Consider the following 67,313-nt stretch of genomic DNA (forward strand, 5'->3'; position numbering starts at 1 on the left):
TGGAACGGGGACATCGCCGCTGCCCTGCGGCTGAAGCCGCCTCCTCCTGGTATCTCAGCGCGGTTCTTAATTCCCCGTAATTAATTAGAGTCGGTCACCCACCAGCACCTCAGCCCCGCCGCTCTGCCAGGGCTGCGGCCAGCTCGGCGCTCTGCCTCTGGGACCCCACTCGTGACTCCCGGCAGGAGGGGACCTGTGAGCCCCCGGCCCCGCCATCCCGCGGGGGCGCCGAGCCCCACTCCTGACCCCTCTCGTGTCCGTGTCCGTGTCCCCGTCCCTGTCCCCGTCCCCCACCCCCGGGACGCCCCGGGCGGGGCCCAGGGTTCCGCCCCCCCCCCCCCCCCCGCCCCACTCGGGTTTGAATGGAGGGCGTGGGACCGCCCCGTGACGTGGCGCTGTGCCATTGGTCCGGGCGGGGCGATGATGTCATCGCCGGGGTGGGGGGGGCGCTCCGTTCCGGCGCGGCGCGGCCATGGACCGGCGGCGGCGGCGGGGCCCGGGCGAGCAGGTACGGGGGCGGGGGGACACCGGGGGCTCCGGGGGTCGCGGCGGCCCGGCGAGACTCGGGCCCGCTCGGCCAGGTCCGGCCCGGCCCGGCTCGTCCCGGCGTGGCGGGATCCCGCCGCGCTCAGCTCGGCTATTGTCCGGCGGGCGGGCGGGGTCCCCGGCGCTGCCGCGCTCCGGTACCGGGCAGAGGGGCGGCCGGGATCCCCCGCCTCATTCCCCGCCGCGCCGTGGGGCCGGTGCGCTGCGCGGGAGGGCGAATGGGTTAACAGGATGCGGAGCGCTGTTTGCCCAGCGCGGGGCACCGGCCCGGCTCACCGCACCCCGCCCCACCGGAGATCGGCGCCCGTTCGCTCCGCCGAGCGCCGCGCGGGGCTGGCGGCGGCCGGGGCTGGCGGTGGTCGCGGTCGGGGCGGTGGCTGCCCGCAGCCCGTGTCGGGAAGGTGGAACCTCGGCGGCTGGAGCGGGTCCAGCGGCACCCGGGGCTGGGCGCCGGCGGGTGCTGAGTCAGAGCCGCCCGAAATCCCCGTCCCGCTCATTCCCCGGTGGCCCCGGACAGGGGTCCCGGCTGACCGCAGTCTGCCCTCCGCCCTGCCGCCCGTCCCTGGGCGGCACACACCGCTGCCAAGGGTGCCCGGAGAGAGGCAGCGCCCGGCTCTGCCGGCGCTGGGCACGGGGCTGGCTCCCAGACCCGCTCCGGTGCCCGTAGAACCGCGGGGCCGTGGGCAGCGGGCGCTGGCGGCGCGCTGGACTCGTCCCACGCCGCCCCGGTTTGACCCCGGTTTGGCAGCAGCGGCAGCGCGCAGTATAGATGTTTCCAAGCGCCGAATCTATGGATCAGGAAGGCTGTTCCAAAGGGAGCTGGGATCTATAGAGCAGGAGGGCTGTTCTAAAGGGATCGTTAATGGGCTCTGGGGGGAAACTGAGGCACAGCGTGCGATCTCTGCAGCCAGCACAGGGCTCGTTCCCCAGCCGGGCACGCAGTAAACAGATCTGTTTTGGACGCCGCTCCCTCGGAAACCGTGGTCCGACTCCAGCTGAGCTTTAGCACCGAGGAGGCTCAGCGTGTTTGGGGGTGCAGAGCGAGCCTGGCCCGAACCCCGATCCTCGGCTCCGTGCTCGGGCTGAGCGGCCGCGGGGCTCCCTCCCCGGCCCCCCGCGCCAGCCCCGCTGCCGCCGGCGTTGTGCTGACCGTGCCGCTCGCTGCCTTTGTTCGCTGCGTTTTGTCCTGAGCGCAAACAGCCGCCCAGGGCCCCCCGAGCCGGCCGGGGCGGGCTGCGGGCCCCCGGCAGGTACGGAGCCGGGGCCGCCCTGTGGGAAGTCTGCCTGCTAACTTCCCGTCCACCCCAGCGAAACCGCAGGAATCCGGAGCCCCGCGCAGGTCGGGAGGTCTGTTCAGCCCCGGTGTCCTGTGGCAGCCCGGCCAGAGCCTGTTGCAGAGAGACAGAGCCAGGCCAGCGAGGAGATAACCTTTCCCCCCAGGAAAGTCCCCTCCCGGCCCTGCAGAGCCGCGGGCTGGTTCGTGGCCCCGGCGCTGGAGGATTTATGGCCCTGTGCGTGTTCTGGCGTGTCCTGCCAGCGGTTCCTTGCTGAACTCTGGCTACCTCCTGGCTCTTGGCAGTCCCCTCCGGGAGCGCTTCTCTGCTTTTGGCACCGGCGGCGAGTTCCCAGCCTGGTGCTGATCCGTGTGCCGAGAGCGCTGGTGGGAGCCAAGCTTCTCCCCCTTCCCCGGGTGCCATCTCTCCATCCCCGGCTCTGGAGCTCGCTGCCAGTGCCTTTTCCACTTCCAGAGGCCGCTCGGTGCATCCCAGGGTTGCGCTGCAGCGGCGTCGCGGTGCCAGGGACAGGACCAGACCTGTCACCGCGCCGGGGTGGGGGCGGTCACCGGGCGCCGGGGCTGCCCGCACTGACAGCACCGCCTGCCCCCGGGCCCTGGGAAGACTCGCTGGGGAGCCGAACCGAGGGTGTGACAGCGGCTGGGTCCCCTCCTGGGCCGGCGGTGGCGGGGTGTGATCCGTGCCCTGTCTCCAGCTGCGTCTGCCAGGCTCCAACATCAAAGGATCAAAGGATCCCCGAGGGGCAGCGCACCCCAGAGCGGGGCTGAGCAGGCGGGGTGGCCTCCCTGGCCCGGGCGTGGGTTCTCCCTGGCCCTGGGCAGGGTGGGGGACCCGACCGGTCCAGCACAGCCCCTGCCCCAGCACCCGGCAGGGCGGGGAGAGCACCCTCTGATCTCGGGGTGCTGCCCGGGGGGCTCTGCATGGGGAAGCTGGGGAGCTCGTTTGGAGCCGGCTGGGCCGGCCAGGAGGCTTTTCCAGCTTGGCTTTGCCAGCTTGGCTTTCCCAGCCTGTGAGCGGGAAGAGCTGGGGGCAGGATGCATGGGAATGTGGCTGGACTTGGCCTTTCCTGTGTGCACTCACTCCCTGGCCTCCTTCTGTGAGCCACTTTCACTCTGCTCCCCACGGGTGACTGATGCTGAGCAGGAGATGGAGAGGATGGAGGGGAGGGAGGGTCTCGTGGGAAGCCTGCACCATCAGGACACGTGGGCCTGGCCAGGGCTGTCCCAGTTCTGCACTGGGACAAGCAGACATTCATTTGCAGGGACAATTGTGTCCCTGGGCACCTCAGGTTCTCACTCCTCAGAGCCTGCGGTCCCACAGGGCTCAGAGGGCAGGTGGGAGGCAGCACAGGGCTGTCAGTACCCGTTATCCCTCCTGTCCTCGACCCGTGTGTGCAGGTCCTGTCCCCTCCCCTTGCCCCAAAGCCCTGCTGGGGCTTGGCTCCGCTCTGGGCAGCGCTGCCAGGTGCCTGCGAGGTCTCTCGGGTTACCAGCAGCTTCCCCTGGTAGGTGGCTGGAAAGGCCAGCGATGCCTCCCTGGCCTGGTTTCCTTTGTGAAAGCACCAGTGGCAGCGGGAATGTCACAGGATCTGCTCTCCCCGAGCGACAGGAGGAGAAAAGGGCTCTGTGTCCAGCTCCCCGGGCCGGGCTGTGTGGGCAGCACCGTCCATCTGTGCTGCCATCGCCTCTCGGGGCGAGCTGGGAGCGAAACATCGAGGGATGGGGGGAGATTTGGGCTGCTGTGAGGAGGCTCCGTGGGCTGGAGCGTTTAGGGGAGGGGGCCACGCTGCTGCTGGGGAGGCAGTGAGGGTGATGGAGCGCTGCTGGCCCGGCTGGGACCGCTCCAACCTCCCGGCGGCCCCTTTGCAAAGTATCTCACAAATGCTGAACTTGGCCCCGAAATCTAAATACAAGGGAGGGACAGTCCCCAGATGGCCTAAATCAGCAGCACGGTTGCCTGGCCCAGCTGGGGAGCTCGCCGGGAGTGTTTGTTTTATGGAAAAGCAGAGGCTGCAGGAATGCTGGCCTGGAAGGAGACCTTGGAAGGGGAAAGCGTTCGTGCCATGCACACGCGAGCGGGAGATCCCAGAGAGGCGGCGGGGCCCAGCGAGCTGCTCCTCTCTGCTGGGATGGGCTGAGGGGGAAGGAATTCCCCTGGCTCCTGGTTTGAGGTGCAGGGAGGGAGGTGTGGCTCCTGGATGGCCTCTCCCTGCTGCTGGGGGCGAACGGGGGCTCCCCAGCTGGTCCCCCCTGTGCCATCATCCCCCCGGGGGCTCAGGCCGTGCCTCCCTGGGCTGGTGGGGTGCTGGACGGGCCGGGCAGGGGCTGTGGCCGTGTGCCATGCCACGGGGCACTCCTGCCCTGGCCGGGCCCGGCCGGGAGCCAGGCACGGGAGGGTTGGGCGATGGACTTTGCCCCAGCGCGGGGCCAGAGTCCGTCCTGCCCGCCCGCAGCCTGCCTGCGCTCCTGCCGCTCCTCTGGGGGACAGCGGGGTGTCACAGCGTGGCTCTGGGGAGGGAAGGGGGTGGAGGCGTCCCCTGATCATGCTGGCAGTGGGGTGGGTGCTGTGGCTCCCGGTGGTGGTGTCCAGCCGGGCAGGACCGGGCTGTGCTGGGGCCGTCGCTGCCCGTGGGCTGCGGGGCCGGGCTCGCTGCCAGCTGTGCCCTGGGGCCGGGCGGGCACCGGCGGGGACGCGGCCCCCGTCCCGCGGCTCGCTCCGAGGCCACACGTCCGTCCCTTCCCCGTGCGTGTCACGGGGCGCGGTGTCGCCGGCGGTGGCCGGAGGGAGGAAGAGGGCGGCCACGAGCCCTTCCTCCCCGGCAGCCTCTCCCGGGACCACCTGGGGCCGCCTGGCGCCACGGGATGCGGCCACACGGTCGCTGTCCTTGTCCCCTCCTGCGTGGCTGGGGGCGCTGGGTTGGACGGGTCGGGGCTGGTGGCCCCGAGGTGGCCCCGAGGTGGCCGAGGGAAGGAGTAACGTGCCCGTTGCCATTGTGGTCGGGCAGCGCCCTCGTCATTTCTGTCACCTCTGAGTCACAGCGGTAACCACGAGATGGCTGGGGAGGGTGGGGATGGTCACACATGGACTCAGCTCCGAGGGGCAGCACGGAGGGTTTTGGGCGGCAGCACAGCGGTGTCCCCATGTCCCCATCCTGCCGAGCATGAAGGGGTCCCCATCCTGGTCCCCCCGTCCCCCTGCTCGGCTGGCGGTGCCTCCCGGGGGCTCTACGCCCTCCTCACACACTTCCTGCCGTCTGTTTCCAATTCCTCCTGGCGTCTGCTCCTCCCCGCTTTCTTCCAATTAGAAAAAAAAAAAATCCCAGGCATCTTCTCAGCGTGCTGCTCGCAGAGGCTGGAGCTGCTGTGCCCCGCTCGGGAGGGCTGGGGCTGCACGGGGAGGGGCAGAGGGTGCCCGTGGTGCCCATCCATCTGGGGCACAGAGTCAGGCATCGTCCTGAGAGATTCCCATGCCCAGGTCTTTCTCCTGAAGGTCTCTCTGCTCCAGGGATGGGTCTGGGGGTGTAGGGAGCTCAGAGGGGTCTGAGGGTGTGTCCCGTGTGGATGATGCCCTGCATGGAGCCAATTACCAGGAGAGCCAGGCAGCTGGCGGGCACAGGGCTCCCTTTTGCAGCTTGCTGGGATGAAATCCGGCGCCCCACCAGCACCCTCGAAGCCTGACCATGTCCCTCCCTCCTCTCCCCTAGGAGTGACCCATCGGTGACACCGCCGGCGGCATCCCGGCTGCGCAGCCCCCTCCGTGAGCACCGGCCGCGGGATCCCCTGGCTGCCACCATGCCCATCCTCAAGCAGCTCGTGTCCAACTCGGCGCACTCCAAGCGCCGCTCGCGGGCCGACCTGACGGCCGAGATGATCAGCGCGCCCCTGGGGGACTTCCGCCACACCATGCACGTGGGGCGCGCCGGCGACGCCTTCGGGGACACCTCCTTCCTCACCAGCAAGGCCGGGGAGCCGGTGCCGGAGGCGGGAGAGGAGCCGGGAGCCTCCAAGCCCGGCCTGCTGTCCCGCCGCTTCCGCAGCAGCAAGCGCTCGCAGTCGGTGACGCGCGGGGACCGGCGGGACATGCTGGGCTCGCTGCGCGACTCGGCGCTCTTCGTCAAGAACGCCGTGTCCCTGCCGCAGCTCAACGAGAAGGACGTGGACAGGAGCGCGGGGCAGCTGCCCAAGAGCCTCTCCTCCAGCCCCGTGAAGAAGCTGCCCGAGGAGGGGAGCCCCGAAGAGCAGCAGCGCCCCAACGGGGCGGCCGCGGGGCCGCTGAGCCCCGGCTTGGACGAGCGCGACTTCGGGGACATCACGGACCTGCCCGTGGTGGTGGCCAAGGGCGGCGCGGGCTTGAAGCACGCCGAGTCTATCATGTCCTTCCACATCGACCTGGGGCCCTCCATGCTCGGGGACGTGCTGAGCATCATGGATAAGGATCAGTGGGAGCAGGACGAAGATCCCGAGGCGGAGGAGAGCCGCGAGGAGGAGGAGGAGGAGGAGGAAGGGGAGGCCGCCCCGCCTGGCTCCCCGCTGGCGGCCCCGCCGAGCCAGAGCCCGGCCCGCGGCGCCGGCGGCCGCAGCCCCAGGGACAGCAGCCCGGCGTCCAGCTGCCCCTCGGAGCGCAGCCCTGTCCCCAGGCCACCGAGCCAGCGGGGAGGGGCCCCGAAACGCCCCGACAAGGAGTTCTCGTTCGCCGACGATGATGACGACGAGATCCGGGTATAAAGGAGGGCCGAGCCCAGGGCCTGGTTCTCACTGAGCTTGCTTGGACACAGGGCTGAACACCCCAAGAGGTGGCACTGGGGAAGACTCGACTGCTGCCTCGTTCCCTCTGTGTGCTGCGGCAGGACAGCGCTCTGCTCTGGGGCCGGGGCCGCTCCTGACAGCCCCAGACAGCTCCAGCACTTCCTGGGAGGGGGAAGCAGACTCGATTTCGGTTCTTTCTGTTGGACTTTGGATATTAGCTCCTTTCTCCTGCCCCCCTGCCCGTGTAAAGCGATTTAGGATCCAACAAGATGAGCCTTTGGAGTTTTAGCCCTTTTAGTAATATATATATATTTTCCACCGTACAGTTTTTACTGTTTTCTGATTTGTACTTACCTTTCTCTACTCTCTTTTGGTTTTAACGGAGGGAAGATTTCCCATGAGGAAGAACTTGGCTCTGGAGAGCTCAGAGGTGGCCTGGGACTATGGGCAGCTCCAGCTTCCTGGGTTTCTTGGGGACATTCTCCAGACCAAGAGCCTCCCAGTGCCATGGCAGGTGCTCGCTCCCCATCCCTCGGACGGACGGATGGATGGATGGATGGATGGATGGATGGATGGATGGTTCCATCCCAAATGTTCGACTCTCCAACCAGCCTGGGGGTCACAGGGATGCTCACAGCCAGCTCCAGGGATGCTGATGGAACTGTGGGTCTGTCCCCCGTGGGAGGAGCTCCTGGAAGCCACTGGAATCCTGGTGGGGCCGGGCAGTGGCGGGAGCAGGCGGCTGGAACAGGAGCTTTTATACCGTGTATGTACAAATGCGAGGAATAAAAGGCAATGGTAGTGACTGCAGTGGCCTGAGTTCCTGAGGGGTGACATGCTGGGGGGACCTGCTGCCCGAGCAGGACCGGTGTCCCTGTGCCGCCCCCATGCCAGCCGTGCTCCTGGCCGCAGTGTGGGCACCTGCCGGGGCTGAGCTTTCTCTGCCCGAGTCCTGAGGAAGCAGGAGAGCTCCTGCTGGCCGGATCTGGCTCAGGGCTGGGACCCTCGGGCCAGGCAGCTCCTGCCAAGGGCTGGCTCTGCCAACGCTGCCCTCTCCTCTCCCAGCCCCGCTCCCTCCAGCCGGGGAGGAGGGCACGGTGCTGGGGGGGCAGGACTGGCTGTCCCCGCTCCCACGGGCTGGGGGCCAAGGGCTGCCCTGGGGGTTCCCGGCCCTGCGGGGCTGCCCTGGCCCTGGATGATCCCAGCAGAGCGAGCAGGAGTCACTCTGAAGCCACAGCCAGCTTCCCACAGCTCAGCCACTGGGGGAATGGGGCTCTGCCAGTGCTGGGAGTGACTTCCCCCTCCAGCCCCTGGGATGGAGCTGGGCTGAGATGGGGCAAAGTGCCAGGAATGGCCCCACAGCCTTTCCCTGAGCACTGGAGAGATTTATCCCCCCAAACATCTCCCCCTCCTGGGGGGATCTGAATGCCCCTGTCCACCCAAATGGATCTCCCTGGAGAAGCCAGGGGAGCGGGCAAACGCTGTGCCGCAGTGGAGACACAATGGGGTCCTGTCCTGTCACCCTGGCCAGGGGACATTGGGCCATTGTCTGGGACAGGGAGAACAACAGCAGCTGCAGCTGGAGGCTCTGAGCTCAGCAGGCTGCCTCTGCTCTGGTCACCGTGCCCCCCTGCCCTGTGCCAGGGTCCCATGTCCCATCCCCTGAGCCAATCCCCCTGGTCGCTGTCACCTGGGAGGTCACCAGGCTGCTGGGGGACAGCCGGCTCCTCTTGTCCCTTAGGGGTGCTCTGGCACAAAGCAGCGAGGTTTGGTCCCTGGGCTTTGCCTGCTGTGCTCCCCGGGGCTGTGGGGCGGGGAGCAGCCCTGGGGTGACACTTCACGGGCCGCCTGCCACTGTCACTTGGCCGCCCTGATCTTTGTGACGCCTGTCGGCTCCAGGCTCGGGCTCGGCAGCGCCGCGGAGCCGCGAGCTGATGGGGCAGAAAGTGCGAGCGGGGCTGCTCAGCACGGCCGGGACGCGGGACGGGGGCAGCGGGAGGGAGCGGGGACAGGGACAGTGCCACGTGTGCTGGGCTGGTGGGGAGTGACACCAGCACCGCCAGCGCCCGGCCAGCACCGGCCACAGGCAGCGAGGCTGCACCCCAGCGTCCCCAAAGCCCTCGGTGGTGGGCACAGTGACATCTGCCACACCCCGGGGTGGCACCCAGGCTGTCCCACACGGCTGCAGGGTGGGTGGTGGGTGCCCAGCACCCTGCAGCACCCACGGGCAGCGCTGTGGCAGCGCTGGTCCAGTGCTCTGATGGCAAGTGACAGAATGGGAGCAGGGCTCGGTGGCAGCCCCGGGCGCTGAGCGTGGCCGCGGGACGGAGCAGGGAGGGAGCTCTGGGATAATTCCAGGGATAAATCCTGCTCCAGGTGCGCTCCAGGAAACCCACAGAGCCCTGGTCATGGCCAGAATGTGCCACTGGAGCCTGGCACCCATGGAAGGGCTGCTGGGCAGCCCAGTGGAAGCGTCCCTGCCTGAGGATGGAACAAGGAGGGCTCTAAGGAGCATTCCACAAGAAACCATTCCGTGATTTGTTGGCATGCAAGGTGTGGCCCCTTCCAGGAGCCCAGGGATGTGGGTCTGTCTTGCCAGGAGCTGGAGAGCAGGCCTGGGGCTGGTGCTGCTGTGCCCAGAGCGCCCCAAAGCACACCCATCCATCCAGGGCTGCTGGAATGCTCAATCCCAGCACGCTGGCCATATTTGTCTCCATGTAAGGCCTCGAAGTGAGGGGTTAACCCGGCTCCCAGGCAGCCCCAGCCCCCTTTCCTGGAGGAGAAGCAGATGTGGGAGCGGGGAGGCTGAGAGGGGCTGCCTGGGGCTGGGGGCTGAGCTCCCCAGCTGCGGCAGCAGGCAATCAGGGCTGCAAATTGGGATCAGATGTGGGCAACTCCCCCCTCTAAATGCAGCACTCCAGGGCTGCTGGGGCTGGTTCTGCTCTGCCTGGGGAGGAGGAGGAGGAAGAAGAAGAGGAGGAAGAAGAAGAGGAGAGGGGTTTTGCTGGGGCCCAGGGTGGTTGCAGGGATCTCCAGAGCGTGGTGCTCCCTTTGGAGAGCTGTGTTTTCCCTGGGAGTGCCCCTGCCTCCTCCCTTGCCTCTTCCCCTTCCCCTGGCGGGCTGGACCGGGCTCTTCCTGCAGCAGGGATGATGCAGGAGCTGGTGGCTGGCGTGGAGAAGATGAGGTTTGACTCGGAGGCTGATGTGGGGGAGCTCAGAGCTCAGCCCCTGCCCCTCCCAGGGGTGGACAGTAAGTTGGGGACAGGCCCGTGGCGTTTTTGGAGGGTGGTTGGGCTGTGGGAGCTTTTGGGGTTCTCCTTTTGCTGCCCTCCTGCAAAACCTGGGTGGATTTTGTCCTCCAGGCAGTGCTCCCTCGGGGTTGGGGAGCTGCCAGGGTCCCCAGTGTCCCCACAGGGACAGCACTGGGGGTTGCAGGTGAAGCCCTCCCCACCCTGGGGCTGGGGCACTGGGGACAGGCTGGCAGTGACAGGGCTGTCCCAGGTGTGCTGGGGCTGGCAGTGACAGGGCTGTCCCAGGTGTGCTGGGGCTGGCAGTGACAGGGCTGTCCCGGGTGTCCAGGGGCACTGGGGACAGGCTGGCAGTGACAGGGCTGTCCCAGGTGTGCTGGGGCACTGGGGACAGGCTGGCAGTGACAAGGCTGTCCCAGATGTCCAGGGCCACCCCCGGCCCGGCGGGGCCAAGCCCGCCGTGTGCAAGCATTGGCTGCGAGGGCTCTGCAAGAGGGGCGAAGGCTGCGACTTCCTGCACGACTACGATACCACCCGGGTGCCCGAGTGCCATTTCTACTCCAAGTTCGGTAGGTGCGGGGCTGGGCATCCCAGGGAGCCTCTTCCCAGCCCTCTCTCATCCCTCGGGGCCGGCCTCGAGCGAGCGGCTGATGCCACCTCCTGACTGCGGGAAGAAGCGCCACTGTCACGCAGCCAGGGTCACTGTCCCCCCAGCCCAGCTAAACCTGGCCGCTCCCAGGGCACCCCAGTTCCTTTCATCCGGCCCATCCTGGAGGGAGGGATTCCCTCCGCATTGTCCCGAATGTCGCACGCCTTCTCCCGCAGGGGAGTGCAGCAACAAGGACCGTCCCTTCCCGCCCGTGGGTGCCACCGCCAGCACCGTGCGCTGTCCCTGGTACGACCGAGGCTTCTGCTGGCACGGTGAGCCGGGGCTGGGCGGGCAGGGGGCCCAGCGGGGATGGGTGGATTTGGGCTCTGGGCTGCAGGGAGAGCGGAGCTCCCACAGCGCCGTGTCCCTGTGAGCGTCCCCTCTGCCCCGCAGGTCCCCTGTGCAAGTACAAGCACACCAGGAGGGTGATGTGTGCCAACTACCTGGTGGGCTTCTGCCCGGAGGGACCCAAGTGCAAATTCGTGCAGTACGTACTGGGGGGCTTGGAACGCGGCTGGGGGGGAAAATCCCCTGTCTGAGGTGGCTGTGGCCCTTGCAGGGTCAGGGACGAGGACACAGAGGGTCTGAATTAACCAAAGCCCACGCCTGAGCTGTGCTGCTGACAGCAGGGGCAGCGCTGGGTGGGCAGGGGACAGCCCTGAGGGGCTGGGGGAGCCTCAGGAGGGTCTGGGGACAGCCCTGAGGGTCTGGGGGAGCTTCAGGGGGGTCTGGGGGAGCCTCAGGAGGGTCTGGAGACAGCCCTGAGGGGCTGGGGGAGCTTCAGGAGGGTCTGGAGACAGCCCTGAGGGTCTGGGGGAGTCTCAGGAGGGTCTGGGGACAGCCCTGGTCCCCATGGAGGTGCCTGTAGCAGCTCCAGGACATCCCTGAGGGTCTGGGGGAGCTTCAGGAGGGTCTGGAGACAGCCCTGAGGGGCTGGAGGAGCTTCAGGAGGGTCTGGAGACAGCCCTGAGGGGCTGGGGGAGCTTCAGGAGGGTCTGGGCACAGCCCTGAGGGCCTGGGGGAGCTTCAGGAGGGTCTGGGGACACCCCAAGCAGTAACTGCCTGTCCTCTGTGTCCCCTCCAGCCTCAAGGCCGGGCTGATGACGAGCAGCACAGACCCATCCAAGGTGAAGCTGCTGTCCCTGTGCCCACGGGGGTGATGGCCCAGCTGCCCCCAGCCCCTGTGGGGCAGCAGATGCCAACTGTGCCCCCTGCCCCCTTTCCACCAGGGAGCTGGATGTCCGTGGGGGCTGGTGCAGAGGGATCTGGCTGCTGCAGAGGAGAGGGGAGGTGAGCACGGGCCGGCCGAGGAGCCACCCCCACGAGGCACCCAGCACCCGGCAGCTCAGCTGTGGGACACCAGTGGCTGCCCCCCGAGCCCTCAGAGCCCACTGGAAGGACACACCTGCTCCAAGGTGAGAGATTTTGGGGAATGGGAGGGCTGGGAGCAGTGGTCTCACCTTGGAGGGAGGGTGAGGGGCAGCAGGTGCTGTGGGGATTCCCAGGGTGCTCCCAAACAGCCTCTTTGACTGCAAATGTGTCTTTTCCTTGTGGTATTTGGTTCCCACCTCTGTCCCCTGGGAGCTGGGGTGGGAACCAGCAGGGGAAGGGATTTCAGTGGTGAGAACCCTGGGAACAACAGATCCCTCTGGCTCAGAGGTTTGGTGTAGTTGGAACTCTCGGGGTGCTGTTTCCATGATCCCATTCCTTTGGAAATGGGGTCAAAACCAACACCTGGGGACGTGGCGGGGGCTGATCCAGCACCAACCCCTTCCCTGTGCCCCCAGAGAGGATCAGCCAGTCCCTGTGCCAGCCAGAGCAGGAGGACTCAGCTGGAAATGCTGCTTGGAAAGTGACTCCAGTGCTCCACACAGCTCAGGGAAGAGGAGGACACCACGGGACAGCACGGACACGGCACTGGGGCAGCTGCTGGGCAAGGAGAGCCAGCAGGGTTTGCCCAGCACCAGCTCACAGCTCCACAGGAGCACAGAAATCACAGCATGCAATGAAAATCAGGGCCTGGCACAGCTGGCTGCCGCCCCTGGCACAGCTGGCTGCCGCCCCTGGCACAGCTGAAGGGGTGCAGGAGTGGCTGGGGCCAGGATCCTGGGCACAGGGGTGGGGATGTGCTCATCCCTGGGGAAGGGGGCACAGAGCGCCACGTTTGAGATCACAACCCAAGCAGGAAAGGAAAATCCACACAGGTTTTTATTGCTGGTGAGAGTTTTTGGTGCAACACCTCTGTCACAGCACTACTGCACTCTGCAGAATAAAGAGCTCAGACTTTTTAATTCTTGGCTTTTTTTTTTTTTGCCCTTCATGCCTGGAACATGAGCAACCCTTTCCCAGACATGTCTGGGAATGGCAGGCTCCAACTAGCACTCCTGGCTGTCCTGGTTTGCCTGCTGCAGGCACGGGTTTGCCCTTTGGGCACAACAGCTCATCCCATGGAGTTTTCTTCCCCAGGATTAGGGTGTTGTGGTCTGAGCTGCTGCTCCAGTGCCTTCACGCAGGTCCTGGCCAGTCCCACCAGTACAAGGGGTGAGTACAAGCTGGGCTGGGCCAGGCACAGCTCTGAATTTAAAGGGAATGGTTCTTGGGGTTGAAGTCTGCTCAGCTGCAGCAGAATTGTCGAATAATCTCTAATGACAGCTCAGGACAGGTGCTGTCCCCTGTCCCAAGCAAAGGATCTGGGACTCTGCAGCCTCCAGGAGCTCTCCTGCCCCCACAGATCTCTCAGGTGCCTCTAAAGCTCTCTCATTTCACTACTAAAAGCTGCCTGACCCACGGAGGGGTGACCACAGGCTGTCCCTGTCACCTCTCTGCCACACAAGCCGACCTGCAAAGCGGCTCCTCCTCAGCTCCAGCCCCAGCCAGGCCCCTGCTGCTGGGAATTCCTGCTGGGATCCTGCTCCTGGCTGCTCTGCTGCCTCCCCAAGAGCTGGGGCTGTTCCCTGGCTGCTGCTCCAGCTCCTTCAGTGGTATTTTCGCCAGCGGTGTCGCTCTGGAAGAAGAGGGAGGAAAAAAATCCCAGGGTCAGCTCAGGGATCTGTCTGGGGGCTCCAGCCCAAGTGCAGCTTCTCTGTTTCTGTGCTGCCAGGGGGAACCACCCAAACACCAGCAAACCCCTTGTCATCTGTCAGGAAATGCAGCTCCTGTTGGAACTTCTCCTCCCTCTGCCCTGTGTGGGCTTTTCAGCGTGCTCCTGACAATCCTGGTGCTCTCCAGGGAGAAGCTGTGAGTCAGCAACTGCTATCAGCACTTTTATTAACCAAATTCCTCTGCCCACCTAGAGAATCCTGCTCTCCAAGCTCTCTGCTATTGTCTTAAATAATTTAATTCTTTCAATTATTTCAGAGCTTTAATTAACAGGGATGCTAAACAGACTTTCCAGGTGTTGCAAAAGGAAGAATTCCTGAAATAGGAAGTCTTACTGAAGTGCTGATAGTTCCAGCCATAGCTGAGCAGGCAGTACCCAGCCAGGAGCATGGAGATTCCAGCAGGTCCCCCCTGCTTCACGTGGATGTACTTGGCACAATAACTGCTCCAGGCTGTTTGGGAGAGAAAGGAGAGGGATAAATCATGGGCTGCTCTTGGGAATTCACTGCTTCCCTGCCACTTTACAGAGCTAAAATGTTGGGGATGTTTGTTTATTCCCACTGTCAGAGGGCAGGGATTGATGGGATGATGGATGGGAAGGAATTGTTCCTTGTGAGGGGGGTGAGGTGCCCTGAGGAGCTGTGGCTGCCCCTGGACCCCTGGCAGTGCCCAGGGCCAGGCTGGATGGGGTTTGGAGCCACCTGGGACAGTGGAAGGCAGGGGATGGCACTGGATCATCTTCCTGGTCCCTCCCAGAACATTCCATCACTCCGTTATTTGTGCTTTGTAAAGATCCAGGCTGGCTCCTTGGCCCAGCAGAGTAAATCAGGGATGGAGCTGCCCCAAAAGCCAGGAATTCTCACCTCTCTGCGCTGCTCCCAGCAGCCCCTGGGGAGAGAAGCTGCAGGTGCTGATCCAGGTGGGCAGCTCGCCCAGCCTCACCTCCATCAGGGGCCTCTCGGAGAGGGGACCTGCAGGGGGACACAGCATGGTCACAGCAAGGGCTCTGTGCTGCCAGGGATGAGCAATTTGGGCTGGGAAAAGGAGAGGGAATCACCCCTCCTGCAGAGCTTGGGCTCCATCAGCCCAAGACCCCATAAACACATCACCCCTTGGCTTTGCAGGCTGCAGGAGGCCCAGGTACAGCTCCTTGGATTCTCCTGGATCCTTCCCTGGGCAAGCCCAGCGTTCCCTGCCCCTCCTCTCCCATTCCAGCACATCCCAGCAGGGAGATTTTCGTTACCTTGCTGTCCCTGTGCCAAGCCTCCCTTGGGCGTCTCCACCGCCATCCTCACATCCTCGTGGAAACTCTTCCCTGGAAAAATCCCCAGGGATTCGGGATACAGGTCTGGAAACCACTCCAAGCCCCTGGCACTGCTGAGTGCCGAGCAGGGCGGCTGGGCTGGGGGTGTGCGGGGCAGAGCCAGCCCCGGGGCCGTGCCCGGGCTCACGGTGAGCTGGGTTTGGGGTGTGCGGGGCAGAGCCAGCCCCGGGGCCGTGCCGGGGCTCACGGTGAGCTGGGTTTGGGGTGTGCGGGGCAGAGCCAGCCCCGGGGCCGTGCCCGGGCTCACGGTGAGCTGGGCTGGGGGTGTGCGGGGCAGAGCCAGCCCCGGGGCCGTGCCCGGGCTCACGGTGAGCTGGGCTGGGGGTGTGGAGGGCAGAGCCAGCCCCGGGGCCGTGCCGGGGCTCACGGTGGGCTGGGCTGGGGGTGTGCGGGGCAGAGCCAGCCCCGGGGCCGTGTCCAGGCTCGGGACGGGCTGGGTTTGGGGTGTGCGGGGCAGAGCCAGCCCCGGAGCCGTGCCGGGGCTCACGGTGAGCTGGGTTTGGGGTGTGCGGGGCAGAGCCAGCCCCGGGGCCGTGCCCGGGCTCACGGTGGGCTGGGTTCGGGGTGTGCGGGGCAGAGCCAGCCCCGGGGCCGTGCCGGGGCTCACGGTGGGCTCGGGCGCTGCCTCCCCCCGCGGCCCCGGCAGGCTGAGCTCGTTCCCGGGTGTCTCCGCCGCTGGCAGCCGGAGGCTCCGGGGGTGCAGAGCACACGCGGGGGGTTCAGGTCCCACCCGAGCTTCCAGCGGCAGCCGCTCCCCTCCTGCCCGGGATTTGTCCCTTCCCTCCAGGCGGACGAGGTCACCGGGGCTGTCGCTGCTCTCAGCGGGCTCTCTAGGCGTCTCCGTTGCCTTTGAAGCGCTTTTTCCTCCCTTGGAGCTCGCAGTCCCGCTCCCCGCGGCTCCCCGGCTCCGCGGCTCCTTGCCCGGGGATTTCGGGCCGGTGTGGCGGGGAGCGGCGCCGGGCTCCGTCCGCTCCCCGCGGCTCCGCGGCTGCTGCTCCCTGACCACCCTGGCGCGGTGCTTCTCGATCACCACCTCCACCCCGGCCCGGAGCCTCCGGGGCACGTCCGCCACCTCCTCGGGGTGCAGGTCCAGGCTGCGGGCCACGTCCCGCACCGCGCGGGGGCCGCTACCGGGGGCCGGCCGGGGGCGCGGCGCCGGGCTCGGCTCCGGGGCGCTCGATCCCGGTGCAGCGGGGCCGCCGCCGGGGCCCGCCCGGGGGCCGGCCGCCGGTGCTGCTGGCGCGGCCTTGCAGTGCGGAAGGTGCGCGCGGAGCCGCTTGAAGGGCCGCCGGCAGTGCGGGCACAGCTCCGTCCCCGCCGCCATCCCCGGTACCGGTGCCGCCCGGTGACGTCACAATGCCGCGGCTCCCCGCCCGCGCGGCGCGCGCTGTGACGTCACAATGGCGCGGCCCCGCCCCTCCTCGCGCGGGCGCACGCCGTGACGTCACGGGGGCGAGGCGGCGGCGGCGGAAGCGGCGGTCGGGGCCGGGCAGGGCCGCGCTGCCGCCCCTCAGCGCGGCCTCCGCCCCTCAGCGCGGCCTCCCCGCCGCCCCACCGCGGCCCCTCCGCCCGCCCCGCCGCGCTCCCGCCCGCCATGAGCTGCCGGCAGCCGCTGCCGAGCGAGCGGGGAGCGAGACAGAGGTGGGTGAGGGCAGCGCGGCCTGAGGGGGGGGGGAAGGAGGGGCCGCGCTGAGGGGAGGGGGCTGGGGAAGCGGAGAGCGGGCCCCGAGCGCCGGAGGGTTCAGTGGGGCGGCGGCGTTCGGGGAGGCTGGCGGCGCTCCGGAGGGACGGGGGGGATGCGGGGGAGATTGGCGGCGGGGTGGGGGAGGAAGCCGAGGGACCGCGGAGCGCCGGGAGGATGTGAGGATCGGGGAGCGGAGTGGAAGGGACCCCAAAGCCCGTCCCATGCCCCCCCTGCCGCGGGCACGGACACCTTCCGCAGCCCGGGGTACCCGTGCGAGCTGCCGAGGTCACTGCGGAGGCTGGGAAAGGAGGGAACCGGAGGCTCCAGAGGAGTATCAGGAGTATCCCTTCCCCAAAGAGCGTTCCCGGACAGATGGACAGCGTCCGGTGCCTGCCGTCCCAGGGATGGGGAGCAGCGAGGCAGCTCCGGGCTGTAGGCGTGGGCCAAAGCCTGCTGCACAGAAAGGAGCCGGTTATAAATACCTCCCTCGAGTCTGTTTTGACTCATTCGAGCACGGGTTAATTTTAGGCACACCAAAACAGCTCCTTGCCGTGTTTTTTTGGAGGCTGCCGAGATCCTGGCTGACTCGTCGTGTTTGTAGGGTGGGGAGGAATCGTTTGATGTTTGTGTGGGAATTCTGGGATGCTGCTGGGGAGCAGCTGCTGTGTTGGTGGCACAGAATCACACCGTGGGTTGGGAGGGACCTTCGGTCCCATCCAGTGCCACCCCCTGCCATGGGCAGGGACACCTCCCACTGCCCCAGGTTGTCCCAGGCCCTGTCCAGCCTGGTCTTTGAGGTGTTCCCTGTATCTCCTGTAACCTGGGAATATCAGCACTGCCCCCACCCCGTTGTCCTCCTCCAGACTCTGCTTTGCCTCGATGCCTGCAAAGATCTGGATAAAAATCAGGTTAAAACCTGTACCCACCATGCCAGACAGTGCAAGGTGCCATGAGGGGGTGGTGAGTACGTCAGAAACAGGAAAGAGTTTGTTATCCACAAGGTGTTTCCTGACAAAACCTCATTTCCACCTGGGGAATGTGGCTGTTTTGGAATGTGGCTCCAAACACTGTCAGAGGGGAGAGGCCAAGGAGTCCTTGTGGGGTGGTGTGAGCAGGTGAATAATTGGAGATGTGGGCAGTGCCACTCGTCCCAGGGCTGTCCCCAGCCTGGAATTGTTTTTACATCTGCCAGGCTGGCAATTGTTAAATGAGTTTATTTAGAAGGATGGTTTTAATCCACATCCCTTAAACTGACAGGAAGCATCTTGTGAGGAGCAGGATCCTTTTCTCTGTGCCCTCAGGCTGCAGCCAGAGGGGAATGTGAGAGCCCACAGCAGCTCAGGGGGCTGGAGACATCCTGCATTCATTCATCAGGTGTCCCTGCCCTCTTTGGGTGCCTTCAGAGGACAAAGCAGAAGTGGATCAGTGTGCTGATCCTTTCTTCTCCCCTGCAGGAAGAGGAGGAGGAATGGCAATGAAGAGGATGGTCACGTTCCCCAGACCAAACGTAGCACCAGGAACTCTGTCCTGCAGGACTCGTGGGACACTGAGGTGAGAATCCAGGCTGCATTTCCACAGCAGCTGGAATATCTCTGCTTTTTGTTTCATTTTTATTTCATAGCTTTGTGTTTGAGCTCGTGAGATTTGACTTGGGGACATCAGAGATTGAAATCAGTTTGGAAATCAGCATTTCCAGTGAGCCTGGTTATCCCTGGCCTGAATATTTCTGGGAGGAAATTTCAAATCCTGCCTTGCAGCACCCAGGGAAAAAATTCCCAGCTTTTTGGTTTTGCTGTTTGTTTTTGGTTTTAGTTTGGGCTGAGCTGTGCCCAGAGCTGAGGGTGGCTGTGTCCCTGTGCTCACTCTGCCTGGCCATCAGCTTTGCCTTTCCTCACAGTGAGGTGATTATTTGTGGGAGAAAGACAAAACCCATTCCAGGCAGGCCTTATCTGATGTGCAAAAAATGCTCTGATAGAGCTGCTCAGTTTGAGCAGGACTTCTTCACAGCTAAAACAAACTCAAAACTCGTTGTTTTTTTTTTCTCATATTGTTTTTTTTTTTTCTGGATGTGGGATAAACTCTTTTGCTTTCTTACCCCTCAGCAGACTGGTGTTCTCTCGGTGCAAGAGATTTCTTTTGAGATTTCTTTTCTTTAAAAAATAAAAACTGCTGATTTCCCAACTGCTCCCAGATTTTCTGAGATGTCACCTGGGTGAATCACCTGAAAATTCACTGTGAGCAATGTCCTTGTGTTATAAAACATTCATGGAAAAGAGGGTGCAGAGCACTCTGAAGTTAATGAAATTAATTTCTTTGAAGGTTTTGGAAATATCCTTGGTTTTTTAGAGCCTCCTCACTTTGAAGGTGGATTGTAATGAGCAATTACAGTCTGAATTATTATGGAATTACCTCAATTATTCAACTGCTAATTGTACTTTGCAAAAAATATTTAGTTACTGTGTAACTTGGAGCTCTTTTACAATCTGTAAATGGTTTCAGATGGCTATTTCTACATTCCTGTTGTGAGGAAACTCTTAACCTGGACAAGTAGATTACGTGACAGGACACTGCTGGAAATGCTCTGAGAGCTGCTGTCCATCACAAAGGAATCCTCTGGGATGAAAGCAGCCCTGTGTGCTGTGTTTTCAGGAGGGAGACTTTGCATTTTGGGGTGTGCTGGGAGCAGCACCCTGGTTTGTTGCCGCCTGACCCTGAATCACTTGTCCAACAGGTCAGAGCCCTCCGTGTGTGTAGAGTAGTTAAAGGCTAAAGCAGCTTTGTGGCAGGAGGAGGCTGGATTTAGTGTGGAACGAGGGATTGCAGTAGGAGTACTGAAATTAAGGATATCAGGAAAACCCCCTGATGGTGAGTGCCAGAAGCACCTTTGCTTGGCGTGTCAGCACCTGGTGTTGGGGCAGAGCCACTGAGAGCAGGGCTGGCAGCGGCCACACTCGAGGGCTGACAGCAGCCCTGGCACGGCTGAGCCAGGGCAAGGTCACTGCTCAGCCTGACAGAGACCCTGCTTCTTGCATGCACTTGCCTGGGAAAGTCTGGTTTTAACACATTAAACCCTGGTGTGAGGCAGGGAGGAGCTCTCACTGCTGAGAACGTGGGCACAGCTTCTCAAACGGCACGGAACAGAATTCCCAATGTTTTCTCCTGATGAATGGAGCTTTTTCTTTTTGTTTTTTTGGCTTGTTTTCTTGTCAGATCCCTCAGCTGAGCATGCCCAGAAATTCAAGCCACGAGATTAAATCTGTATTATTCCAACACTTGGTTAAGGACTTCCTGTGCCAAAGGGAGAAATCCTTGTGCTCATTGTGCGCGAGTGCTTCCGATTGGTGCTGCTTGGAAAGTCCCAGCCAGTTTGCAACACTTGCATTTAGTTCCCTGATACTTTGCTGTGTGCAGACACCTCTAGCTGGTTAAAAATCCCCCCTGGGTTTGGGATATTGCCTGGGAAAGGGGGAGTGGGAGCAGTCTGTGACTTCGAGGAGCAAGGGAGAGTTGCTTTTCATCGCAGGGCGTTGCACACCTGCTTTTTTGTGAAACATTACCCAAAGTCCTGATTCCCCTGGCATGTTTTGGTTCAAACTGACTGTTCCCTCTTGCAGAGCGAGGCCTCTTTGAGAACACAACCTCAGGATGGGCAGTGAGCAGTGTTTTAAACTTGATGGCAATCAAGCAGTGTTTTTTGCCAGGATCTCTTCCTGTTTTTTTTGTTTTGCACGTTTTGCTCTGGAGAATGAGGTGAAGGGAGGTTTTTCCTCAGTGGCAGTTCAAACCTGGGCTGTTCTGTGATGTTACCCCTCAGTCCCTGACTTTGAGTCCCACTGCTCATCCAAATCACATCCAGTTCCAAAGGATTTGCTGTTTTTCTCCCTCTGGATTGTCCTTTCACCCAGGACAGGCAACACTGGAACTTCCACAGGGTGGAAACAGATTCTCTTCGGTCTCCATCAGTGCTGCTTTTTGGCCAGTTGAAGGATGTGCCATTCCTGGTGCTCCTGGAGAAGCCACTCGCAGGTGACAGCCACCCTGAGGGTGACAGAAAGCTCTGCCCCGGGCTCAGTGCGTGGCCAGGCACAGCCACAGGGCTGCAGCTCCAGCCAGGGTTAAACATTAGCAAGGCAGAGCCTTTGCCACAGAATTTCCCTTCCTGTTCAGCCTGTCCTCCCTTTTCCAGGAGCTCAGCTGTGTTGTTTGCCCTGTAGCTGGTGTAGAAATCTGTTGCTTGTCCCCAGTTCAAGCCAGGAGAAGTTGTAGGGGATCCTCCAAGGGGAATGCTGAGGTTCCCAGCTGTGCTCTGCAGCCTGGGGAATCACCAGTGCAAACCCTTTGCTCTCCTTTTCCCAGGGAAGGAAGTGAGTCTGAGTGTTCTGGCTGACCCTTTCCTTCCTGAACAACTTCTGCAAACCTGAATTTCTCATAGTTCCTCTGTGTTCTGGCCAGGAGTGGAACACCACCGAGTTCTTGGCACAGATCAAATCAAAGTTCTTGTCCCCCACTGTCCAGGGAAGGGCTGCTCTTCAGTTCTAACTAAAACCAGATCGTGGCTCTATTAAACTCCTCTTGGAAAGCACTGGGAGAAGCAGGGGTTGAGTGGCTCTTTCTCCAGTTCCTGTCCCGAGGGATTGTCCCAGATCTGCACATTTAACAGGACGTTTGTTTGTTTTAAAACTTGAAGTGTGATGCTAAGGGTTCATGAGCCCAGTAAACCTTGAAGATGCCCTTTTGATAGCTAAAGTATTCATAAATATCACTGGGCTGCTTTCCTTTGCCCCTGTAAAGCTTTGTTGATGCCTGTCTTGCTGACTTGATGACTTCAAGGATTCTTTTCTTGTCTGATTGTAGTCCAAATGCGTTACAGAATGTGCACCACAGCCTGGGGACACGGTAGGTGTTCCGTGTGATGTGGGCAGTGATGAAGGGGTGCCAGTGCTAGTGAATCTTTGCCTTAGAGAACTGGAAATAAAGAGGGTCTGACAACCCCATCTGTCACCAGCCTGAGGTGTCAGAAGCACGTCCCAGGACACGCTGCCAGCTCTGAGATGCACAAAATAACCACTACTAACAGCTGGGAAATGTTTGTTGAGATGTGAAACGTGAGCCAGGCCGGGTTCTCATTTGGATTTTTACCTTGATTTGCAGAAGGTGGCTGTAACGAAGCTCACTAAGGAGCGCAGACTAAAAGGAAACAAAGTGTCCTGTGCGGTGGGTTTCTCTCCGAGGCTGCTGTGACCCCTCAGCATCGCGTGTGACTCTTTGTGCTGCTCTGCAACAGCAGCTGCGCTGCCCAGCACCCACCCCCAGCTCCTCCCTGTCCTGCCGGGGCTCTCTCCCTCTCTAGATGTAGGCAGAGGAGCTGGTTGCTCCCGCGGTTCCATCTGTGCTCCCTCGGGAATGACCCCGCTGTGTGTTTTTCTCTCCTGCAGCCCGGGGCCCTTGGCTTGGCTTGCTGTGCTCCCACAGAGCTGAAGCATTTTTGGTGCTTAGCAAAACAAAGGAATTTGTCAGGGTTGGATGGTCAGGATCGATGGTGGATCAGGGCCTGGGGGAGGGTTGTGTTCCACCCAAACATCCACAGTGCCTCCCTGGGCACTGCACACACTGCTGGGTGCAGCTTGCACCCTGATTTACTCCACACACACTGCTGGGTGCAGCTTGCACCACTCCTGATCTACTCCACACACACTGCTGGGTGCAGTTTGCACCACTCCTGATTTACTCCAGGTGAAGCCTTCTGGAAGTGGTGCTGACTGGTAAATCCCTGAGGATTTAGTGAAATTTGTCCTCTTCTGATGTGGCCACAAAGCTGTGACTTCTGTGGCTTAATCCTTACAAAAATATCGATTTTTTTTTTTAGCTGCTGTCACTGACTCTGTCTGCTTCTATGAATCATTTATGGGGTGGCAGAGTAGCCACTTGCTGATTGACTCGCCCAAATATTTGTAGGTCCTGACCAGCAGATCACACAAACTAAAACTGGAACTAATGGAACCTTTTCTTAACAGCCCTTAAAATGGTGTTTTATGTCTTTGAATTCCTTATGATGATGGCAAATGCTCTTCCAGCCATTCCCATGAAATGTGGTTGTCCTAAATGCTGGCAAATGAGCCCTGGCCTCTTATCCCAGTCAAACTCCGAGTTCTTTTTCCTGCATGAGGAATTCCTCAGTGCCTGTTGCTCTTTCACTGTCATGTCAAGTAAATTGGTGTGGAATTGCTGTGGAACACTTCCAGTTAACACTGCCATGGAGTGCTTAACTGGGAGAAGAGTACTTGATGGCAGGGTGTTCAAAGACTTAGAGTGGGTGTTGTGTGCATTTGTTTCTCACAGCCTCTTGCTTTGGATGCTTCAGATCTCACTTTAGGATTGCCTTGTAGGAAAGTGCTTTGCATGGTGCTTCCCTCAAACCTCTGCCAGAGCAGAAGTGCCAACCCTGCCCTGCCTGCCTGTACTGACACTGCAGCTCCCTGGGAATGTTCTTTATTTTCCAATTCTCGGATCACCCCAGCAAACTTCACTAGTGCAAACGTGGGGTTGGGGGCAGAGCTGAGGGGTTTAACTGGGGAGGATTGAAATCCAACACCCTGGAGGTCACTGAACCCCGGGTGAAGGCTTGTCCCTTCAGCTCTGTGACACTGGCCTGGACAACAACAACCTGTCTCTGCCAAGGTGGATTTATTCAGTCCATCAGGCTGGAAATGTGGATGGGAGGGATTTATCCTAAAGGTTTGCTTCTGTGGGTTGAGGAAGAAGTGTCTGATGTTGCTGTTCACCCTCTGTGTGTCCCAGTCCTCCAGCAGCGACAGCGGGAGCAGCAGCAGCAGCAGCAGCTGTAGCAGCAGCAGCATCAACAGCCCTGACAGAGCAGAGTCCAGCCTCAACCCCAGGATTGCAGGATCCAGCCCTGTCTCCTCCCAGCCCTTCCACGAGCAGTCTGCACTAAGCCAAGGTCCTTACTTCCACATCAACCAGATCCTGAAGGAAGCCCACTTCCACAGCCTACAGAGCCGGGGACGCCTCCCTACATGATGACCCAGCAGCTCCCTGCCTTCTGTGAAGGGACAGCACTGTGTAGATTTGATATTTCAACTTCAAAGTTTGTTAAAATGGAATTGCACAAAATTGCCTGTTGCCTTTTCAGTCTATATTTGAAATAACAGGTTAACAGGAGATTGTTTACTTGTGGTTTGCTGCACTATTGCAATGCAAAAGGGGCTTTGAAGCAATTTTTATAGGATTCTTTTTGGGGTGGTTCTAAAGTACGTGGCAAGAGGAGACTGAGGAGTCCACATGTGTGTTATAGGATTGCAAACTGTCCAATTCCAATCGACTGCCTAATCTGTTTGTTAGCAAGTTGTTGCTTTCTGTAAAGTTCTCTTAAGCGTTCCTCTTCAGTTTTATAAGTCTTTTTTTAATTTCAATAAACTAGTTAAAAAATGATTTGGCAACATAATTTTTTAAGCATTTAGAGTTAGTGAGAATAGGAGCAGCGAGTACAGGTGCTTAGGCCTGTGAGCTCCCACCCAGCTCAGGGTGATGAGGCTTCTCTCATGAGCTTCACTGCTGCAGGACTGGAAGGGAAATGTGAAATTAGAGCCAGGACAGGTCGGGCAGGTGCTGCAGGGGCCTCTCAGAGCAGGGTGGTGGTGCCTGGAGGCCACAGGCATCTTAGCCGGCTCCAGCACCCCTCTCCAGCTGTGAAATGTTTTGTTTTCTGTTAGTGTGTAGGTTGTTTTGGCTTTTTTTTCCCCTTTAATTTGACTTTAACAAAGTAAGGCTAGGAGGTGAAAGAGCAGCTCCACCTCTGTTCCAGCAGCCAGGGGACAAGGACAATCCAAGCTGTGCCTGCTTCCCGTGCCACGCCCTGCTCTGAGGATGGGAAGCACTGCCAATCCCGGAGGTGTCACCGAGGGGACAGACAGACAGATCTCAGTGATGGAAACAACCAGAGCAGTTTTATTGGCTGCTGCCTCACTTGGTCATGCCCGAGAGCCAGCCCAGCTTGAAGAGGGACGGGGCGGCCGTGTCCTCGTCGTCGGTGAGGAGCTGCCGGAACAGCGAGCCCGGCCGTGCCTCGTCCTCCCTGGGCAGCACAGCAGCTGCAGCCTGTCCCTTTGGGAAAACAAAAGTGACTCTGACTCTCCTTCTGTCCCCTCAACAGCACAGGGCAGCACCCCGAGCGGTGGCACTGACGCACACCTCGCTGCCGCTAGCAACAGGCACTTGGCAGATGTCACTCAATGCTCATAAAACCCCAGTGAACACTCATCAAAACCCTCTGGGCAGCACAGGGGCTGCTGCTCTCAGAGCAAGGCATCACAGCGTGGTGGAAGCACAGCTGGTGCCCTTGCAGGAGCTGTTCTTGGAGAACTGCAGATTTTAACCTCTCCAGAAGAGTTTTAGCATTGAAGAAGGAGCAAGCATCTGTCAGGGATCCTGGCAAGTGTGGCTAGCACAGGACACGGGTGTGCTGAGCACAGCACAGCAGCTGAGGGGAGTGACAGAACGAGCCAGACATCACTGCACACTTCTATGCTCTAGTCCAGCTGAGCTGTGAGAGTAAGGAATACCTTTGCTGGGAAGTTTTGGGCTTTTAAACACCCCTTCTGCTGGGCCTGGTCCTTAAGGGCTCCAAGAAATGGAGAAGGAGAGTTGCAAATCGAACATCATCTCAAATGACACTGGTAAAACCAGGCCTTGGCCTCTTTGTCTTGGCTCTTATCAACTCAACAACTTGTCCCAGTTGCCAAGACCACCAGGGATAGATTGGGCTGGTAATAAGTAAAGGAAACATTAATTGTTGCTTCCCACAGCAGTGAGGTGTTCCTTGGCTCTCACCCAGCACACACAGCTCCATCTAAGCAGATGTTTTAAACTGGGGGAAATGGAGCAACAGAAAGATTGGCTGCTACAGCTCAGCAGCAGGGCAGCAGCAGGACACTCCTCACACAGCTGGGGTACCTGGCCAGGCCTCCTCGGGGTTACAGGGCAGCATCCCACTGCAAAGGAGTTCAAGCATTAGCTACTGTCCTTGAGCCTTTCTTGCAGCCCTCTTTAATGAGCTGTCTGTGATGCATTGCCCTCATCCCTGTAAGCCCTCACTGCCTCTGCAGTGGTTATTGCCTGCCACAGAGCAGTGGCCCCAAAACCACAGGGGCAAAGGGTGGGTGGGGTTTTGGAGGCTCCTGGAGAAATCCACCCCATCCCCTGCTGTGCTGCCATGATGATTCATTTTACTGAAAATAAAAATCAGGTGAAATAATGTTTGGCTACTTTCTTCTTTGCCCATAAACTCCAGTGTCAGGGGGACAGTGAATACTGGGAAAATATTCCTATTTTTACAGCTCAGTTCAAACACCAACCTGGACTCTTTCTGTGCTCCTGGCAGTGGACTTGCTCTTCCGTGAGCTCGACATGCTCAGTGGCAGGAGTCCAAACCTTAAGAAATGGAAGAAAGAAATGTGGGAAGCAGCGATTCCAGAGCAGCTTCCCAGAGGCAGGAGAATGCCTGGAAGAGCTGGGTGCCTCACCTGATCTGGCTGGATGCTAAGGGCAGGATGTTGTGGAGCTCCTGCGAGCTCAGAGCGCCGCCCCTGCTCGTGTACTGGTTCTCTGTCCCAGTCAGCAGGCCAAAGAGAACCTGGAAGGCAGCAGGATTTGGGGAAGAGGAGCTGGAAGGCAGCAGGATTTGGGGAAGAGGAGCTGGAAGGCAGCAGGATTTGGGGAAGAGGAGCTGGAAGGCAGCAGAGCTGCTTGGATCTGGGGTTCCTGCAGAGCTGACCCCGCAGTACCTAGTCAGTCCCCTGGCACACCTTCAGCACTGAGTGTGAGCACGAAGTGTGTCCCTCCCCGCTCTTAACTCTGGTGTTTAATTATTCCCACAGTTGAGTTCCAGACCTGTTTCAGCACTACTTAACCCAATTAGTGTTGCACAGCTCCAGCCAATCCTGTTAGATAAAGTTCAGCCAGCCCCACACGCGGGGCCGGCTCAGCCAGCTCCTCTTATCTCCAGCTGGCACTGAACGCTCTTCCCCTTGCCAGGCAAGTGCCAGTGCTTATCTTGAGGCACTGAGCAGCCCCAAGGCAGCCCAGCTGCCCTGCTGAAGGCATTCTGCAGTGTCCCTGCTGCTCCAGCCCCGCTCCCTACCGAGGTTCTCTGCACCAGGCGGTTCAGGTTGCTGTTCAGGTGTGGGGTGAACACATCCAGGTCGAAGGGATCGATGTGTCCCTCCAGGAAGTCGATGACCTTCTCAATCCTGCAGGCAGAGCACAGGGCTCCTGTCAGGGGTGACATCCTGGTGATGCCAGCTCTGAAGCAGCCAGGGATTTCCTGTCTGGGGTGACTGAGCACAGCAGGAATTACTCAGCAGAACAGCAGCTGCCCCAAGGCTTTCCAGCTCTTACACAACCCCAGCAGCAGGAACTGCTCCCCGTGGTACCCCCAAGGCTCTAACTCTTGGCTAGAAGCTCAACTGCTCTGTCCAGGGGCACCCTCTGAGGGTATCCCATGGACACAAGGAGAGGGACCAGCCCACTGCCTCAGCCCCTGGTCACAGAGCCCCAGCCCTCCTCTGTTTTGAGGATGAGCTCAGTGTTTGTGCAGGGTCAGAGCTTGGAGCTCACACTGGTTCAGGGCCCCCCAAAGCACTGCTGGAGGATGTGAACCCCAGAATGTGCCATACCCGGAGTCCTGCTTGATCCTGCTGGGTTTTGTGTCCTCACTCTTGGCTGTCAGGATGATGCTGAGGTACCTCAGGTCGTAGAGTAACTGCAGAGCCCTGCTCTGGGTCAGGGGGAAGCTGTCTGGCCTCTGCAAACGGGACAGGCAGGAATGGGGCTCCTCCCTGGCACAGGGCAGGCTGCCCAAGAGGCACCATTGGAGAACACCAACCCCAGGGCACAACCAGAGTGTGAAATCTGGTGTCTGCCTCAGCAGGGTGAGTGTAAGGGCGTCCCCTCTCCAGCTGTCAGGACAGGCATTTTCTGTTCCAGGAGCTGGATGTGTCCCTGCATTCCCAGGCACCTTCTCCCTCCCATCCCACACCCAGGTACCTTCTCCTGCTTCTGCTCCACCAGCTTTCCATAGGCAGCCAGCACCTCTGCCATGCAGCTCCTCAGCAGCTCCTGCAGGGTGACCTTGGGCAGGGTGTGCCCACCGACCCTGTTCACCTCCTGGCACAGGCTGAACAGGAGGCACTGCACGTGCCACGAGGGCTGGGCAGGAGAACAGAGTTTATTTGCAGTTGCTCTGTAAATTCCATTCCCCTCCAGGTCCCTTCAGCTGGGTGGTGGGAGTGTCCCACTTCCTCAGCAGCCACAAAGCTCTGCCCACAGCTTGGCTCAGGCACCTCACAGGGTCTGGGTTACTGACACCTCAGATTTTGGGTTACAGCAGCTCCCAAAGCTCCCCAAAGACTTTACCAGACACTGAGTGCACTGAGAAGAGAATTGCCTGTTAATCTTCCGTCTGCACAGACCCTGCTCTGCCCACCCACTCCCTGGGGCTGTCCCTCCCTCACCTCCTGGGCCTCCTGCATTCTCACCCAGCTGCTTTTCCCCTCAGATAACAGAATTGACTGGATAAGGCTCACTGCATTTCCCTGTCCACCCCTTCCCGTGCTGTGCAAACACAGAACTCACTCCTGGCCCTCCTCCCCTCTGTCACCTGCTCTGTCCTTCATGTGCCACCACCACACCCTTGGGAAGCCACACACCTCAGCTCCCTTAGGCTTCCACAGTCCCTCTGTTGCAGCCCTGTCCTTCAATGCATCAAACTTCCATGGAACCTCTCTCCCCTGTGTTTAAACTGCAGCCCTGTCCTTCAATGCATCAAACTTCCATGGAACCTCTCTCCTCTGTGTTTAAACCAGGCCTAAGTCCTTTTCTGGCTCAGTTTTACAGGATCTGGGCCAACTTTACTCATAGAGATAAACAGCGACAATGACCTATTTCCTTCCTCTGACCTCTGTCCTCACGAGGTGAGTGTCTTAAAGAGCACCACAGAGTGTTTGTCCTCTGCTGGTGACACCAAACACCCTCCCCAGCAGCTCAGCAAGTGGCTCTGGAGCCAGTGCTGGGCTCCTCCCACAGGCTGCTCCTCATACCTGCACAGGCAGCCGGATCTTGGACGTCACACTGCTCCCAGACTCGGTCTCCTCCTGGATTTCAATCTCGTCCCAGTTGGTGGCCGTGGCCAGGACGGAGCCAGCTGTGTCGAGCAGCAACGTGTGGGTGAAGCACTGAACCAGACCCTGGAGCACAATGAAAGCCTCGATCACAGGACACTTCTAACAGGGCCAAGGCCAGCCAGCCCACCCTGCCTGGGACCTGCTGCACCCCCAAAGTGCACCTCATGGACACCCCTCGGATGGGGCAGCAGCACAGGGAGCTCTGGGCAGCCCCAGCCAGGGAACCCTCCCCAAAACCATCTCTGAGGAGGGAAACTGCTCCTTACTTTGGTGACAGCCGAGCTCCAGAGCTGATAAGCCACCAGGCTCTGCTGCAGGAGCTCTGCCTTCACCCCCTGCCACTTGGCCAGCTCGGGGGACACTTCCTGGGCTTTGCCTTTGCCCAGCTTCTTGGCAGAGCGCGGCTCCTTGGGCGCCGACTCCGCGCCGCCCGCCCGGCCCAGCACGCAGCGCTGCAGGTGAGGGCACAGCTCGGGCAGGGCCTGGCACAGCCTGGCCATGAAGAGCACGGCGTGGAGCCCGGCGTCCCCAGGGGCGTCCAGCTGGCTCTGGGCACTCTGGAGCTGCTCCTGGACGCAGCCCAGGAGGTGCTGGACGCAGGCGGCGCAGCGCTCGCGGAGCAGCCCCTGCACGGTGCCGGCGTCGGCGAAGCGGTCGAAGGCGGAGCGCGGTGGCGCCGCGGGCTCCTTGGGGACAGGGTCGTCCCCGGGGAGGTAGGACAGGACATCCTCCAGCCTGGCCTTCAGCTTGGAGTCCAGAGTGGAGCAGAAGCTCTGGACGCAGGGAGTGAGCGCCTGCGCCTTCATGGCCAGCCCGCTCCTGGCGAAGGGCCCGCGCTGCCCCACGCTGACCCACGCCGCGTCCCCGGGCAGGTCCCCGGGGCTCTCCGACCACAGGAACAGGGCCACGTTGTGTTCCAGCTGGATCTGCTTGCTCAGGGCACCGCTGCCACCTTTCACTTCCAACTCCTGCAAGGCTGCAGCCAGCAGCTGCTTGGAGCTGCTTGAAATGGAGTCGAAGCCTTCTTTGGTCAGAGTCTGCAACGGAACCAGGAGAAAAACAAATTTCAATGTGCCACTAAAACACACCCTCAGGGCACTGTGAGCTGGGTGAGACAACACCTGGGGGTGCAGAGCAAGGCTGCCCAGGGCACAGCACCCACCTGCAGCCTGTCCAGGAAGAGCTGCTGCAGCAGCTCCTCCCAGAAGGACACGGGCCTGCCCAGCAGGCGCTGGCACACGGCCTCCCAGTTGTGGCTGCTGGACTCGCTGGACAGCAGCTCCCACACGGCATCACGGATCCCTGCCAGCCCCTTCATGCTCTTCACGTACACCAGCAGGGTCCTGACGCCTGTCCTGATGTCATCGCTGCACCTGGAGGCACAGTTTCACCCCTGTGAGCGGGGTGAGGCCCTGGCACACGGTGCCCGGCTGCTGGGTGTGCTGCGCTGCCTCTGGCTGCTCAATCAGGGTGCAGGATGAGGAGGATGAGGGGGTGAGGAGGAAGGCAGCCAGGCTGGGATTGCTCTGTCCCACTCACATGTTGATCCACTGCTGCAGGGTCTCCCTGAGGTACTCCTGGTTGATGGGGTGTGCCAGGGTCCGCAGGGCCGGCTGGAATTCCACCACGGACTCGGGCAGGTACTTGAACCAGCTGCTCAGCTTCAGATCCTCCTCCAGCACCCCTCCTCTCCCTGCAATCACAGCCAGGGCTCAGCCCAGCACTGGGCACCCTCCTGCCTGCACACCTGGGCAGGTGCAGGCCTCACCTGCGGGGTTCTGGCCCGTGCTGCTCTCCAGGGTGGAGAAGAGCAATCCACAGGGCAGGGCTGGCTCCGGGGCCGTGCCCTCGGGCACGGTGTAGAACAGAGCGTGGGCCTGGTACAGCGTGGTGCTGAGCAGCTCCATCAGGGAACACACCTGAGCTTTGATACCTGCGCCTGCAGAGAGGTGACTCTGAGCCAAGGCAGCCCTTCAGCACAGGTCAGTGGCACTGTGATCCCTTCCAAGAAGGGCTGGAGGGCAAAGGACTCAGCCTCATGTCCCATTGCAGCTGGGCTTGGCCTAAGCCCCTGAGAACTGGTAATTTTTGTGCTGTTTTGCAGTGTCCCTGCCACCATGAGATTTATGGGAATCATCCATCTTTCCATTTGCCATCTTCTCATTTATGGGATTCTCCCACCTTCCCATTCACCACTTTACCAATTTATGGGAATCACTCATTTTCCCATTCACCATCTTCCCAATTTATGGAAATCACCCATCTTCCCATTCACCATCTTCTCATTTATGGGATTCTCCCACCTTCCCATACACCACTTTCCCAATTTATGGGAATCACCCATCTTCCCACTCACCATCCTCCCAATTTATGGGAATCCCACATTTTCCCATTCACCATCTTTTCATTTATGGGAATCCCCATATTCCCATTTATGGGAATCCCCCATCCCTGCTCTGGGGGCAGGAGGAGGCGAAGGGAAGGCTGCCCCCGAGCTCCCCGTGGCACTGACCGTGGTGGGGCTGGTTGAGCAGCTGCTGGATGGCCAGTTTCCTGGCCAGCAGGAAGTCAGCCAGGGCCTGGCGTGGGGAGCTGTCCTCCAGCAGCATGATGGCACACAGGGCTTCTGCCACCGCCTGGTCCGAGCCCGTGGGGCAGCGCAGCAGGGCCTTGCTCTCCTGCAGGATGGTGGATCTGCCACAGGAACCAGTGGGAGTCACTGCCCGAGCCACCAGCAGGGCTCGTGTGGTGGCTGCCAAAGTGGGAGTCCTTCCACACTGTGCCACTTGTATCTGGGTAGTGCAGGACTGGGGAGATGGTTTTTGTGCCAGGCTCCCTAAATCTCCCTAAATCCCTGTCAGTCCTGTCCCATGACCTGATGGACCTGATGGAGCTGCCAGGACGTGCTGCTGGCCGTGGGATATTCCCTCACATCCCTCTCTCCCTGCCTGCCAGCTTTCCAGGGCACTCCTGGGGCACTGTGCTCCCAGCCTGGCACCTGCCCTGGGCTCTCCTGTGGGATCCAGCCGCCTCGGGCACAGCCTCCTGGCACAGGGCAAGAATTCTTCTCCCACCTTGCTGCAGCTGATTTCTGTGCTGCCTTCCCTGTGTCTGAGCGAGTCCCACTGACAGGGAGTGCTTTGGGCTGGGGGGGAACTTCAGCATCCAGCACTTCCAGATCCCTAAGCAGACAAATCTCATCCAGCATCCAGGATGGAGCACTGGGACACTTCCAGGATGGGACAGCCAAAAATTCTCTGGGTAACCTGTGCTAGGGGCTCATCCCCTCCTCACCCGGCCCTTCCCAATCCCTAAACCAGCCTGCTCCAAGTCTCATCCAGCTTCCAGGATGGAGCACTGGGACACTTCCAGGATGGGACAGCCAAAAATTCTCTGGGTAACCTGTGCCGGGGGCTCACTCCCACCTCACCCAGCCCTTCCCACCTCCCCCAGCCCTTCCAAACCCCTAAACCAGGCAAGTCTCATCCACCTTCCAGGATGGAGCACTGGGACACTTCCAGGGATGGGACAGCCAAAATTTCACAATGTAACCTGTGTTAGGGGCTCGCTCCCACCTTACCCAGCCCTTCCAAACCCCTAAACCAGGCAAGTCTCATCCACCTTCCAGGATGGGACAGCCAAAACTTCTCTGGATAACCTGTGCCGGGGGCTCACTCCCACCTCATCCAGCCCTTCCCACCTCACCCAGCCCTTCCCAATCCCTAAACCAGGCAAGTCTCATCCACCTTCCAGGATGGGACAGCCAAAATTTCACAGTGTAACCTGTGCCAGGGACCCACCCCCACCTCACCCAGCCCACCCAGCCCTTGCCAAGCCCCCCTCCCGGCACACCTGAGGTGGCTGGCGGCCGCCACCTGCCGCAGCAGGATGGGGAAGCGGGCCAGGACGGCGCTGGAGCGGGCTCGGGGGGTGTCGAGCTGCAGCTGGCGGCGCAGGTGAGCCCCGAGCAGGTGGAGCCGGGCCGCGGGCAGGTAGCGGCCGCCCTCCACCGCCCCCCAGACCTGCTCGGGAACCTCCAGCAGCAGCTTCAGCTGCGCCGCCGCCCCGTAGAAACTCTGGTGAGCCGGCGGGCGAACCTGGAGGGGAAAGAGGGGATGGGGGATAGATAGGGCGGTAAAAGAGGGGCAAAAATACGGGATGGGTGGAGAGGGCAAGGTGGGAAAGGGGCCAAAAGAGTGGATCCAAGGGGGAGAGAAGGAATAGGGCAAGAAGAGGGGATGAGGGGAGAGGGGATGGGGACGAGGAGAAGGTGGGAAAGGGGCCAGGCGGGGAGATGGAGTGGGGGGAAAAGAATGGGTCCAAGGGGGAAAGAGGGGATGGAGGAATAGACGGGGGATGAAAGAGGGGCGAAAATACGGGATGAATGGAGAGAAGGGGTGGAGGAGGAGGGGAAGGTGGGAAAGGGGCCAGGCAGGGAGATAGAGTGGGGGAAAAGAGTGGATCCAAGGGAGGAAAGAGGGGATGGGGGAATAGACGGGGGAATAAAAAAGGGGCAAGAACAGGGGGTGAGTGCAGAGAAGAAGGGATGCGGAGGAGGAGAGGAAGGTGTGAAAAGAGCCGGGAGAAGGGAAGGGGCCAGGTAGGGAGATGGAGTGGGGAGAAAAGAGTGGGTCCAAGGGAGAAAGAGGCCACGAAGGGTTCTGTGGCCGCCCCCGGTGCCGCTCACCGTGCCGGCGGGGCCGGGCCGGGCCGTGCCGCCGCGCTGCAGCCCCCTCACGGCGCCCAGCAGGCGCTCGGCGCTCCGCCGCATCTCGGCGATGGTGTCGGCCGCCTCGATCAGGTCGCGGTAGCGCTCGCCCACCATCTGCCGCAGCTCCTCCCGCTTCTGCTCGATGCCGGCGCGCAGCCGCCGCTCCACCGCCCGCAGCTCGGCCGCCGTGTGCGCCTCGAACAGCGCCTCGGCCTCGGCGCCGCGCGCCGCCATCGCCGCCACGACACCGGCACCGGGCCCGGCCCTCACCGGCGGGGCCGCCGCCGCCATCTTGCGCACGGGAAGGGGGCGGTGCTTCCGGCGTCACCGCGGGGCGGCGCCGCCATCTTTGTACCGGGCACAGCCCCACCCTCGGTGCCGTTGCCATGGCAGCGCCGCCATCTTTGTTTCGGGCACGGCCCCACCCCCGGTGCCGTTGCCATGGCAGCGCCGCCATCTTTGTGCCGGGCACAGCCGCGTTGCCAGGGCGACGCGGCCAGAGGGGAGCAAACGCCGCTTTGTTTATTTTATTTATAGTTTGTTTATTTATTTAATCGCGTTTTCTTTTTCTTCCCCGTTTCCCGGGAAACGGGTCGCGCTCCGCGGCCTGCGGGTGCCGCTGTCACTCCACACACCCCGGGCGGTTTCGGGGTGGGCGGGCTTGGTTCGAACGGGGCTGGGGGTGTTTGTCCGTCCTCCCCTTCCAAAAGCACCGCTCTGAGCAGCGGGATATTCCCCCCAAATCCATCCGGGAATGGGATTGAGCGTTAAGGTCCCTTCTAGCCCTGGAGGGAGAGGCAGATCCAGCCAGGCAGGATCCAGCTCCGCGGGAGATGCGGCTGCAGCAGGGCGGGCGGGCTCGGGGTGAGGCTGTTGTGCCCAAATCCCGATTGTGCTGGAACTTGGGAGGGGAAGGAAAAAAATCCCAGGTGTTTTGTTGGTTTGCGTGGGCCGTGTCCGTGCTGTGGGGCTGCGCAGCTGCTCAGAGCAGAACTTTTTGTTTATAGGAGTTGATAAACGGGACAGGACGGGAGGAGACTGCCCCAAACTGTGCCAGGGCAGGGGCAGGGTGGACATCGGGGGGAATTTGTTCGTGGAAAGGGCAGTGGGACAGTCCCCATCCCTGGGTGAAGGGATTTAGGGCTCTGTGAATGTGGCATTGGGGACAGGGACAGTCCCCATCCCTGAATTAAGGGATTTAGGGCTCTCTGGATGTGGCATTGGGGACAGGGACAGTCCCCATTCCTGAATTAAGGGATTTAGGGCTCTCTGGATGTGGCATTGGGGACAGGGATAGTCCCCATCCCTGAATTAAGGGATTTAGAGCTGTGTGGATGTGGCACTTGGGGACAGGGACAGTGGTGGCCTGGGCAGTGCCAAGGTGGGACTGAGTGATCTTTGAGGGGTTTTCCAACCTGAACGATTCAGGGATGCTCTGGCAGGGAGGTGTCCAAGCCTGGCTCGTGTCCCGCTGCTCCAACGCACACAAACAACCAGAAACTGTAGGAAAATCTTTTATTTCCCTCCCCGTGGCACAGACCGTGGCAGTCAGGAACATTTGCTGCAGGGAGGCTCAGTCCCACACCGGGACACCGAGGAATGATTGCCAGGGAGGAAAACAGGGCTGGGAGCAGGGACATGGCACGTCCTGGTCACCACGGAGCCACTGACGGGGCATGGCTGGGGACACGGGGCATGGGCAGTGCTGCTGGGGTCCCTGCAGGGAACAGAGACCTCCCTACACCTCCCTTGCCCTGCAGGAGTCACCTGGCAGAGTGGCAGTGGCCTCTGTGGTCCCTCCCGGTGCCACCAACGCCCTGGCACACGGGGAGAGAGCCAAAGGTGCCCTGTGGGGCTGTGCCAGTGAGCAGAAAAGCCCCTGGGCACACCCAGGATATACAATTTACATGTATTTACAGTCAAACACGGCGTGGGGTGGGATGGAATCCATGGATGGATGGAGGGATGGAGGGATGGAGGGAGTGGCCAGGCTTTGCAGCCCTCAGCACTTCCTGGTCGGGACACAGCTGGAGGAGTGTTGGTGGTTTAAGTTTCGATTTTTAGAAATATGAAATGTTTGTATAAGAGGAGGATCCTCCCAGGCTGGCTCTCCTGTCCTGGCTTCTCACAGTCCCGGCCCTGGAGCGAGCAGGGAGTGGAGCTGGAATCCCTCAGGACGGGCAGGTGCCAGAGGCTGGCAGGGAGAGCAGGGGTGCCCTGGGCTGGGCAGCAGCAGTCTGTTCCAGAATCAGCAGCAGCAAGGCAGCCTCGGGGTCTGCTGTGTCCTTTGCTGGCCATTCCCCCTTGGAGCAGCGGCAGGGAGGGGATGGAGGCTCTCCCTGAGCACTTTGGGGTCAGTTCTGGGGCTGGATCGGAGCCTGGGAGCTCTCCTCACCTGGGATGGGGACCCTGGGCAGTTCTGGGAGCTCCCAGTGGAGGGTCCCCCAAAGACAGGGTGGGACACACGGCCCTGCAGTTCAGCAGGAGATTATTTCAGTCCAAGGAGTGCTGGAGCCAGCACGAGAAGCTGCAGAGATGCTCTGGGAGGGCTCCAGGTGCAGCCCCAGCCCCTCCTGCCCACCTGAGCAGGATTTGGCTCTGGAGCACAGCAGGGCTCCGGCCAGAAGAGCTCCCAGAGCCCGGCTGGGTCTGAGGGGACGCGGGGATGAGGAGGGAGACAGCAGGGATGTCTCTGTGCAGGGGGATCCGTGGGACTGGCGAGCTGTGGAGCCACCCCTGCGCCTCTCTGGGGAAGCAGTGGGGAGGAGGAAAAGGGGAATTGGCTCCCCTGGGCTTTGGGGAGGCCTTGCTGGGACTGGTGCAGGAGTGACCCAGCTCCAGGCAGCCCAGGGAGTTTGTGGCACACCCCAATCCGTGCTTCCCATCACCTGGGATTTGGGAAAACGCCCTCCCTGCCTCTCCAGGGAGCTGTCACTGATCCCAGTCTGGGTGTGAAGCACTTGCAGGCTCAGTCTCTTGGCTCTGCAGTCACCAGCAGAGATTCCTCACCCCGCCACCAGCAGCCCTGAGAGGCTGTGCAGAGCAGATCCAATCTGAGGTCAAGTTCCCACTAAAATCAAGTGGCTGGGAAGGAAAACTTCATTACCAGCAGCAGCAGCAGCAGCGGCAGCAGCGGGGCTGATGTTTATTAGTCAGCAATGAACAGCAGAAGGTTTTATTTTGCTGCTTTTACAGCCACTGCTGGGCCGTGCTGCAGCTCCCTCCCAGCACTCCAAGGCAGCACATTTTGCTTTCCTGCCCTTTTTCCTCGGTGAGCTGTGGAAAGGTGGCCAAGGAGAGCCCTGGTAGCCCCCAGGAACCACCTGGTGCCCCTGCCCTGCTGCATCCTGCCTCGGGGGCCTTTGGGATGTTGGTGGCAGTGCCCCACGCCCCTCATTCCTCACCTCACCCCTTATCCCCAGCCCAGCAAAGCGGGGACGCATTTCAGATCCCACTCTGAGCACCCAAAGTGGCACTGCCTGGGGGTTTGCCAGGACAAAGCTGAGCTGGGCAGGGAATTCCCAGGATTTCTGTATTTCCACATCAAACCAGCGCAGAGGGAGGTGCTCCTGTGGGGATACAGCTGGGAACAGGTGTCCCCCTCATCCATGGGGATTTTGGTGACAGGGCTTGCACGGACACGGCTGGGACGGAGTCAGACACCGGCAAATCGGGTCTGGCCTGGCTGCAGGTGAGTGCTGGGGGCTGCACACATCCCCCTCCCCATCACACATCCCCCTCCCCATCACACATCCCCCTCCCCATCATCACACGCCCGCCCTCCGCGCACACACCGCCCCCGCCGAGTGCCCACGGCGGCACTGACGCATCGCTGCGGCTGTGACACCGAGCCCAGCCCCGCTCCCGGCCCTCCCCGGCCGCTCTCGCCGTGCCCCGAGCTGCTGCTGCTGCAATTCCTGCAGCGTCAGCAGGGAACCGCCGTGCCCCGAGCCCGGGGTCAGCCGCGCTCCCCACTCCGGGCCGGGCTCCGTGCCCAGCCAGGGCACAGGGAGGTGCCACACACGGGCACCTGAACGCTGGCACTGTTCCTCGGAGGAGCAGGAAAGAGTTAAAAGCAAACGATTGCTGACATGGCTCTGCTTTGTCTTGCAGTAAATGCAGCGTCCAGCAGAGCCAGGAGCAGGTACCCAGCCTGGCACCGAGCCCTTTTTGGGAGCTGGCAGGGGTGGCACAGCCGGATGGGATGGCCCGGGCTGGGATCTGCGGCAGGAGCTGGGCACAGCCGTGGGCAGACTTCGGCCGGAGCCGGTGCTGTGGGATGGGGCACGGCCCGGCTGAGCGAGCGGCGCCCCAGGGCAGGTGGCACTGCTGCCGCCCCACCTCCCACGCCGTTCGGACTGCGGGGATGGTGGCACCAGGGTGGGTGGCACAGGGCAGGGGACCGAGCCCCGGCTGCTCCCTCCGCCCAAAGCCCCGTTCCCACGGCTCGGCTCCGCAGCGGGGGCCTGTGAACGGATCCGGCCTCTGGCACAGCCGCTGCTCCGGGGGCTCCGGCAGGAAGCCGCCACTTCTCCCTCTCCCCTGGGCTTTCCCTGCAGCTCCTGCTGCGCTGGCCAAGGAGGGGCTTCGGGGGGGGTCAGAGCCCCGGGTTTATCCCGAGCTGGGAGGGCATCCAGGGACAGGGACAGGGACAGAGCCGAACGCTTCGGGACAGTCTTGGAAAGGCAAACAGAGCGGGTGTGGGGCCAGCCCCGCCACCCCTCACACAGTGCACGATCCAGGGGGTGGATCCGCGCCGCCGTGCCCTTCCCCATCCCGGGAGCCCCGTTGTCTGCTCTGCCCGCTGCCTTCGGCTTGGACAAGGGTGGGGAGCGAGTCGCCAGCCGCCCCTGCCCGTCCCCATCCTCTCCATCGCCCCTGCCTCCGGCGTGACTTGCCTGGAAGGAGCAGGGAGGCGTCAGCCCAGAGATGCTCGGAGCCGTGGCCGGACAAACCCCGGTCCGAGCCGGGCGCAGGAGCCGCTGGCAGCGCGAGGTGCCCGTGCCAGGCTTCTCCAGCGTGTCACCGCCGCTGAAACACTTCCAAGGCTTTCCCAGCAGGGAGCGGAGCGCTGGCGGTGCCCGGAGCAGCGTGGGACCGGCCGGTGCGGGCGGGCGGGCGGAGGGAGGGGCAGCGGCCACCGGGGAGGGCAAAGCGGGAAATTCTCCATCCGAGCAGAAAATCTGCGGCAGGGCCGGGGAAAGGGCTCCGCTGCAGCGGGACACGGCAGGGCGGCGTCAGAGGAGCTGCTGTGGGGGCACAGCTGCTTCCCGCGGGGAAGTCACGTCCGTGCCGGCGTGTCCCCTCCGTGCCGGCGTGTCCCCTCCGGGCAGAGGGCTGCGGCAGGCACCCAGCGCGGGGAGGCGGCAGGACACGCGGCGGAGCAAGGAGTAACCCGGGAAAAACGCAATCCCAAAGATCCTGGTCGCCTCGGGAGGGACGCTCGCCAGCAGCTCCCACCAGGTGGGTGCGTCCTCGTGCTGTCACACACCTGCGGCCTCGGCTCCTCCTGAGGTCCCCGGATGTGTCCAGGTGCAGAGCCCCAGAGGGTGGCACGGGGGACCCCGGCCGTACCTGCGCCCACGGGGGCACTTTGGTGTCGCCGCGAGTTGTCTTTGTTTTCCTGGAGAGGCGGCTCCTCCTGACCCGTATCCTTCCCAGCACTCGAAAGCCAACCCGGCAGAGAGGAGCCCAGCAGCGGAGCCCCGAGGCCATCGGGCGCTCCCAGCCCTCCCCTCAGGTGGCATTCCTGCCCTGAGCCCCGGTGCCAGCCCCTGCTGCAGCCGGGGAGGGGCGCGGGCAGGACGGACCCGCCGTCCCCTCAGATGCTCGTCTGCAGGTCGCCGTTGAGCAGGGTCCTCTGCGTTTCCGTGGTCTCGTTGAGGCGGGATTTGTCCTGCTTGCTGTCGCTGCGGTCGGCCTCGTCCATGCCGCTGACCTTCACCAGGCACAGGACGTTCTGAAAGCTCTTCTTGAAGTTGTCGGACAGGAAGGCGTAGAGGATGGGGTTGGCACAGCTGTTGGCGTAGCTCAGCACCACCACGAAGTCGAACATGCCCTTGAGCACGGGCGTGGGCACGATCATCACCGACACGGAGGAGACGTTGAAGATGTAGAAGGGGAGCCAGCAGAAGATGAAGACGGCCACCACGATGGACACCATCCTGGTGACTTTCTTCTCGGACTTTTTCCTCTTGGAGGAGCCCACCCTGATGCCCGAGGACTTGACTTTGATGATGATGAACAGGTAGCAGAGGCAGATGATGGTGAGAGGCACCAGGAAGCCCAGGATGAAGGCGTAGATGATGAACCCCGTGTACCAGGCGCCCGACTCTCCCGGCCAGATGATGGTGCAGCTACTCCTGCCATGGTTGTGCTGCACCCCGGCGTAAATCATGATGGGCATGATCACCAGCAGGGAGACGCCCCAGACGGCCACGTTGATCATTTTGGCTGTCCTGGGCCGCCTCCACTTGGCAGATTTGATGGGATGGACCACGGCCAGGTACCGGTCGACGCTCATCACCGTCAGGCAGAAGATGCTGGTGAACTGGTTGATGCCGTCCACCGTCATGACGATCCTGCAGAGGGCTTTGCCGAAGGGCCAGTGCACCAGGGCCACCTGCATGGCCAGGAAGGGCAGGCCGAGCATGAAGAGCTCGTCGGCGATGGCCAGGTTGAGGATGTAGATGTTGGTGATGGTTTTCATCTTGGCGTAGCGCAGGATGACGTAGATGACCAGCGTGTTGCCGCACAGCCCCACGATGCACACCACGAAGTAGATGAAGGTGAGGATGGCGTTGCTGGTCAGGTCGAAGTGCTGGCCCGTGGCGTTCTGGGAGGTGTTGGTGGGCGCCTCCAGGGAGAAGTTGTCGAAGGGGGAGGCCGGGGAGAACCAGAAGGCGGTGGCGTTGGGCAGCTCGTACTCCATGGCTCTCCCTGGGCGCTGCTGGCTCAGAGGAGCCGAGATGTCATCTTCCCTCTGGCTCTGGGGAGAGAGGAGAAGATTCTAGAAATCAGGGAGTAAATGGAAATGAAGGGATTCCTGGGGAGGATCTGTCCATCCTGCTGCCAAGCTCAGCGGGAGAGAGGCTCCCTGCAGGGGGGGGTTCCCAACCCATCTGGCCATGTCCCCTCCTGAAGCAGCCTGCCCGAGCACGCCACGGCTCCTCCTGGCTCTGGCGATCCCGGAGCCTTTACGACTCCACAAATCATTTCAGCCGGTGCGTCCCGGTGGGTGCGACTGATGCCCGGGAGCACCGAGCGCCGGGGGAAAGCCTCCTCCTCTCCCGGCCCTTCGGCGGGTGCAGCCCCTTCCCTCCCAGCCGGCACCGGCGCGCCGAGCACGGGCGGCTCCGGTGGGCGGCGAACTCGCTGCGGGGAGCCCCCCAGCCCCGGCCCCGTGTCTCCGCCGCAGAGGGCACCGGGCGGTGCTGCCCCGCCGCTCACCTGCTCCCGCCGCCGCCCGGCCCGGCCCGGCCCGGCGGGCACCGGGGAGGCGCCGGCAGCGCCGGTGCCCCGCTGGGCTCCGCTCGGTTCCGCACCGCACGGCTCCGCACGGCTCCGCGCACCCGCTCCCGGCGCGGCTCCGCCGCTGGACCAGCGCACCGGCTGCGCCCCGCCCCGCGCGGGGCGGCTCTGCGGGGCCGGGGCGGGGACAGCCCGCAGCGCCCCGCTCTACCCACCCTGTGCTACCCACCCTGCGCTGCCCACCCTGCCCTGCCCACCCTCCGCTGCCCACCCCGCGCTGCCCACCCTGCCCTGCCCACCCTACGCTACCCACCTTACTCACACTGCCTGCCCTGCCCACCCTGCCCTGCCCACCCTGCGCTGCCACCCTGCGCTGCCCACCCTGCTCTGCCCACCCTGCGCTACCCACCCTGCGCTGCCCACCTTCCCCATACTGCCCACCCTGCCCTGCCCACCCTGCCCTGCCCACCCTGCTGCGTTCCCTCCCCTCCCGTGCCCACCCTGCTTCCAGCCCTGCCTCCCCACTGTCCCGCTACATTTTGGTTCCAGCCACGGCCTCAGCTTCTCCAGAGGCACCGGAGAGGACAGCGTGCTGTGACCCCAATGGAGGGTGGCCCGGAAGGCTCCTGAGAGCCCCAAAGGCTCCCTGGAACGCTGGAAATTCCGTGGCTCCGGGAGTTCGCATCTTGCCTCCACAGCCAAGCCAAGGCAGGTCCTTGCTGGTCCTCCCATCTGGGAGGGGTTGGAAGGTGATGCTGAAATATTTGGGGTCTCTGGGCACTTGTGCAGTACAGGTGGCTCCTGCCACAGCCTCTCCCTGGAGGACGAAGACCAAAAAGGAGAGGTTTGGGGCAGATAACCTCTGCTCTGGTTCGTTTGGGATCTTGAGAGCAATTAAATTATCTCTATTCCTGCCCCTCTTCCCATCACTTGTCCAGGAGACAATAGAGAGCAGGAAATTAAGAGTGACTGTGAACAAAGAGCCCCGTGCTGAGGCTGCCGAGCGCGGCCGGGAGCTCCTCGTTTTCACTTCGCCATCCACTTCCCAAGGCGGATCTAAAGACATCAGGTCCTGGAGCACCGGCGGAGTCGTTATCAGCCTCATTAATCTTTAGGAGGCAGGAAAAAGCTGCTCCTGCTGAAGAGGATGTGGGAATTAATGTCCCGGTAATAGCGGGAGAGAAGGGGGGGTGAAGGGCATCGGATCTCCGAGGTGTCCCGAGGAACGAGCCCTGGGTGGCTGCTCCGGGCCCCGGAGCAGGGAGGAGAGCCCAGCGGAGGGGTTTGGTGCCCTGTGACCTTTCCAGAGCTGTTTCATCCTCCCCTGGCTGGTTCCCGTGCCCAGCAGCGATGTCCTTCCCTCGGCAGCCGTGCCTGGGGGCATTCCCAGCGCTGCCTCCTGGAATCTCTGCCCAGAGCAGGTGACGCTGCCAGGTCCCTCCCCGGGGCTCGGGGTCACCCAGGCCTGGCACCGGGAGCAGCCCAGCCCGGCTGGCAGGGGCCTCTCCCGGCTGCAGAGAACCCAGGGGGCTGGAGCAGGGGAGCACAGGGATCCTGGGGGGCTGCCTGGGGAGCATCAGGGCTCCAGCCCCTCCCTGCCTCTCTCTTCCACCTCGCTGGGAAGCCGGGGCCAGGGAGCTGGGGGAATCCAGCCAGTTCAGCCTGGCTGAACCCAGATCTGATCTTCATTAAAAACCCCATAAAATTAATGAAATGATGGCCCGGTGGGTACTGAGGAGCGGATCAGAGCTGATCTCCATCCGGGAGGAGGGCAGCAGCAGCTGCCTGAGGCAGGAAGCCATCCTTGAGCCTTTTGAAGGGATGTTTTTTCATTCTGCCTGGTTCTGGGGCTGAATTAAAGCCCAGTGCAGAGTCTGCTCTGCGTCCCTGGGTGGTCCCTGGTTCGGAGGGACGCTGCACCAGCAGCTGGTTTGGTGCTGGCAGATAAACTCCTCTTTGTCCTTTTGCCTGGGAAGCATCCACAGCGCTGAAAAGCGATTTACTGGCAGGGCTGGAGAGAGGAGGAACACACAGCCCCTTCCCACACGGCCAAAATAACCCCTGGGACAGGGGCACGGCGGTTACGTGACCACAGAGAGGCTTTAAAAACCTTTCCAAGCTTTCTGCCATCCCTTCCCAGCCGCTCCACGAGAGTCCCTGTGGAAAACAGAGCTCTCGACCCCTGTCCTGGAAAGGAGTGTCGTAAGGAGCTGAGGCTGGGATGCCAACGGAGGGGTAGGGTGAGCTGGCCTTTCTCCTGGATCCGTGGTGGCACGGGGGCAGGAAAGGGAGGGCTGGGCTGGGCTGGGCTGGGCCGGGCCGGGCTGGGCTGGGCCAGGGCGCAGCTGCTGTCCCCTAGGAGGGGAAGGATTTGCTGCCACATGCAGCCAGCCCGAGGATCCCTGTGCATCTCTTGACGATCTCTCTTTGGAGAGCCGGCCCTGAGCGGCTCTGTGACGTCCCAGCCCCCTCCTCCCCGCTGCCCTCAGAGAGACCCCGCTGTCCCCTGCCCCGTGGGACAAGGCCAGCAGGGGCAGGGATGACCATGCTGTTCTGTCCCAGGGCACTCGGCCTGGCACTGCCCTTTCCCTGCCTTTTCCCTTCCCAGCTGCAGCCCCGGGTGGCTTCTGTGGCTCCGCTGATTCGTGCCTGGAGGCGGCCTGGCCGCGTTTCAGGGATGCCCGGGCTGGGGGGAGGCTTCGCTCTCAGCTAATTAGCCAGACAAACAGTCTGGACCGCGTCCCCGCACCCCGAGGCGCGGCAGGACCCGGCTGGTGCCTGCCAGATCTAATCGGGAGCGTCTGCAGCGCTGATGGATGGCGGGGGAGAGGCGCTGGCGCCGTCACCTGCGCCCGGGGCAGCATCCGGAACCCGCCGGGATCCGGGGCAGCATCCAAACGCCCCCGGGATTCAGGGCAGCATCCTGGGCAGCATCCAAACTCCGCCGGGATCCAGGGCAGCATCCCGAACCTCTTGGGATCCAGGGCAGTGTCTATCCCCAGGATCCAGGGCAGCATCCACAGCCTGGGGTCCAGGGCAGCCTCCAACCCCCCCTGTACCCCGGGGGTCTCCCCTCCACACCCCATCCAGAGCTCCCCCCAGCCGGTTCCTTCCTCCCCCGCCGCCCTGCCCTTCATCCCGCCGTTAATTGCCTCCCTAATTGGTTTATTGATCTCGGAGGGGCCGGGCAGCGCTCGGTCGGAGCCGCAGCTCGGTGAATCACGGCCCGGAGCGCTGACACTGATGAGCCTTTGGCAGCCTTTGGCCGCAGATCCCGGCTCTGCGCCGGTCCTGGCATCAAACCGGGGCTGAACGGGCTGGCTGTGGCGGCCGGGCCGCGTTCCAGCTGGAAATGTCACCGCTGGTGACAGCCCCCGCCGGGACCCTCGCGTCCCTCCCGGCCGGAGCGAGAGGAGGAGGAGGATGGCAGCGTTCCGCTGTGCCCTGGGATGGGACCGTGACCCCGCCTGGCCCGTCCTTGGGGACAGCCCCGCGTGTCCTCAGCGCCCGTCTCGCCATTCCCGGCTGGCTCCGGGCTGACACAGATGGATTGGGGTTGGGAAAGAGCCCGGCCGCGAGCCCAGCCTGCACGGAGGGGACACCGCAGGGACACCCGGCCCTTCCCAGGGACGTCCCCAGCCCTGCAGGACGTGCCCCTCTGCCCCAGACAGCTCAGGGCAAAAACCCCAAAGGGTTTGGGTGCCCCGGCGCTCCCCGGAGCCGCCCCTTGCGGGGTCCCGCTCACCTGATGGACAGGGCAGCAGATTTGTCCCTTTGGGGTTTAATGTGCATTTGGGGGGCTCTGGGCCTGCTGTGACACTGGGACAGGGCTGTGACACTGGGACAGGCAGGGCTGTGACACTGGGACACTGAGGGGACAGGGCTGTGACACTGGGACAGGCAGGGCTGTGACACTGGGACAGGCTGGGCTGTGACACTGGGACACTGAGGGGACAGGGCTGTGACACTGGGACAGGTCTGTGACACCGGGACAGGTCTGTGACACTGACACAGGCAAGGCTGTGACACTGGGACAGGCACGGCTGTGACACTGAGACAGGCAGGGCTGTGACATTGAGGAGACAGGGCTGTGACACTGAGACGGGCAGGGCTGTGACACTGGGACAGGCAGGGCTGTGACACTGGGACAGGCAGGGCTGTGACGCTGAAGTGTCCCCACACGCAGAGGTGACACTGGGGACGGGGGGTGGCAGTTTTTTTGCTCATGCTCCTGCTCAGAGCCACCACGGCCGTCCCCATTGCCACCCACACGTCCCCAGGCAGGGCCATCGCTGCCAGCCACCCCCACCGGGGGCAGCGTGTCCCCTGTCCCCAGGGCCAGCCCTGCCGGGTGCCCGTGTCCCCAGCCCTGCCAGCACGCTGTCACAGCGTCACCCCGGATCCCTGGGGTGTCCCCATGTCCCCGTGTCCCTCCCAGCTGGCACCTGGCCCTGCAGCTAATGAGGGATGCAGCAATTACGGGGCCAGATTGATGAAATCTGAAATCAGGGAGCTTTCAAAGGGCCCTGGCCTTTCCCGGCTGGGGCTGAGCAGAGGCTGCGGCACACAGCTCATGTGTCCTTCTGTCCTTCTGCCACCCCTGCTCCGTGTGGCACAGGAGGGGACAGCAGGCTCTGTGACAATTGTTGGCAGCGCCGCCTCTGCCCCCTGTCTACCCGCGGTGATGGTTTGGGGGTGTCAGGGTGTCGGGAGGAATCCCTGCACGGGAAGGGCTGCGAGGCACCGGGAGGAGCTGCCCGGGGAGGGTTCGGTGCCCGTCCCCGGGGGTGGCACCGGAGCTCTGCCCTGGGGACAGGGTGGGCACTCGGCGACCCCAGGAGTCTCAATAATTCCGGGATTCTGTGACATCCACGAGCGGGCGGGTGACTCTGGCTGCACCCCCCGAGTGACAGTGACAGCCGCCAGCCACGGAGCCAGCTCTGCTCGTCCCTGTGCCCTCCCCACGTGCTGCTCATTAACCCTGTTAATTAGCCGGGCTGATTGCGGGGGTGGCAGTAAGGTGGGGGTGCTTTCAGGGCACTCGGAGCTGTGTCCAGGGGTCTCTTTGCAGCGGGGGGGGGGATGGTGACAGTGACACGACAGTGACACGACAGCGCCGCCTTGTCGCGCCCGCCCGCGCCGCCCGCCCGCCTCGCTTTGGGGCCGCCGCGCCCGCGCCAACCGCAGAATCGCGGGCGGGCCCGCCCCCGCCGCGCCGCCATTGGCTGAGCGCCCTGGGGGGCGGGGCCAGCCCGCGGACACGTGTGCGCACCCGGAAGCGGCGGCGGGACCGGCCCGGGCCGGGCGGAGGTACCGGGGAACCGGGATAACCGGGGTGGGCGGTTCCGGCACCGCCCCGGCCCTGGAGCCGCCACGGAGCCCCGCGTTTGGGGGCTGTGCGGCTCCTGGCAGCGGCCGGGACACCGGGGGCCGCCGCGTTTGGGGGGCTCGGGGCCTGCGGTGGCTCCGGGGCTGCCGGGCTGGGGGGTTCGGGGGGCCTGGGACAGACCGGAGGCTCAGGGGTGTGCGGGGTGCGGGGGTCCTGGGGCTGGCCCGGGGGGTTGGGGGTCCGGGGGCTCTGGGTTTGGGGGCTCGGGGGTCCCGGCCCCGCGGCTGAAGGCCCCGGGGGTGCCGGTGAAGGCGTGGGGAGGAGGGATCTGGGGGTGTGTGGGGGCTCCAGGGCGGGCTGCAGGATCCCCTGTAGGAAGGGGGAATCATCCCGGCGGGTCTGAGCCGGGCAGGGCTGGGAAAAGCCTTTGGAGCTGCCCCGGTGTGTGTATATTGCATAAACATTCACACACAAACCTTCCAGTGCCTGTATATTCCATTTATTTACACCTCAACGTATCCGTGTGGCATGAATTCCTCAGTCTGGATTTCCAGCCTGGCTGGATTTCCGTGGCACTGCTGCTCCCTGGCCCATTCCCGGTGCTCGGTGCCCGTCTCCCGGGGTTGGTTGCCCGTCCCTCGGGGTTTGCTGCCCTTGTCCCCTTTCCCGGGGTGCCAGGAGCAGGTGCTGTGAGGTTGTCACCCTCCCCCCCAGGAGCAGCAGGCTGGGGGCACAAGAAGGGGTCTGGGCGAGGTGTGCCCCCCAGTCCTGCCGGGGGTTCTGCTCCAGGTGGGACGGGCCGGGTCCCCATGAGCTCGGCTTAACTTGCAAAGCCCGGCCTAAGGGGGAAGGGGAGCTTGGGGGGATGGTTGGGCTGGCTTTGGGGCTCTCTGGCTGCTCTCCCAAGGCTGTTCTCCTCTCCCCCAGGGCAGCATGATCCCGGGGCTGGGCCCGGGGCTGCAGGCGCTGCTGGGGACGCTGCTCACCTGGGGGCTGACAGCAGCTGGGGCAGCGCTGGTGTTCGTCTTCTCCAGCGGCCAGGTGAGCCTGGGGTCCCGCAGATCCCACGGGATCCCCACCCTGGGACAGCCCCTGGGATCCCACAGGGTTCCAGTCCAAGGGCAGGTGAGCCCTGGGGGCAGCCCCTGGGCCTTGGGATCCCACAGATCCCTCAGGATCCCAACCCTGGGGCGGCCCCTGGGCCCTGGAATCCCACAGATCCCACGGGATCCCCACCCTGGGGCGGCCCCTGGGCCCTGGAATCCCACAGATCCCACAGGATCCTCACCCTGGGGCAGCTCCTGAGCCCTGGGGTCCCACAGATCCCATGAGATCCCCACCCTGGGACAGCCCCTGGGATCCCACAGGGTTCCCATCCAAGGGCAGGTGAGCCCTGGGGCAGTCCCTGGGCCTTGGGATCCCACAGATCCCTCGGGATCCCAACCCTGGGGCAGCCCCTGAACCCCTGGGATCAGCCCCTGAGCTCCTGGGATCCTACAGGATTCCAATCCTAGGCCAGGTGAGCCCCTGGGGCAGCCCCTGGGCCTTGGGATCCTCCAGATCCTACAGGATCCCATCCCTAGGGCAGCCCCTGAACCCCAGGATCCCTCAGGATCCCAATCCAGGATCCCAATCCTGGCACCCCCAGGATCTGGGCTCTGCCCTGCTCCTGCCTGGCTTTTCCTGCCTGCTCCCAGCTCTGAGGGGCGAGAAGAGGGAAAATCCATCTCCTTTCCCACCCCACAGCAGGGGAAGGAGCTCAGCTGGCTGAGCCTGGAATGTGCCCCTGGGGCTCTGCGTGGGAGCTGCAGCTCCCCTGCCTCCAGCTGGCTCTGCTGCCACGATTCCAGGGCAGGATTTGGGTCAGTCCGTGCTCACAAAGAACAAACTGGGGAGCTCTCAGTCATCCTGGATCCAAAATTAGAGCCCCCCTGGCCAGGGTGCTCCAGATTGGATTTATTATTTATGCCTCAGTCTTGTGATGCTTTATGCAGGAGCTGCCTGCTGAGGGAGGCTCCCTTTGGAGGAGCCCTGGGATCCTTTCCTTGGGGTTTCCTTCCTTGGGGAGGGGGTGAGACCTGCCCTGGGAGGGGCAGGGACCCCCCCACGGTGCCCAAACCCCAGTGCCCAGCCTGGCCTTGGGCACTGCCAGGGCTCCAGGGGCACCCACGGCTGCTCTGGGCACCCTGTGCTCCCATGGCAGGGCACAATTCCTGCCCAAAGCCCCCCTGGGGCTGCCCAAAGCCCCCCTGAGCCCGTCCCTGCTGTGCTCAGCCCTCCCAGCCCCGTGGCAGTGCCCTCACTCGAGTTCAGGGTGGCTTTGTGTTTGATTTTATTTCCAGAGGCGGATCCTGGATGGCAGCCTGGGCTTCGCTGCAGGGGTGAGTGCAGCCTCCTCCTCCTCCTCTTCCTCCTCCTCCTCTGGCTTCTCCACATCCCTTGGGTGATTCCCCGAGGGCAGGGAAGGGCTCGGGCTGCTCCTGCTGAGGGTGGGGGTGGCCCCAGGATGGGCCCCCCGAGCTGCCCACGCTGCCCTGGGCTCCCTGCAGTCCCACTGCCCCTTTCCTGGGGGCTCTTGCTGCTTTAAACCCTCGGCAGGACAGAGCTGCAGCTCTCCCTGGAGGCTGGCTGTGGAGTGTGGGGCTCCTGGCAGCTCCTCCTGCAGGAGAACCTGGCACTGTGGGATTTGGGAACTGTGCAGGGCCCTGGCACTGTGGGGCTGGCACTGCCCAGGTGCTGGGGCCCCACCCAGACTCATTAAATCCCCTTTGTTTCCCCATTAATTATCGAGTCCAGCTGCTCAGCCCCACCCTGCAGCTGCTGGAGGGCACCTGGGATGTGCCCAGGGGGTGCAGGGCTCTGCCAGGTGCCCCTGGGTGTGTCCAGGTGGCACCTGGGCGCCGTGGTGGGTGCCAGGGGCTGGCTGTGCTCCCTGCAGGGTGGGGATTGTCCCCTTGCTGGCTGTTGGGGGTCCCTGGGCTGGCTCTCCTGCAGGAACCCCCCAGGATGAGGAGCTGCTGTCCTGGCTGAGGCCACCAGGTCACCTGGCAGCAGCTGAGTCAGCCCTGCCTGGCCCAGGTGTGGCTCAGGGAGCAGAACTCCTGCAAACATTTGCTTTGCCCTCGGCTCTCCCAGCTGGCAGGGCTGGGAGCAGGAGGGGGAATTGTGCCTGGGGCGCCTGGAGGGGCCAGGCAGCCCTGGGGACGCTGGGGACACTGGGGCCAGGCAGCCCTGGGGACACTGGGGACACTGGGGCCAGGCAGCCCTGGGGACACCAGGATCCCCCTGAGTCTGAATTTTCCCAGCTGGGCAGTGTTGCCACTGCTTGGCCAACAGCTGGGTCTCCATCTTTTCCCTGCCTCAAAAGGGTTAAACAGCACAAGGAACCTTTTCCTGCCCCTTTCCCCCTTCCTTCCCCCCCTTTTCCCCCTTCCTTTCCCCATTTTTTCCCCTCCATGGCCCCCAGGCCCCTGCAGATGCCCCAGCTGCTCTGGGGGTGCTGGGATGGTTCATTTGAACTGGGATGTACTGGGGGTGTGCTGGGAGCACCCTGCCAGCTGGAGCTGGCCCTGCTGGTGGCACAGGTGGCACAGGTGTCCCCTGGGCTGGCAGGGCCCCGAGCAGCTCAGCTCCCTGCAGCCCTGCCCCTGATCCCAGCTCTGCCTGCAGGAGCTCTGAGGTGTTTCTGTGTTTCCATAGAGACAAAGCTGTGCTTGCTGGGGCATCTGATGAGAAATTCTGCTTTTTCTCTAAAACCTTCATATCCTTACATGAGATTTTTAAAATTTATTTTTATTTTCCAACCCCCCAAGCCGTTCTCTGCGGTGCTGCAGGGGCTGGGCTCAGGCTCCAGGAACAAACACCTGCAGCCCCTTCCCTGCAGCCTGCTACAGCTTTTCCTCTGCCTGGGCTGCACTTTGGTTTTTCCCTGTCCCAGGTGGAGCAGGAAATCATCCTCAGCCTTCCCCAAGCGCTCTGGGATCAAATATTCCCTTCAGACAGCACCAGGAGCTCCCTCAGCTCTGCTGGGGCTCCTTCATGGAGCCAAGTGGAAAATTTTGGCAAGGGAAGCGTGCTGCCAATGTCTTCATCTTCCACCTGCCTTTCCCACCTCCTTCTCCAGGATTTCCAGTGTCCCTTGGTGTCCCATTCCCACCCCAGGGCTCCCACAGGAGGGTGGGATTCCATCAGGGATTCCATCAGGGATTCCATCAGGGATTTCCTTGCAGCCCAGCAGGGTGGGTGGGCTCGGCCCAGCCCTGGCTGTCAGGCTCAGGGCTCTGCTTATTCTGAATTTTCACTTAAAATGAGGCTCCACAGCCACGGGGGCGCTGCTGGATCCCCGGATTGGGGGCTGAGGAGAAGCCCAGAATTTGGGGGATCCCTGCACTCAATCCCTGGGGAATAGGGTGCCAGCCCTGGGGGAGGTTTGGGTTTAGATCCTGCTGGGTTGGGAGGGATTCCCACCAGGGGGAGGGCACAGATCTGGAGTCACTGCTTGGTTTTTGTCCCCTGTCCCACTGCTGGAGCCCAGTGAGGCTTTGGGGCTCCCCCAGCGATGATTTGGGGTCCCTCAGCTGCCTCCTGCCTGCTCCATGTTTTCCCAGTCCTGCTGCATTTATGGCACTGTGGATCTTGGCAGCACAAATGCTGTGAAAATGCCCCAAACCCAGCTTGGCCAGGAGCAGGAGATCCCTGATTCCGTGGGGCTGGAGGGAGGGCAAGGTGTGGAAGATCCTCAGTGTGCCCCAGTGCTCCCAGGTTTGCTGATCCTGGGGGATTTTCCCCTTTTATTCCTGCCTCTGCTGGCCTGGGGACACTTGGGGTGTCTGTCCCTGGCTGGGCCACGCCGAGCTTTGGGCTCAGTGAGAATTTTGGGCTGTTGGCCCCAATCCTCCTCCCCTTTGCTCACCCCTGGGGTCAGCTGGAGCCAGCTCTGCCTTCTGCCTGGGCAGGAGCTCCGGGAGATCCTAAATCCCAAAATCCCACCCCGAGCTGCTGAAGGACTCCCTCGCACTTTGGGGTGTTGTAAATCCACGGCAAAGCCTCCCAGCACCTGGAACCACCAGAATAAATGGAATAAATCCCTTTTGCTGTGCTGGGGCTGGCTCAGCTGAGCTGAGGCCGAGCTGCTGAAGGACTCCCTCACACCTTGGGGTGTTGTAAATCCACAGCAAAGCCTCCCAGCACCTGGAACCACCAGGATAAACGGAATAAATCCCTTTTGCTGCGCTGGGGCTGGCTCAGCGCTGTGTCACCGCTCCCAGGAGCCCTGGGCTGTGGGATCCTGGCAGGATCTGGGGGCTGAGCTCTGCCAGGGCTCAGTTTGCCGTGGGGAGGTGAGATCCTCACGGGAGCTGTGACAGCATCGTTCTGCAGAGCCCCTCCCGCTGCCTGTGCCTCCACACTGGGCTGTGTGGTTGTTTTTCCAAGGAGGTGGCATTTGGAATGGGAGGTTTGACAGCCCTGCTCAAGGCTGACATGACAAGGCTCCTTCCTCTTACTCACAGCAGCTCGATTGACACAGCCCCCGGGGACGGGCTCTGCAGCAGAGGCAGCTCTGCCTCCCTGCTCAGGAGGGTGCCCCAGCCTGCTCCCAGTGCCTGGGACGGCTGCAGCTCCTCTGCAGGGGCTGCAGGAGGGGAGGATTGGGGTGGGAACGGGGGAGGGATTCACTGGGAGGGTGTTGGGACACTGCCAGGGGGTTTGGGAGCTGGAAATTGGGGAGGAATTCCCAGTCGGGGTGTTGGAACACTGGCAGGAGGTTTGGGAGCGGGGGAGGAATTCTGTGGGAAACTCTTGGGACACTGGCAGGAGGTTTGGGGTGGAAATTGGGGAGGAATTCCGTGGGATGCTCTTGGGACACTGGCAGGAGGTTTGGGGTGGAAATTGGACAGGAATTCTCTAGGAAGATCTTGGGACACTGGCGGGAGGTTTGGGAGTTGGGGAGGAATTCTGTGGGAAACTCTTGGGACACTGGCAGGAGGTTTGGGGTGGAAATTGGGGAGGAATTCAGTGGGATGCTCTTGGGACACTGGCAGGAGGTTTGGGGTGGAAATTGGGGAGGAATTCAGTGGGATGCTCTTGGGACACTGGCAGGAGGTTTGGGAGTCGGGAAGGAATTCTGTGTGAAAGTCTTGGGACACTGGCAGGAGGTTTGGGGTGGAAATTGGAGAGGAATTCTCTAGGAAGATCTTGGGACACTGGCAGGAGGTTTGGGTTGGAAAATGAGAAGGAATTCCCAGTTGGGGTGTTGGGACACTGGCAGGAGGTTTGGGGTGGGAGTTGGGGAGGAATTCTGTGGGAAGCTCTTGGGACACTGGCAGGAGGTTTGGGTTGGGAGTTGGGAAGGAATTCCCAGTTGGGGTGCTGGGACACTGGCCCAGGGTGCCCAGAGCAGCTGAGGCTGCCCCTGGCAGTGCCCAGTGCCAGCCTGGGCAGGGCTGGGAGCAGCCTGGGACGGTGGGATGTGTCCCTGCCCTGGTGGCACTGGATGGGCTTTAAGGTTTTTTGCAGCCCAAACCATTCTGGGGCTCTGAGCATCCTGCCCAGGGAATTTCCTGGGGTTCTGGGGCTGCTGGGCAGAGCTGGGGTCGCCTTTCCCCAGCATCTCCTGCTGCAGCCTCGGGGCTCTGCTCCCTCCCTCCCATCCCATGGGATCTCACTGCTCCCCTCCCGTCCCCAGGTGATGCTGGCAGCCTCCTACTGGTCCCTGCTGGCCCCAGCCATCGAGCTGGCCCAGGAATCTGGGACCTTTGGGGCCTTCTCCTTCTTCCCCGTGGCTGCTGGCTTTGCCCTGGGGGCAGCATTCGTGTATGGGGCCGACCTGCTGCTGCCAGAGCTGGTGAGTGGGGCTGGCCAGGGGCTGGGGGGCGGCTCAGGGGGGCTGGGGGGCAGCTCAGGGGGCTGGGGGGCGGCTGGGGGGTGGCCCAGGGCTCAGCAGTGGGGCTGGGGGGCTCAGCCCTGTACTCATTTGTGGGGCTGGGGGATCATCCCAGTCCTGGAGAGTGGGAATTCCAGTTTGAGAACTCATCCCATTCCTGGTCATTGGGAATTCCCAGTTTGGGAGCTCATCCCAGTGCTGTCAGAGGGAATTCCCAGTTTGGGGGCTGTTCCCAGTGCTGTCAGAGGGGATCCCAGGCCGGGGTTCCTGCCCTTCCCCAGCTGCAGGCAGGAGCAGCTGGTGGCTGGGCTCGGTGGATTCTCTCCCAGATTTAAGGAGTTTGTGATTTCCCTGAGCCCTGGCTGGCTCTGCTGTGCTGGCTGCAGCCTCAGACTCGCTGAGCTCTGGTTTTTTTTTTTGTTTTTTTTTTTAAATCTTGCTGTTTTTTCCCCCTCACACTTTGTTCTCCCTGCTGGCAGCGCTCCTGGCACAGCTCAGGTGTGACCTGGTGGCCCAGCCCAGGGGCTGCCCTGGCAGAGCTGCTCAGCCCCAGCCTGAGCCCGAGCCTGCTGCTAAAAATACCAATAAATGAGGAGCTGGTGGATTTCTGCAGCTGGGAACACCAGAGTGGGGCAGCCAGGGAAGAGATGGAGGGATCTCCCTGGGAATGTGTGGAGTTTCCATGCTGGGTTCCGTGGGGTTTTACTGGCCTGTGGCTGTCAGGGAGGAGTGTGGGAGGGTTTTAGGAGTCTGGAGCAGAACCTGCCCCTTTCCCTGGCTTCTGGAGAGGGGTCACAGCTCCAGGCTTGGAAAGGCAGGTGTGTGCTAAGGAGGGCAGGAGCCTCCTTGAAATGGAGAATGGAAACTCCCTTCCTAAAGAATCCCTTCCTAAAGAATTCTTTCCTAAATCCCTTCTGAAACTCTTAAACTCCTAAATCTCTTCCTTCCTAAATTCCTAAATCTCTTCCTTCCTAAATTCCTAAATCTCTTCCTTCCTAAATCCCTTCCATCCTTAATTCCTAAATCCCTTCCTTCCTAAATTCCTAAATCCCTTCCTTCCTGCCTTCTTAAATTCCTGCCTTCTTAAATTCCTGCCTTCTTAAATTCCTAAATCCCTTCCTTCCTAAATCCCTTCCTTCCTGCCTTCCTAAATTCCTGCCTTCTTAAATTCCTAAATTCCTTCCTAAATCCCTTCTTTAATTCCTAAATTCTTTCCTTCCTAAATCCCTTCCTTAATTCCTAAATTCCTTCCTTCCTTAATTCCTAAATTCCTTCCTAAATCCCTTCCTAAATTCCTAAATTCCTTCCTTCCTTAATTCCTAAATTCCTTCCTAAATTCCTAAATTCCTTTCTAAATTCCTCCCTAAATTCCTAAATCCCTTCCTAAATTCCTAAATTCCCTCCTGAATCCCTTCCTGAGTCCCTTCGTTCCCGAATTCCCGGGAAGGGTTAAGCTCCTGAGCAGCTGCAGTGCTCCATTCCTCTCAGCAGGCTGATCTGATCTCTCTCTCTCCCTCTCTGTCCCGGTGTTTGTTCATCCCTGGCCGAGCAGGAGATGCTGGTGCCCTTGGCAGGGCTCCCCAGGAAATCTGGGGGCGCTTGGAGGGCAGGGCAGGGCACAGACAGATCCCAGGGGATTGGGAAAAACGGGCTCTGCTCCATTCCCCCAGCTCTGCTGGCATCAGGAGCCTCAGTTTAACCTGTTTATTTTTATTTAAAGAGCTCTCAGGAGGGTTTGGGTGCTGGCTGAGCCCCTGCTGCCTTTCCTGAACAGGGTTGGGGGCTCAGCATCTTCCCTGCCAGGACCCAAAGCCTCTGGGGGAGAGTTGCCTTAAGAGCTCGGTGCAGCAGGTCCCTGAGGGCTCAGCAGCTGTTCTGGCCCTGCTGGAGGCAGAGGGATGCTGGAATGGAGCATTGTCATCCTCATCCTTCAGAGCAGTCCTGCAGCTCTGCTGCTGCCTGGGCTGCTTCTGTGCGGGGTTTGGGGTTTTGTGGGTCTGGGATGTGCTGCCTGGGCTGGTTCTGTGCGGGGTTTGGGGTTTTGTTGGGTCTGGGATGTGCTGCCTGGGCTGGTTCTCTTTGGGGTTTGGGGTTTTGTTGGGTCTGGGATGTGCTGCCTGCCCTTCCTGGGCAATCCCACCTGACCTGGGGAGCTGCAGGCTCTGGTGGTTGAGCAGCAGCCCTGAGGTTCCTCTGATGCAATTTCCCTCCCGAGGGACCTGCCCAGCTCCCATTCCCACTTTTAATCTGCTTTTCCCTCTCCAGCTGGGGCTCCCAGCCAGGTCATTACCTGCACCAGCTTTTTCCAGGCAGGATTTTCTGCTTTGTTGAGTTCTGGAGTGTGGAGCTTTTCCCTGCTGCAGGGGGAGGATGGAGCTGGGGGCTCCTGCATTCCTGCTTCGCTCAGGTTTCCTCTGCTCAGGGCAAAACAAACAGCAGCCCTGGTGTTTGTTTGGTTTTGTGGAGCCCTGGCCCTTTTCCACAGGCCCTGGGAGGAAGGAGGGATCTGGGTCTGAGGGTGAAAAACTTTTGGATTTTTTGGGAGTGTAGCAAAGCCTCCCCTTGGGAAACCTCCTTCCCTTGCATCTCCAGAGAACCCAGAGTTACCTGGGCACGGCTTTAATTAATTTATCAATTAATAAAGGTCACAGATCAGGAGGGATGGATCCCTGTCTCCTGTCCCAGGTGGGGTTTCAGCCATGAAAATCCCTGACCGTGGGGATTTCCTGGGAAGGACTCAGAACCCCCACAGGTTTCTTTTCCATCTTTATCCATGAAAACCTGGCTGCCTCCCACCCCAGGGCAGCAGTTCAGCGCTTGCAATCCAGGGGTGGCTGGAGAGGTTGGAATTATTTGCCAAAAACCCCCACAAAATCCTAATTACCCTAATTTCTACCCAAGCATTTTGTGTTATTAATGGAGGTGAAGGCTTATTTACTGCTGCAGTGCAATTTGTCAGCTGCTCTTAATTAGAATTCTCTCTCATTATGCACCAAGCATTTCATAAAAGCATTCTTTGGGAAGCCCCAGAGCTGGGGCTGCAGAGCTCAGGGCTCTGAGCTGGGCCTCAATCCCCTCCCAGCCTGGTCAGGTCTGTGGGGTCTGGGGTGAAAAATCCCTCTGGGAAAAGGCAGGGACTGAGAAATCCTGGCTTCCTTCCTGATCCTTGCTTCCAGGAGCTCCTGCTCTGCACAGAGCCCTCTCCCTGCATCCTTCCCCTCTCCATCCATCCTTCCCCTCTCCATCCTCAGCCTCCTTCCCTGGAGCAGGAATTGCTGGCAGGCTGCTGCTGCTCCATGGGCTTTTCTCCCCTCCTGGCCCTGATATTCCATGGGATTTTCCCCCTTCCTGCTCTGGTATTCCATGGGCTTTTCCCTCCTGGCTTTTCTCCCCTCCTGGCCCTGACATTCCCTGGGCTTTTCCCTCCTCCTGGCCCTGATATTCCATGGGATTTTCTCCCCTCCTGATCTGATATTCCCTGAACTTTTCTCCCCTGGCTTTCCCCTCCTCCTGGCTCTGACATTCCTTGAGCTTTTCTTCCCTCCAGGCCATGATATTCTGTGGGCTTTTCCCTCCTCTCTGGCCCTGACATTCCCTGGGCTTTTCCCCCCTGACTTTTCCCTCCTCCTGGTCTGTCATTCCCTGGGCTTTTCTCCCCTCCTGGCCCTGACCTATTCCAGTTTTTTTCTCCCCTTCTGGCCCTGACATTCCCTGAGCTTTTCTCCCCTCCTGGCCCTGATCTATTCCAGTTTTTTCCCCCTCCTGGCTCTGACCTATTCCAGTTTTTTTCTCCCCTTCTGGCCCTGACATTCCCTGGGCTTTTCTCCCCTCCTGGCCCTGACCTATTCCAGTTTTTTTCTCCCCTCCTGGCCCTGACATTCCCTGGGCTTTTCTCCCCTCCTGGCCCTGACCTATTCCAGTTTTTTTCTCCCCTCCTGGTCTGACATTCCTTGGGCTTTTCTCCCCTCCTGGCTCTGATCTATTCCAGTTTTTTCCCCCTCCTGGCCTGATCTATTCCAGCTTTTTCCCCCTCCTGGCTCTGACCTATTCCAGTTTTTTCCCCCTCCTGGCCTGATCTGTTCCAGTTTTTTCCCCCTCCTGGCTCTGACCTATTCCAGTTTTTTTCTCCCCTCCTGGCCCTGACATTCCCTGGGCTTTTCTCCCCTCCTGACTCTGACCTATTCCAGTTTTTTTCTCCCCTTCTGGCCCTGACATTCCCTGAGCTTTTCTCCCCTCCTGGCCCTGATCTATTCCAGTTTTTTTTCCCCCTCCTGGCCCTGATCTATTCCAGTTTTTTCCCCCTCCTGGCTCTGACCTATTCCAGTTTTTTTCTCCCCTCCTGGTCTGACATTCCCTGAGCTTTTCTCCCCTCCTGGCCCTGATCTATTCCAGTTTTTTTCCCCCTCCTGGCCCTGATCTATTCCAGTTTTTTCCCCCTCCTGGCTCTGATCTATTCCAGTTTTTTCCCCCTCCTGGCCCTGATCTATTCCAGTTTTTTCCCCCTCCTGGCTCTGATCTATTCCAGTTTTTTCCCCCTCCTGGCCCTGATCTATTCCAGTTTTTTCCCCCTCCTGGCCCTGATCTATTCCAGTTTTTCCCCCAGCCTTTGCTGCCTGCGTTCTGCTCTCTGCCTGTGCCCGGCTCAGGCTGCTGGAGCAGCGTTTCCCAGGAGGAGGAGGAGGAGGGCAGGATCCCCTCCCTGTCCCAGCCCCGTTTACCCGGGCTCTGCTGCTCCCCCAGCCCTCCCTGCTCTCAGTGTGAACCGGCTCAGAGCAGAACCCCCAATTAATCCCCGCTCAGTGCAAGGCAAACCTGCCATTAAGGTGTCAGGGGAGGCTCTGCCAGCGCTGCTGGGGGATCCCCGGCTCTGCAGCCGCAGCTCTGACTCACCCAGCAGCTCCTGTAAAGCTTTTTGTGCTCTTTATTGAACCTGTCTGAGGGTGTTTCTTGTTGGGGCTCGGGTGTTTGTTGTCAGCCCTTGTCAAGCCCCGAGTTCTGCAGCGCTCCAACAAACTGAAATGGAGCCCTGTCTGTCTTTCTGCAAGGTTTCTCAGGATTAATTGTCTGATTAATAAATGACACCTCAATTATTTTTATTTTTAACCCAATAACCAACCACCCATGGCCTGCAATGGGGATTTTTTATCCAATTGCACAAAACCACCCAAACCCATGGAGATGGAGGTGAAGAAGAAGAGGGAGCAGCCTCTGCCCTAAAGCCTCCATCTTGCTTTATTGCTATATATTATCTCTCTGTCTGTCTGTCTATCTATCTATCCATCCATCTATCTCTATATATCTATATATCTATATATCTAGTATAGATATATACTATATATTATCACTTTATTATTCTATTACTAGATATTACATATTCTATTACTAGAGATTACATATTCTATTACTAGATAATCCATATTCGATTACTAGATATTATATATACTATTACTAGATATTATATATTCTATTGCTATATATTATATATACTATTACTAGATATTATATATTCTATTGCTATATATTATATATTCTATTACTATATATTATATATTTTATTACTATATATTATATATTTTATTACTAGATATTACATATTCTATTACTAGATATTACATATTCTATTGCTATATATTATATATTCTATTGCTATATATTATATATTCTATTGCTATATATTATATATTCTATTGCTATATATTATATATTCTATTACTAGATATTACCTATTCTATTACTAGATATTACCTATTCTATTACTAGATATTACATATTCTATTACTAGATATTATATATTCTATTACTATATATTATATATTCTATTACTAGATATTATATATTCTATTACTAGATATTACATATTCTATTACTAGATATTACATATTCTATTACTAGATATTATATATTCTATTAGTATATATTATATATTCTATTACTAGATATTATATATTCTATTACTAGATATTATATATTCTATTACTAGATATTATATATTCTATTACTAGATATTACATATTCTATCACTATAGATATGATTTCTTAGATACAGTAATAGAATATATAATATCTAGTAATAGGATAATAAAGTGATAATAGATTTAACCCCTTAAACTCTGAGTTTCCCACCCTGCGATGTCACACGCTTCGATCCAAGCTCCACACCCGCATTCCCAGATCTAGAATTGAATTCTGGAAGCTTCTCCAGAATGCAGTGTTCTCTTGGGGGGGGTCAGAGCCTGGCAGCACAGCAAGTCTGGAATGCTCAGCAAAATCCCACAAAATCTATCCCTGGGTTGTTCCTGCAGGCTGGGATGGAACACATTCCTACAAGGCAAAATACTACAGGGCAAGGATCCCACAAAATCCATCCCTGGGCTGTGATGAGGCAAATTCCTACAGGGTAAAATCCCACAAAAATCATCCCTAGGCTGGGGCACATTCCTACAGGGTAAAATCCCACAAAATCCATCCCTGGGCTGGGATGGGGCACATTCCTACAGGGTAAAATCCCACAAAAATCATCCCTAGGCTGGGGCACATTCCTACAGGGTAAAATCCCACAAAATCCATCCCTGGGCTGGGATGGGGCACATTTCTACAGGGTAAAATCCCACAAAAATCATCCCTAGGCTGGGATGTGACACATTCCTACAGGGCAGGATCCTACAGGATAAAATCCCACAAAATCCAACCCTGGGCTGCTCCTGCAGGCTGGGATGGGGCACGTTCCCACAGGGCAAAATCCCACAGGGCAAAATCCCACAAAAACCATCCCTGGGCTGGGATGAGGCAAATTTCTACAGGGTAAAATCCCACAAAAATCGTCCCTAGGCTGGGATGGGGCACATTCCTACAGGACCAGGATCCCACAAAATCCATCCCTAGGCTGGGACACATTCCTACAGGATTAAATCCCACAAAAGTCATCCCTGGCTGCTCCTGCAGGCTGGGCTGGGGCAGGAGGAGTTCAGTGAGTGATGCCATGAGTGACTCTCCCAATTCACAGATCGATCTCATGGGTGCAGCTTCAGAGAAGTTTTATGGGTTTGTAGTTGGGTTTTACCCCTGTGAACAACGCCAATCACTCGGTTTGAAAATTTCAAAAGTTTCATAGTATTTTTCATTTTTATTTTAGGTTTATTTTTGTTTTTATTTTTATTTTTTTATTTTTATTTTAGTTTTAGTTTTGTTTTTATTTTATTTTTATTTTTCATTTTTTATTTATTTTTATTTTTCATTTTTTATTTATTTTTATTTATTTTTATTTTTATTTTTTAAATTGCATTTCACTGTATTTTTCACGGACTGCTGGGGCTGAGTGCCGGTTTCTCCCCGGCCGTGCTGAGCTCTCTCACGTCCGCAGGGCTGGGAGGAAGCTGTGCGTTAAAATAATGCAATTAGCGCCGCTGCCTCTTCATTTAGGGGCTGATGGATGCTGGGCGAGCCCTCTGCATCCTGCGGGGCTCCCAAGCCGCCAATCGAGGGTTTGTTTGCTTTTTCCTCTCAGCCTGTGAAAATCCAGGTGGGAAAAGGGCTGGGACCGGTCCCTAACAAATGTGTGCAGAGCAGCTCCCGATGATGCCAGCTGGTTATTCAAATCTCAATTAAAATCTCACTTTGTGGGGGGCATAGACCTCTCTGAGGGTGCAGGGGGTGTGAGGAAAGTAAAAACCCCCCAGAATAAAATAAAATAAAATATAAAAATAAAATATAAAATAAAATAAATATAAATAAAATAAAATAAAAATAAAATACCCAGAAAATGCCCCTGGAGGTCTGGCTGTGGCTGGAACATGCAAATCTCCTCCCATCACACTCATCACATCACATTATTAAAATCTCAATTAAAATCTCACTTTGTGGGGGGCACAGACCTCTCTGAGGGTGCAGGGGGTGTGAGGAAAGTAAAAACCCCCTCAAAATAAAATAAAATAAAATACCCAGAAAATGCCCGTCAATATCTGGCTGTGGCTGGAACGGGCAAATCTGCTCCCAGCACACACACTGGTTATTAAAATCTCAATTAAAATCTCACTTTGTGGGGCACAAACCCCTCTGAGAGTGTGAGGGAAATAAAAAAACAACCCAGGATAAAATAAATAAAAAAAAAAAACAAAACAGAAAATGCCCCTGGAGGTCTGGCTGTGGCTGGAACGGGCAAATCTCCCAAAAAAGGGATCCCTTTTCTCAGGGCTGTGATCCCAATTCCTTGCTTTGCCTAAAAAGGATTATTATTGTTATTATTATGTTTTTTTAAATCTAAAAAAAATTCCCATTTTGTATCAAAAAGGATCTCTTTTTTCCCATATAAAGGACACATTTTCCCCATATAAAAGGCAGGTTTTTCCCTATATAAAGGATCCCTTTTCCCATATACCTGATCCCTTTTTTCCAGTATAAGACAGGTTTTTCCCCATATACAGGATCCCTTTTTTCCCATATACAGGATCCCTTTTTCCCATATAAAGGGCACATTTTTCCCATATAAAAGACATGTTTTCCCCCACATACAGGATCCCTTTTTCCCATATAAAGGACACATTTTCCCCATATAAAAGACATGTTTTTCCCCATATAAAGGATCCCTTTTTTCCCATATAAAGGACACATTTTTTGCCATATACAGGATCCCCTTTTCCCATATAAAGGACACATTTTCCCATATAAAAGACAGGTTTTTCCCCATATAAAGGATCCCTTTTTTCCCTATAAAGGATCCCTTTTCCCTATATACAGAATCCATTTTTCCCCATATAAAGGATCCCTTTTTCCCATATACAGGACACATTTTCCCCATATAAAAGACATGTATTTCCCCATATACAGGATCCCTTTCCCCATATACAGGATCCCTTTTCCCTATATAAAGGATCCCTTTTTCCCATATAAAGGGCACATTTTCCCCATTTAAAAGACAGGTTTTCCCCCATATACAGGATCCCTTTCCCCACATACAGGATCCCATTTTCCCCTATAAAGGATCCCTTTCCCCATATACAGGGTCCCACACAAAGGACACCTCTTTTCCCATATAAAGGATTTTTCCCCTCGTTTTCTCCTCCTCCAGGCTCAGGCCAGCCCCACACTTCGCTCCAGGAGCTCCCACATCCCAGAATAGCTTTTCCTCCAAGTTCCTCCTGCCCGAGTCTCTCCCTTTCTGCACTAATCAACCCCCGTGGTTATTTCAGCCGCCGCTAATTACTGCCACCAACTAATTAATGCCGGCTGCCGTTCCTGCTCTCCCTGCACGTTTGGGAGGTGCCGGCACCAATTAAAGCCTCCTGCAGCCTCGGGCTGGGATGACTCAGAGCAGCCAGTCCTGAGCTCTCCTGAAGGTCACCAGGGCTGTCACAAATTGTCCCCAACTCAGGGAGGGCACCTGAACATCCCCAAACCCAGCTGGGAGTCACCAAGATTGTCACAAACTGTCCCCAACCTGGGGAGGGCACCTGAGCTTCCCAAACCCAGCTGGGAGTCACCAGGATTGTCACAAATTGTCCCCAACCTGGGGAGGGCACCTGAACATCCCCAAACCCAGCTGGGAGTCACCAAGATTGTCACAAATTGTCCCCAACCTGGGGAGGGCACCTGAACATCCCCAAACCCAGCTGGGAGTCACCAACATTGTCACAAATTGTCCCCAACCTGGGGAGGGCACCTGAACATCCCCACACCCAGCTGTGCTCTCCTGAAGGTCACCAAGGCTGTCACAAATTGTCCCCAGCCCCGGGGAGGGCACCAAATCCATCCTGAGCTTCCCAAATCCAATTCCTGAAGGTCACCAGGGCTGTCACAAATTGTCCCCAACCCCAGGGAGGGCATCTGAGCTTCCCAAACCCTGCTGGGATTCCTGAAGGTCACCAAGGCTGTCACAAACTGTCCCCAGACCAGAGAGGGCCCCTGAGTTTCTCAAACCCAGCTGGAATTCCTGAAGGTCAGCAAGATTGTCACAAATTGTCCCCAGCCCAGGGAAGGCACCTGAGCTTCCCCCAACCCAGCTGTGCTCTCCTGAAGGTCACAAGGTTGTCACAAGGTTGTCACAAATTGTCCCCAGCCCCGGGGAGGGCACCAAATCCATCCTGAGCTTCCCAAACCCAATTCAAGGAGGGCACCTGAACATCCCCAAACCCAGCTGGGAGTCACCAAGATTGTCACAAACTGTCCCCAACCTGGGGAGGGCACCTGAACATCCCCAAACCCAGCTGGGATTCCTGAAGGTCACCAAGATTGTCACAAATTGTCCCCAACCCCGGGGAGGGCACCAAATCCATCCTGAGCTTCCCAAACCCAATTCCTGAAGGTCACCAAGGCTGTCACAAACTGTCCCCAGCCCAGGGAGGGCATCTGAGCTTCCCAAACCCAGCTGGGATTCCTGAAGGTCATCAGGGCTGTCACAAACTGTCCCCAGCTCAGGAGGGCACCAAATCCATCCTGAGCTTCCCAAACCCAATTCCTGAAGGTCACCAAGGCTGTCACAAATTGTCCCCAGACCAGAGAGGGCCCCTGAGCTTCCCAAACCCAGCTGGGATTCCTGAAGGTCAGCAAGATTGTCACAAATTGTCCCCAGCCCAGGGAGGGCCCCCTCCTGGCTCTCAGCTCCAGAATTTCCTGGAATTTTCCTCCTTCCCCTCCTGACTCTCAGCTCCAGGATTTGCTGGAAATTTCCTCCTTCCCTCCTGGCTCTCAGCTCCAGGATTTGCTGGAAATTTCCTCCTTCCCTCTGGCTCTCCCATCCCAGGGGTTGAATCCCAGCCCCGGGGCTGCCCTGCAGGGTCAGTGCAGGTGAGAGCTCCCGGCTGACCCCAGCTCGCTCATTAGTATGAATAGCCGCGCTCAGACTCGTTATGCAAATGAGGGGAGAGGAGCTAATTGAGTTATTCATCTTTGCCCTTTGTTTTGGGTCCCTGTGAGCCCCCGGGGAGGCTCCTGGTGCTGCTGTGCCTCAGGGTGATGCTTTCTCCTGCTGGCCTCAACTGCAGAGCTGCACCCTAGTCCTGGGGTGAGCCCGGGGGATCCCTCCTGACCCCACCTGCACAGCCCTCCCTGGGGTGAGCCCGGGGGATCCCTCCTGATCCCACCTGCACAGCCCTCCCTGGGGATGCTCCTGGGGGTGATTCCAGGTGCACATCCCTCCCTGGGGGTGTTCCTGGAGTGATCCCACCTGATCCCACCTGCACAGCCCTCCCTGGGGATGCTCCTGGGGATGATCCCAGGTGATCCCACCTGCACAGCCCTCCCTGGGGATGCTCCTGGGGATGATTCCAGGTGATTCCAGGTGATTCCAGGTGCACATCCCTCCCTGGGGGTGATCCCACCTGACCCCACCTGCACAGCCCTCCCTGGGGTGATCCCGGGGGATCCCTCCTGACCCCACCTGCACATCCCTCCCTGGGGATGCTCCTGGGGATGATTCCAGGTGATCCCAGGTGCACATCCCTCCCTGGGGATGATCCCACCTGATCCCACCTGCACAGCCCTCCCTGGGGATGCTCCTGGGGATGATTCCAGGTGATCCCAGGTGCACATCCCTCCCTGGGGTTGATCCCAGGTGATTCCAGGTGCACATCTCTCCCTGGGGGTGTTCTTGGAGTGATCCCACCTGATCCCACCTGCACAGCCCTCCCTGGGGGTGCTCCTGGGGATGATTCCAGGTGATCCCATCTGCACATCCCTCCCTGTTGGTCTCCTGCGGGTGATTCCAGGTGCACATCCTTCCCTGGGGGTGCTCCTGGAAGTGATTCCAGGTGGACATCTCTCCCTGGGGGTGATCCCACCTGATCCCAGGTGATCCCACCTGCACATCCCTCCCTGGGGGTGCTCCTGGAAGTGATTCCAGGTGGAAATCCCTCCCTGGGGGTGATCCCACCTGATTCCAGGTGATCCCACCTGCACATCCCTCTCTGGGGGTGATTCCAGGTGCACATCCCTTCCTGGGGTTGATCCCAGGTGATTCCAGGTGCACATCCCTCCCTGGGGTTGATCCCAGGTGATTCCAGGTGCACATCCCTTCCTGGGGTTGATCCCAGGTGATTCCAGGTGCACATCCCTCCCTGGGGGTGCATTCCCAGCCCTGCAGGGAGGAGGGCACTCAGGCTGGCACCAGGTCACAGATCACTGCCAGGGACACGTTCCCTTCTCCCAGCTGTGCTCCTGTGCCTCTGACCCCCAGGTTCCTCCTGCTTCCGTAGCTCCAGGTGGGTCTGAGGAACCTGAGGCCATCAGGAACACCCACCTGGGATGGCTTTTTGTCAGGAGCTGTGGGGACAGGAGATAGGGGATGGGATTCCCAGGTTGGATGGGGTTGGGGCAGGAATCCTTCCTGTGATGCTGGGAGGGGCAGGGATGGGCTGGGATTCCCCAGGAGCCGTGGCTGGGGGCAGCTCTGGGTGTGCTGACCCGTCTGTGTTGCCTTGCAGGGGTTCCCCGGCCCTTCCCACGCCGCCCTGGCCCTGAGCTGCGAGCAGAGAGCCCCGAAGGAGAAGCAGGAGCAGGAGCAGGTCCCTGGCTGGGATCCCGGGAGCGGCAGGAGCGAGCTGGCCATCAGGATAGGTAGAGCTGGGCTGCAGCCAGGCAAGCATCCTGTCATATACACACAGAGCCCCGAGGGCACAGAGCTGCCAGCTTTCCTTTCCTTTCCTTTCCTTTTCCTTTCCTTTCCTTTCCTTTCCTTTCCTTTCCTTTCCTTTCCTTTCCTTTCCTTTCCTTTCCTTTCCTTTCCTTTCCTTTCCTTTCCTTTCCTTTCCCCTTTCCTTTCCCCTTTCCTTTCCCCTTTCCTTTCCCCTTTCCTTTCCCCTTTCCTTTCCCCTTTCCTTTCCCCTTTCCTTTCCCCTTTCCTTTCCCCTTTCCTTTCCCCTTTCCTTTCCCCTTTCCTTTCCCCTTTCCTTTCCCCTTTCCTTTCCCCTTTCCTTTCCCCTTTCCTTTCCCCTTTCCTTTCCCCTTTCCTTTCCCCTTTCCTTTCCCCTTTCCTTTCCCCCTTCCTTTCCCCCTTCCTTTCCCCTTTTTTTTCCTTTCCCCCTCTTTCCCTTTTCCCCATGAATTATTTATTCCCATGCTGCAGGAGTGAATCCCCGGGGTTATTTCCAGTTCTGTCTCTGTCCCCGTGGCCCCCCCGGTCCCAGCTGTCCCCCCTCATTCCGGGGGTGAATCCAGGGGTGGAACACGCAGCTCTTTCCTCCTTGAACAGATTTTAAGGAAGGATTTTTGGGTGCCTCTCTTTTGGGGTGGGTGGTGGGGACAGGTCCCCGGGGGCAGCACGAGTGGCTCTTCCTCCACTCGGCAGCTCTCCAGGAGACAAAGCCAACGCAATTTAGTCAATTAATTTTATTTCTCCTCTGATTATTTGCTCGGAGTCGTGCTTTAAAGCATCACGGGTGCAACGGGGAGCAGGCTGATTTGAAGGAATGGTTTTTCCTCTGCTCCCCTCCTCAATCAGCCTCTTTTATTTACCCACATTGCTTAATTGCACCTTCCTAAAACGCTCGGGGGTTCAGCAGCACCCCGGCTTTTCCCAGAGGGGTGGGAGGGTTTCTCCTGCTCCTTGCCTGAGCTTTGCATCCTCTGAGCCCTCGGCAGGGGTTGATGTTTTTGTCAGGTGGAAATTTCCCATCCCGGGCCCGGTTTAATTTTATTTCGCAGGGAAAGCAGAAGTGCTCAGCCCCGCAGCTCCCAGCAGCTCGAGCTGCTGAGGTTTTTATGTTTTCATCTCCTTTTAGTCGCAGACAATAACAGCGCAAATGGTTTTGGGAATAGAAAATTTCCATTAGGCTTGGTTGTTTATTTCCCTCTCTCTGGGGAAATGGTGTTAAGGACAATACATTAATTCTTTTATTGTCTTTTCCTTTTTTTCCCCTTTCTTTCTGGTGAAACAAACCGGGTATTTTCACAAGATGCCCCCAGCTTTCCAGGAAAGCTGCTTTCCCCAGGGCTGGGTAGTGCCTGCCTGGCCCTGGGGAGGCTCTGGGAACATAATGGGTGTTTTCAAAGTCTAATGGGTACTAAGTGGAATATTTCAGGCTTAATCACTGCTGAATCATTGACCCTTCCTTCATATTTACATCTTTTTAAATCGCTAAAGCTGTGAAAACAAAGGAAAATCCCAAAGCAGCAGCTGCCTTGTTCTGCCTGGGGAGGGATGGG

The 67,313-nt window shown here is 59.7% G+C and overlaps 6 protein-coding genes across 8 annotated transcripts in view; 3 read left to right on the plus strand and 3 right to left on the minus strand.

Moving 5' to 3' along the window:
- Nucleotides 1-430: 430 nt before the first annotated feature.
- Nucleotides 431-7,372, plus strand: CDC42EP4 (CDC42 effector protein 4). The gene is made up of 2 exons (XM_084218574.1): nt 431-508; nt 5,545-7,372. The coding sequence occupies exon 2, from the start codon at nt 5,633-5,635 to the stop codon at nt 6,563-6,565; it is 933 nt and encodes a 310-aa protein (XP_084074700.1). The 5' UTR covers nt 431-508; nt 5,545-5,632; the 3' UTR covers nt 6,566-7,372.
- A 5,390-nt stretch (nt 7,373-12,762) lies between these two features.
- Nucleotides 12,763-16,230, minus strand: MTNAP1 (mitochondrial nucleoid associated protein 1; the record flags this gene model as incomplete). The annotated part of the gene is made up of 4 exons (XM_084218453.1): nt 12,763-13,487; nt 13,918-14,034; nt 14,446-14,553; nt 14,826-16,230. 4 exons carry the CDS (start codon nt 16,228-16,230, stop codon nt 13,459-13,461), a joined length of 1,659 nt encoding a protein of 552 aa, XP_084074579.1. The 3' UTR covers nt 12,763-13,458.
- Nucleotides 16,231-16,359: 129 nt separating this feature from the next.
- Nucleotides 16,360-23,628, plus strand: VCF1 (VCP nuclear cofactor family member 1; the record flags this gene model as incomplete). Of its 3 annotated transcripts, none has more annotated exons than XM_084218689.1 (4): nt 16,360-16,547; nt 18,045-18,141; nt 21,445-21,486; nt 23,389-23,628. In XM_084218689.1, exons 1-4 carry the CDS (start codon nt 16,501-16,503, stop codon nt 23,626-23,628), a joined length of 426 nt encoding a protein of 141 aa, XP_084074815.1. In that variant the 5' UTR covers nt 16,360-16,500. The 3 variants fall into 3 exon arrangements, with proteins under 3 accessions (XP_084074815.1, XP_084074814.1, XP_084074813.1); XM_084218688.1 differs by lacking the exon at nt 21,445-21,486 and adding an exon at nt 21,742-21,804; XM_084218687.1 differs by lacking the exon at nt 21,445-21,486 and having other exon boundaries at nt 16,366-16,547.
- Nucleotides 23,629-24,557: 929 nt separating this feature from the next.
- Nucleotides 24,558-33,845, minus strand: COG1 (component of oligomeric golgi complex 1; the record flags this gene model as incomplete). The annotated part of the gene is given in 15 exon segments (XM_084218686.1): nt 24,558-24,711; nt 25,962-26,037; nt 26,130-26,239; nt 26,747-26,855; nt 27,282-27,409; nt 27,652-27,813; nt 28,704-28,850; nt 29,054-29,824; nt 29,950-30,160; nt 30,327-30,480; nt 30,556-30,726; nt 31,300-31,481; nt 32,640-32,884; nt 33,475-33,821; nt 33,824-33,845. Coding segments are annotated over 15 exon segments (2,976 nt in total). The 3' UTR covers nt 24,558-24,570.
- Nucleotides 33,846-39,319: 5,474 nt separating this feature from the next.
- Nucleotides 39,320-40,429, minus strand: SSTR2 (somatostatin receptor 2; the record flags this gene model as incomplete). The annotated part of the gene is made up of 1 exon (XM_084218575.1): nt 39,320-40,429. One exon carries the CDS (start codon nt 40,427-40,429, stop codon nt 39,320-39,322), a length of 1,110 nt encoding a protein of 369 aa, XP_084074701.1.
- A 5,802-nt stretch (nt 40,430-46,231) lies between these two features.
- Nucleotides 46,232-67,313, plus strand: part of SLC39A11 (solute carrier family 39 member 11) — an 82,079-nt gene continuing 60,997 nt past the window's right edge. The window contains exons 1-5 of the mRNA XM_084218630.1: nt 46,232-46,278; nt 47,225-47,338; nt 48,640-48,678; nt 52,983-53,141; nt 65,594-65,747. Coding sequence (XP_084074756.1) covers nt 47,231-47,338; nt 48,640-48,678; nt 52,983-53,141; nt 65,594-65,747 — 460 coding nt within the window. The 5' untranslated portion in view covers nt 46,232-46,278; nt 47,225-47,230. The remainder of the gene's footprint in view (nt 46,279-47,224; nt 47,339-48,639; nt 48,679-52,982; nt 53,142-65,593; nt 65,748-67,313) is intronic.

The sequence above is a fragment of the Fringilla coelebs genome, assembly GCF_963513975.1.
Source record: "Fringilla coelebs genome assembly, chromosome: 19".
In the NCBI taxonomy this organism is placed as follows: domain Eukaryota; kingdom Metazoa; phylum Chordata; class Aves; order Passeriformes; family Fringillidae; genus Fringilla; species Fringilla coelebs.

What these genes read in the sequence shown, in the direction of transcription:
- CDC42EP4 (XM_084218574.1), top strand. Translation starts at nt 5,633, where the DNA reads ATGCCCATCCTCAAGCAGCTCGTGTCCAACTCGGCGCACTCCAAGCGC.